This window comes from Lampetra planeri, chromosome 58 (genome assembly GCF_965212315.1).
Source record: "Lampetra planeri chromosome 58, kcLamPlan1.2.h2, whole genome shotgun sequence".
Taxonomy (NCBI): Eukaryota; Metazoa; Chordata; class Hyperoartia; order Petromyzontiformes; family Petromyzontidae; genus Lampetra; species Lampetra planeri.
In genome coordinates this window covers 2,817,163-2,889,251 of record NC_136164.1, presented here as the reverse complement: position 1 = coordinate 2,889,251, position 72,089 = coordinate 2,817,163, and the positions used below count along the sequence as shown (strand labels likewise).

General features: G+C 45.7%; 1 long non-coding RNA gene across 2 annotated transcripts; it reads left to right on the top strand.

Annotated features, from left to right (window-relative positions):
• The first annotated feature begins 30,608 nt into the window (after positions 1-30,608).
• On the top strand, positions 30,609-70,399 carry LOC144735995 (uncharacterized). Of its 2 annotated transcripts, XR_013588708.1 has the most exons (3): positions 30,609-30,810; positions 34,014-34,203; positions 66,250-70,399. It is a non-coding gene; the product is annotated as an uncharacterized LOC144735995 (long non-coding RNA). The 2 variants fall into 2 exon arrangements; XR_013588709.1 differs by lacking the exon at positions 66,250-70,399 and having other exon boundaries at positions 34,014-39,497.
• Positions 70,400-72,089: the final 1,690 nt, after the last annotated feature.

The window sequence follows — 72,089 nt, the reverse complement described above, 5'->3', positions numbered from 1 at the left end:
GTGTGGACGATGGGATGTGTAAAAATACTTCGAGAGTATTTTTTTCACGAGGCGGAACAAATGTGTGGAAGGAGGTGCATTGTCGATGTGTTTTGTCTCTCATATTGGCCACAATCACGCCAATGATTATCTTCCTTCCCTTGTGGGTTTATTTGTCTCTGAGGACGCCAGTGGGTTTATTTGTCTCTGAGGATGCCGTCGACGTGAAGCTCTACAACAACCCCTGGGATTGTGACTGTGGCCTCCACACATCCCCAGCGGTGGTGTCTGGACGCGTGCGCAGCTCGTACGAGTGCACACAGCCCCCCCCCCCCACGTGGTCAGTGCCCCACCCCCCACAAAGCCGCCCCGTGTGTCTCTTTCCGTGTGTCGATCTCTGGGTTGATCTCTGTTTTGTTGTCTCCCTCCGTGTATCTGTGTGTCTATACAGCGAAACACACTCACATAGCCTTTAAATGCCATGCATAACAGACAGCATAAAGATACGTATATTTAACAATAAAGTTAGTTTTTGGGTTGCATATATTTTTTTATAAACGAAATGATTGGATGTGCAATATACATGGCTGGGCCTGCATTACAATAAACTGCAGAGTGTCCCTGACGGGACGTTTGACTGTCTCTTCAGTCTGCGGGTGATTTGGCTTTACGACAATCCCTGGAGATGCGAGTCCCTGCGCAATGAACTCACCCCGCGGCGCACGCGGCTGAGAAGTCGGAGTCGAGTTGATGTCGACCATTGACGGCGCTGAGGATATCGGCTTCTGTCCATTCGTGTTGCAGGTGACAGGCTGGACGATGCTCGTGGTGAAGGCAAAGGCGATGATGTTGATGCTGATGAGGACAAAACAAACAGTGACTGCTTCCGTGAACTTACACAAGATGTACCTGCTTTGACAAATGTAAATCGAATTTGGTAATACTGCGTTGACATTTGCTCACACGCACAAATAACACGCACACCAGACTTGACACTTCTTTAATAACACTGGCCTGACCGGGACAGTTTAGAGGTGATAAAATAAAGAAAGCTACCCTACTATGGTCATGTCATGAGAAAACATTTTACTTGTTTGGAAAAGCAGATGATGCAAGGCAAATACCCGGTTCACGTGCGCGAGGAACAACCAAGGGTGACAATGGACAGATAACAGCAAAGCGTGGACGAGGTTCAAGCTGGAACAGACAGCGAGGATAGCAGAAGACAGAAGTCATGGCGAGTGATTGCGCATGGTGCGGCCAACACGCGGATCGAGGATGGCTGGAGACAAGACACAGAGCAGGGAAACGATGGGACAGGCGAGGTTGTTGGTGACTCGCACTGCCCGCATTCTTGCGCGAGATATAACGGAAGCAAAGTTCCCCTCTCACTCGGAGTGCGTCTGCAACATCATTAAACACGGAAATGTGAACGCCGGCCCATATTTCCCAACAGAGGTGTTTGCCGACCCATGGATCGTATGAGCTACGACACCCTTAACTTGACTTTTAATTAAAATAGTTGCGTGTTATGAGGACGCATGTATTTCTATACATGTCGCGTATTGTTCATTATTATAATCACCCTCGCTGAGTCTGCAGATCAATCAGCTACAGAGCGTTCCTGACGGGGCCTTTGACAGCCTCGTCAATCTTGATACGTTAAATCTCGAACTCAACCCCTGGGATTGTGGCTGCAACTATTGAGAAGTGGAATGTGTTTACATGCTGTGGATTCACTGATTCCTCCCATAGACATGTGGAGTTTCCATCACTCAAAGCTCATGCACCGTCAAGGCGCTATCACCACCCCGCCAATGTAATGAGAGCCCCTTGCAATGTCTTTGGTACACACGTCGTGAGCATCACTGGATGAGTTCATTGCGAATGGGCTCACAATTCCAGGGATTGTTGTACAACCAAATTCTAGTCAGACTGGTGAGACGGTCAAAGGCTCCATCAGGGACACTCTGCAGTTGATTGTTAGACAGGGACAGCCAATCATATTTATTCGGGGCCAGTTTATTGTTAGACATTTCTAGACGCACCGTATAGTGTGACCACATCATCATTATCGATCATTCAATGTATTTGACACGGTCTATATACAGTATTCATTATATTCGTGGCGTGATAGGGTTCGCGACAAAACTTGTGAGGACGCTCTTATGCAAATATTATAATTTGGTTCTGTTTTTTGTGTAGGTTTAAAGATTGTAAATGGACAAAAGCATGGGTGCATTAGGGGGCTACACCCAGAGACGAGAAGAAGAACGCACGGATCAAGGGAATAACCACGAATCACGGACACCGCTTTGAGTGCCAAGAGAAGCCAGCGGGGCTGGGCAGGACGCGTCCCTCGGAGAGATGATGGGGCCAGTGGACGGGGCCCGTGGCGGAGCGCCAGCTAAGCGAGAAGATGCGCCTCGGAGTTACAGCGCCACAGAGATGGAGGGACGAGATCAATCCACGTGCTTCACTGAGATGGACTGTGGCATCGAATGACCATGACGGATGACGGCGGGGTGGATAAACCTTCACCCAGGAAATGAGATGAATGTCCCCAGCCATAGTTCTGACTTTACAAGAAGCCGTGAGTTGTGTTGATTGTCACAATGCTTCAACCCGGCAGGCCAAGCCTGGCTCGCGGTCTGGGTATGGATGGTGTTCCCTTTCCGGCTCATCGGTCAAAACCCTTCCTTACGGGAACCAGGTGAACATTTGTTTTTAATTTTAGGGATTCCGTGCTCTTTTATATATATATACGGATGAACAAATATGGAACGATGATTTAGTCATGTATATTCATGAATTATTATATTCAGCCTATAATACATGGATTTCTTTGTCTCTGATGACAGCTGCGTGTTGTTATCTAAGGGTGTCAGTGGGAGCGTTCCTGACGGCGCATTTGATAGCCTCGCCCAACTCAGCGACTTGCAGCTCTACAACAACCCCTGGGATTGTGACTGTGGCCTCCACACATCCCGAGCGGGGCTGTCTAGACGCGTGCGCAGCTCGTTCGAGTGCACACAGCCCCCCCCCCCACGTGGTAAGTGCCCCCCCACCCTCCACAAAGCCGCCCCGTGTGTCTCTCTCGGTGTGTCTCTCTCGGTGTGTCGATCTCTGGGTTGATCTCTGTTTGGTTGTCTCCCTCCGTGTGTCTATTAAGCGAAACACAATCACATAGGATTTAAAGGACATCCATAACAGACATCATATGGATGCGTATATTTAAAAATAAAGTTCACTTTTGAGTTGCGTATATTTTTTATGAACAAAATGAATGATGATATCGTTGAATGCAATATACATGGCTGGGCCTGCGTTACAATAAACTGCAGAGTGTCCCTGACGGGACGTTTGACTGTCTCTTCAGTCTGCAATATATTTTACTTTACGACAATCCCTGGAAATGCGAGTCCCTGCGCAATGAACTCACCCCGCGGCGCACGCGGCTGAGAAGTCGGAGACGAGTTGAATGTCGACCATTGACGGCGCTGAGGATATCGGCTTCTGTCCATTCGTGTTGGAGGCGACAGGCTGGACGATGCACGTGGTGAAGGCAAAGGCGATGATGTTGATGCTGATGAGGACAAAACAAACAGTGACTGCTTCCGTGAACTTACACAAGATGTACCTGCTTTGAAAAATGTAAATCGGATTTGGTAACACTGCGTTGACATTTGCTCACACGCACAAATAACACGCACACCAGACTTGACACTTCTTTAATAACACTGGCCTGACCGGGACAGTTGAGAGGTGATAAAATAAAGAAAGCTACCCTACTATGGTCATGTCATGATAAAAAATGTAACTTGTTTGGAAAAGCAGACGATGCAAGGCACAATACCCGGTTCACGTGCGCGAAGAACACCCAAGGATTACAATGGACAGATAACAGCAAAGCGTGGACGAGGCTCACGCTGGAACAGACAGTGAGGATAGCAGAAGACAGAAGTCATGGCGAGTGATTGCGCATGGTGCGGCCAACACGCGGATCGAGGATGGCTGGAGACAAGACACAGAGCAGGGAAACGATGGGACAGGCGAGGTTGTTGGTGACTCGCACTGCCCGCATTTTTGCGCGGGATATAACGGCAGCAAAGTTCCCCTATCACTCGGAAAGCGTCTGCAACATCATTAAATATGGAAATGTGAACGCCGGTCCATATTTCCCAACAGAGGTGTATGCCGACCCGTGGCTTATTTGAGCTACGACAACCCTTAACTTGACTTTGAATTAAAATAGTTGCGTGTTATGAGGATGCATGTATTTCTATACATGTCGCGTATTGTTAATTATTATAATCACCCTCGCTGAGTCTGCAGATCAATCAGCTACAGAGCGTTCCTGACGGGGCCTTTGACCGCCTCGTCAACCTTGAGACGTTAGATCTCGACCCCAACCCCTGGGATTGTGGCTGCAACGAATGAGAAGTGTTAATGTGTTTACATGCTGTGGATTCACTGATTCCTGCCATAGACATGTGGAGTTTCCATCACTCAAAGCTCATGCACCGTCAAGGCGCTACCACCCCCGCCAATGTAATGAGAGCCCCTTGCAATGTCTTTGGTACACGCGTGGTGAGCATCGCTGGATGGGTTCATTGCGAATGGGCTCACAATTCCAGGGATTGCTGGATAACCAAATGTGAGTCAGACTGGTAAGACGGTCAAAGGTTCCATCAGGGACACTCTGCAGCTGATTATTAGACAGGGACAGCCAATCATATTTAGTTCGATGATGCCAGTTTATAGTTAGACAGTTCTAGACGGACTCGTACATTGTGACCACATCATCATTATCAATCGTTCAATGTATTTAACACGGTCTAAATATTCATTATATTCGTGGCGTTATAGGATATGCGACAAAATTGCTGAGGACGCTCTTGTGCAAATATTATAATTTAGTTCCGGTTTTTTCGTGTAGATTTTCAGATGGTAAATGTAAAAAAGCATGGGTGCATTAGGGGACTACACCCAGAGACGGGAAGAGGAACGCACGGATCAAGGGAATAACCACGAATCACGGACACCGCTTTGATTGCCAAGAGAAGCCAGCGGGACTGGGCAGGACGCGTCCCTCTGAGAGATGATGGGGCCAGTGGACGGGGCCCGTGCGGAGCGCCAGCCAAGCGAGAAGATGCGCCTCGGAGTTCCAGCGCCACAGAGATGGAGGGACGAGATCAATCCACGTGCTTCACTGAGATGGACTGTGGCATCGAATGGCCGTCACGGATGACGGCGGGGTGGATACACCTTCACCCAGGCAATGAGATGAATGCCCCCAGCCATAGTTCTGACTTTACAAGAAGCCGTGAGTTGTGTTGATTGTCACAATGCTTCAACCCGGCAGGCCAAGCCTGGCTCGCGGTCTGGGTATGGATGGGGTTCCCTTTCCGGCTCATCGGTCAAAACCCTTCCCTACGGGAACCAGGTGAACATTTGTTTATAATTTTCGGGATTCTATGCTCTGTTATTTTATATACGGATAAACAAATACGAGAACGATGTGTAATATCTGTCTGCAAATTTAGTCATTGATATTCATGAATAATGATGTTCAGATAATAAAACATGAGTTTATTTGTCTCTGATGACACCTGTGGGTGTCAGTGGGAGCGTTCCTGACGGAGCTTTTGATAGCCTCGCCCAACTCACCGACTTACGGCTCGACACCAACCCCTGGGATTGTGACTGTGGCCTCCACACATTCCGAGCAGAACGCGACTCTGAACGAACCCGGTGCACACTCATGTGAAGTCGTGTGCACGGATATCAGCCCACGTGCTTTCGTCTTGAAGATGGGTGCTTTGATGATGTACGTGGAGGCAAAGGTCATGATGATAATGTTGGTTTTAATAGAAAACCCAATACTTCTTCTAGGAACTTACACGATATGTAACTGTTTTAAAATAAGTCTTGAGTTTTACTGTGAATGATGTAAAATAAGATGGTACTTCTATAGCAGAGTCTCTCACAGTGGATCACTGCTGTTGACAACCCACAAAGTGGTACTTATTTGACAATAAATTTATCCCAATGGGATGATTAGCTGAGTCAATCTCAGACTGCGATTTAAACTCGCGACCTTTCCTATTGTGAGTCTGGTATTGTCTCCACATCGACACCCAATGTGATAGTAATAATAACAACAACTCGTGTTATTGTCCGTCTCATAATAGTAATAATAACAACAACTCGTGTTATTGTCTATCTTTAACAATAATAAGCACGTGTATTTGTCCAGGCAGAGGCCTGTGGCGATGTTTGAGTGTCGAGGCACCGAAGCATATATTTCTATTTATTAATGTTGTTATTGACACAACCGATAATTTTCTACCAAAGGAATGGCAAACTACATTCATAAAATCATATTTCCGGGGGGAAAAAAATATCGCATGTTTTTGTTATTATATAAACGGAAATTTTAAGCTCAGCGAATGCTGCGACTTAACCCTGTCATCATAAGCAATGGTCTATCCACTGCTGGATGACGGCCTCCTCACGCTCTCGCCAGTTCTCGCGCTCTGCGCAGCCGCAACCAAAATCTCGCTCCTCCGCGCCGCAATCCTCCCGGGTGCAGAGGCAGAATCCTTGACCAGCTGACTGACAATGGAATGATGAACAATGGGATGTCGAACAATGGAATGTCGAACAATGGCTCAGGTTGACAAACGGAGATGACCGCTGACCCTTGGCTTGTTTAAGCTGAGACACCTTGACTTAACTTTAAATAATAAAACTAATAATACTCATCACAATAGTTGTGTACCAATGCGTTGTTCCTATTATTTTCACGTGTCACGAATTATTGCTCACAGTATGATTAGAGACACCGCCACCTTCATTGAGTCTGAGTATCAATCAGCTACAGAGTGTTCCTGACGGGGCCTTTGACAGCCTCGTCAACCTTGAGATGGAAGGGTGACTCACTGGTAACACTAGCGACTCACAGCAACAAACCATGGGATAGATTCCCGAGTCGAGTGACTTTCTGTGCGGAGTTTGTATGTTCTCCCCCTCTCCTGCATGGAGCTCCTCCGGGTTCTCCCCTTTCCTCCCATAACTAAAATACGCACACAATGCCATGCTGGAAAAGTATCCGCATATTACTCAAATCGTGATAACACACAGCATCATCACAACCTATTACGGACACTAAGAGTCTTGAGACTCAGTCAAACTCTCCTGGGAAAACAAAGCTTAACAACACTCATTAATTAGAACAATGCTGTAGATACACTGATCCCCGTCATATGAATATGGACTTTCCACCACTTGATCATTACAGCCTTCGGTGACGGGCGATGACTCAACGCTCACGCACCGTCAAGGCGCTATCATCCCCACCAATGCAACGAGAATCCATTGCAATGTCTTTGGTACACACGTGGTGAGCATCACTGGATGGGTTCGTTGTGAATGGGCTCACAATTCCAGGGATTGTTTTTCAACCAAATCCACTGCAGACTGGTGAGACGGTCAAAGGCCCCATCAGGGACACTCTGCAGTTGATTGTTATTCAGGACCAGCCAAATATATTGATATATGTCAACCATCATCACCTGAACCCATCGTTCACTGTAATTGCCACAGTCTATACTTTGATTATGTCCACGTTAGGATACGTTTTCCGATAGAGGACCTGGTTATAGAATATATTTTGTTTAGAAGATTGAGCTGTAGTTATAATTGTTTAACTTTCTTTTGGAGTTTTGCAGATTAGTGATCTAAAGAAGCGTGGACGGTCGCTTGTTCGGACTGACACCAAGGGACAGAGAGCAAACAGACCGTGGCATCTTCGCTCCATCTCTCCTCTCGGGAATAGAAGCAGAGAAGATAACATTTGACGCAGAGCTGGATAATTCATCTAACACGACATTTGAAGATGTGCAACAGTGGTATCAAGCCGGGTGTCCATGTAGGCAGAAGCCCTCGGTTGATAATCTGATGGTCAGGAGTTAAAATTTCAGTCATAGACTGACTCAGCCAATCATCCCTAAATTATTCGTAAACAGAGTACCACTTAGAAGGGCCTCTTACTTCCTCTAAACAATCTCGAGGGTTGTTTGTGGACAAAACGCATTATTGGTGGTGGCTGCTCACTCGCTTTGGAGCCGCGGTCGTGGCGTTCGATTTGGGAGCTCAATCTCTGCCGACCGCGATAACTCTCTGTGCACTCCTGAAAGTCAACTTCGTTCACAGTCGTGGCTGGAGTAAAATAATTGGCAGAGACGCGTGGACCCGAGTTTGTGTGGATCGTACTCAGGGTTACTGGTTGAGTTTTCACTTTTTCTCGTAAAACAATATAGTCAATTTTTTTGGTATGTTTTCTACACGTTCCCTATTCTTGCATTATTCATAATGAAGGTTTTTGGGTTAGATCGCGTTAAGTATAAATGTGTCGTAACCCTCCACCACCCGACACAGCCAGTAAAGTTTGTCATGTAAACTAAAGACGCCAGTTAGTTACTACTTCAGCCCACCAGTGTTTTGTCGAGTAATCCACAACATTTACAATTTGAGTGCCACGTTTCGCTACTAATTACATCCAGCATTATCAGGCGATTTGCTAGAATAGTTGTTCGATTTGCCAGAATAGTAATTCTGCCAAATCGCCTGATGATTCTGGATGTGAAACGTCGTACTCAAATTTTAAACGTTGTGGAATTACACTCCAACACACCAGTGGGCTGAAGTAGTAAACTAATTGGCGCGTTGTTGACGTTATAAACCTTACTGACTGTGTCGGGTGGTGGAGGGTTACTACACATTTATACTCCACGCGATCTAACCCAAAAAAAACTATCATGAAAAATCTAAACTCTAAATCTGTACCATCCGGTTCTTCCTCCAAAGGACATCCTAGGTGCACACACTTAGTATATTATGTTGTGTGTATTGTGTATATTGATGTTGAACTTCTTCGCCCCATGCATATCCAACCGTGATAAACACTAAACACAAAAAGCAGTTGTGTCCTTCCGACAGAACTGTGAAATAGTGTCGCTAACTTGTGGCGCGTCATGTCCCGTGGCTGTAGTCGTGAGCTGGTATAGCCCTGCAGAGTCCATAGTCGAGCAGTCCATGGCCAGGCAGCCCATTGTCGCTGGGGTAGAGGATGTGGCAACTGCTGCAGTCCCAGTTGTTCGTGTCGAGAGTGATCGTCTCCAGCTTGCCAAGGGAGTCAAAGGCCCCGTGAGGAACACTCGGAAGGAGAAAAATTATTATTGTTACAAATTTAAAGTGAGCTCCAGTATCCTTGCACAATTACAGGTAAGATTATTCATGAATACTACTGCGTAGCACGTGGTAATAACGTCTGTGCAAGGTATTTCTGTGTTGTGCTCAAGCGCGCATGCGGTGTTCATGGCGTGCTCACGCCATAGCCCTCAGACACGAGCCAACCAGCCTCTAGCCACAAGACATTGGCTTGTTGCTAGCAACAAGAAGGAGAACATGCAGTTGATATAACATATATTCATATATACGACATTGAGTACGCGGTGATAATACAAGCACAGCCCAAAAGTTAATGGACCACATTGCTCATGAGCACTGTCATAAAGAACCTCATTGGATAATGGTTCATTCTGAAGGAGGCCATTGCCCAAAATGATATAATATTATATAGAGTTACTTTGTTGGCTTTAATCATCATGAGCCATGCTCAATCCACTGCTGCATGAAGGCCTCTCCAAGCCGTCGCATTCACTTAGGGTTCTTCGATGAAACTCCCCACCAAGCTCCTGCACACGGGCAGTCTTATGGCGACGAAGTGGTCCTCCCTTGTCTGGCCCTCTCCCTCACAAAACAACCAATAGATTCTTGCCCCTAACCCAAACAAACTATCGCCATCTAGCCCATAGGGCTGAGCCCAACGCCTTGGGCTCGACTCTCTAAACGTGGCCCCACCTCTGCAGCTTTGCCCGCCCGCGACGTCTTCACTCTTGGTTTGGCCGCCATTGCTGGTGACTGTAACGCTTTGGTGACGTCACAACACCTCAGTGGATGACGCTCGCAGATCCCATTTGTGTTGAAAATTACATTTGCATAAACGATATGGGCAAGTCTTTCGTATTGATTTGTAATTAACAAAATTATGATAGCGCTTCACCAATCCACTGCTGGACTGAGGCCTCTCTACGCCGTGTAGGTCAGGGGATGTTGCTTGATCATAGTTTTACCATTCGTAATGATCTGCAATTCAAAGACAATCAAGGTCACGAGGTCATCACGGCAAGCGCTGCTGAAGTCACAAACACCACGCCATCGCCTCCTTCCTGCTGCCAGCGTCCCGCAGCTGCTGCGAAGTCAGCCGAGAGTGTGTCCTGTGAGAAGGCGCGGAGGGAACCGAGTGTGGGGTGGTCCAGGACTGGGCTGAGCTCGCTGAGGCACAGAATGTAGCAGCTGCTGCAGTCCCAGGTGTTGACGTTCAGAGTGATCGTCTCCAGCTTCGTCAGGGCGTTAAAGGCCCCGTTAGGGACGCTCTGCAGGACCTGGCGGCCAATCAGAGACATCGCCTTGTTGCCTAGCGACAAGAACGAGGGCATACATTTGATAAAATATATTTATATCTAAGACATTGAGTACGTTGTGATAGAACAAGCAAAGTAGAACAGTGAATCACCAGGTTCTTCATTAGCACTGCCATACAAGTATACAGTGAGAAGAGAATCCTTCACTTTGAAGGAGGCCCTTGCCCAATATGTTAGACTATTATTGACATAAACTTTTTGTCTTGAATCGTCATCGTCATTAGCCATGATCAATCCACTGCTGGATGAAGGCCTCTGCAAGCCGTCGCCATCTGCCACGCTCCTGCGATGTGACTCCCCAACTCGCTCCTCGCTCTGTCCCCGTGGTGACGACGCGTCCTCAGCCTTGGCGGACTCTCCGTTGGGCCGTGGTGGATATCCACGTGACCTCTAACCCAGCACTGTGGAGGCAGCAGCGCGGGTTGGTGGGTCACACACAGATGGTGTGAAACTCCCTTCCCGTGGGCGTCGAGGAGGCGCCATACCCTGGCTCGCCAGCACAGGGCAGTACAGCAAGTGGACTAATCGTCATCTGTACGGGGATCGAGTGTTGCACCCTCACACGCGCGTTCTGAGGCAGTGTTACCAAATATACGGATCGGAACCTTCAGACACTGAAACACCCAGAAACCCACCTGCAATACTTGAGGCCGTAATTTACCACGTGACTCCTCTAATCCACAAACATATCGCGAATACAGTACGTGGTATCCGCTTCGCTATGCATTGTGGATCAAATTGTGGACAATAGCAAGAAATAGGACCGCGGATTATTGGAGTTTTGCTGAACCTACAGCCAGCGCAAAAAAATAGCAGTCGCGGGTAATAGGACCGCGGGTGAACCAGTAGTACCCACATTGTTGTTGTATTTTACAAACCGGTATGCACATCAGCCCCTACCGCCACGCTTTGAACACAGCCTGTTCATAAAACCCTCAACATGCAGCGATTTCGGGCAGTCCCAGGCAGTCACAGTGGCCGGAGTGGAGCTGCATCGTCTGCAGGTTGGTGAGGCGGTCAAAGGCTCCGTGGGGAACACTCTGCAGCTGATTGTTATCCAGAGCCAGATGGGCACACACAGGTGTGCATAGTTTAATACAATATTTATTGTAAGCTATTTCAGACGTTCTTATTTATTATTTTAAACGATTAAAGAATTATTCGTGTGATTTATAAAAAAACATTGCAATTACAGCAGAATTTGCCGTCGTGATGACAAATTTAGCATTTTTTGGAAGAACGTAATCAACCAGGTAGGGTGTTGACTGTTATGTTAGCCGACTCTCTGTGTTGTATTGCATTATATTTCTAAGTTTACTAGGTTTTTTCATTCATTCGTACCTGATGATGATTGCTTGTGTTGCAATCGAAACGTCGTATTCAATTATTTTATTTATTTTATTTCTACGTTACTTTACTGAAAGAACCAAAAAGTAATTCCTGCAGTCACGAAAGCTCCAAATCAAATATATGTTGCTTGTCCGCCCCTTTATTTCAATTCGCTTCTGAGGTGGCGTTAAATCATCTGAACTCCCTCTGCCGTTCGGCGCTTCACTTTGCACTGGATGCTCCCTATAGAACCCACAAAATGTGAACTGCTCAGCTTCTGATATTTGTCCAGATGGAGAGCATTAGTAGTTTATTTGCAAAAATAAAGAACGTTCATTGGTAACCTATAGGAGGCAATACATTGGGGGTTTCTCTTGTTTATGTGAAATATATATGCAATGTAACCCATATATACATTAGATATATACACAATATGTACATTGTATTATAGAAGTATGTATCTAATATATAATGCATATGCTGGGCATGTAGTTACGTATATTGCCTATGAAATCCAGTTATCAGAATGACTAAACTCACATATCTGAGCCTGTGGGACAATCAACTGCAGAGTGCTTCCTGAATGCTCATTGAGCAGTAGGCCGCGCACGTTTTGCACAATAAATGTGCACTGACGCAAACCTGAGATGGACTTTTTATAATCATGTTTAATGGCAATGTACTTGATCTGTTGGTCGGTTTTTATTTATTTACTTCAGATTATTAAAAAAGAAGTTTCTGACAAAATACCCACGTGTTAACGGGTTTACGTTTAGCCATAAAGTGTGAAGTTAATGTAAGTGTATACTGCATATCAATATCAACCCATGCTATTCATTTTCCAATCATAGTTACTCAAGCAGGAGATGCAATTCATACTTCTGGAAGTCTTCTGTTACTGCATCACACCAATCTTGTATATCACGGCATGTCCATAATGGTTTAACAATACCAGTCATGGACGTGTCCACAAGTGGATGTGGACACAGGGCTATGAAGTCGGCACGAACATTTCGCATTTGTCTTTTCTTTCTGGGTTGTACATCACCTGCCAGACACGGCCGGCCTCATCCTGATACGTCAATAAATAGGCGGCTGGTTAGGTGGAATACATGCGCGTCGGGTGTTATATTGGGTAAAGTATTCTTTAAAAAACCTGCAATTAATTTATTAGAATCCTAATAAAAACATTAATTAATATGTATAATTCACTGTAATCGTACCAAACTCATGAGGCCAGACTACAGCTCTGAAGCCACGATGCTGACATTGAGTGGGAGAGACTCCTCTCGGTGACCCATCTGCCTGCCGCCGAGCTTAGTTTGGCATGAAAACGCCATCGTTGGTAATTCTCAGTGAGCCCCGTGTGTGCCTGGGAGAGATTTCAGCCGGTTCCCCTGCAGGTATAGCTGTTTCAGCTCCACCAGTTGGTCGAACAGCCCAGCGGGCAGGGACGCGATCTGGTTGTAGTCTAGCTCTAGTCTCATTCACTTCGTTAACTTCAAAGAGACATCATTAGACCTCCTTTGCCAGTACCAAAATATAATAATAGAGGTTTTCCCCTTTTTTCTGGCAACAAAACTGAAACCTTTTTCCAAGGAACCATGTGTGCATTAACCAATTGTGGTTAATGCACACGTGGTTCCTTGTAAAAAAAGGTTTCAGTTTCAAAGAGACATTTGAAGGAACGCGTTTCAACTCGTTGTACCACACATTCCTACTTTAAGTAGAAGTGTCCTCGTCAAAGGTGTATAATTCGATAAAAGTTATTACGTGAGACAACAATAACTGCAAGTGGTATCGATGACCAAATCACGTGGAATGCGCGAGATTTCAGATTTCACAAGCTAAGCCGGTGTGATCCTGGATAGCCCCTGGATATTTGAACACTATGTATGTTGCACTTCTTTCACACCATACGTAACCAACCGTGCTATTCGGAGGCGCGGGGCCTTGTGGTGATCAGCAGGGGGTACTGCAACAAAATCCATTGTTGTACTGTACTGCTATGATATTGCTGCTCTGCTACCCATCTTCACCAACTCGCGCTGTCTTGCTTGTTGACATTTGGTGAAACAACTACCACGACCCACACGGCACGGGAAGGCGCTCATCCAGCGGTGGAGTAGCGAGGACTTTGAAACCTACATGGTGACATTTGAAATAAAGAGGGAAGTTTTACGTGTAATCGAATCGGACCAATGAGCCTGCACATGAATAATCAACCGGCAGACCAGAGTTCGATTCCCGCTCACGACCAACACCAGTTAGTCTAATCTGAACTGGCCCTGGGCATCTCATAGATCGACTCAGCCTCAAATGACTACCTGGTGTGATGTGTAAACATCATCACTCGGGAGACAAAGGCGACCGGGCGTGGTACTGGCCACCCAACCCCTCGTGTGCTATTCATGCCTTCATAGGTGCTGCTCGCTAACAACACTTGGCTCAAAAGTCTGTGAAAGCGATACGGGGGATCTTTGTCTCTGATATGTATGCTTGGGAGCCTCTGTGTGATTGAATCGGCAGCAATTTTATGCGTGAAACTGTACACAGATGGATGAGAATTGTCTGCGGGCCCTGCTGCCCGCGGGTGTGTTCGATCAGCTGGTGAACCTGAAAGAGTTATACCTGCTCAGGAACGAGCTCACGTCTCTCCCACGCAATCTGTCGCGGGAGGGCGACGCTCTCATTGTAAACCTACGCCAGGGTCAACATCAAGTGCTGAAGACATCCCTGCCGCCACACAGCTGAGATGAGCTACAGGTGTGGTCCGAATGGACGGCACTGACCGGTGCACTGACCGGTGTCATGGTCAGTGTGGCTTGGTGAAGCTGGGGAGCATGGGACTTACAAAAGTGAATTGACATTGTAAACAAAGTATAGAACACATTCTTTATTTTAACATAATTGAATATATGCTCCTTAGATTGATCCGAAGTCTGAGGACGCCTGGACGGAAACAAGTTGAAGTCTCTCCCACCGCGAGTGTTTGACAGTCTGACGAATCTCACGCGGCTGGACCTGCAGGGCAATCAGCTGGAGAGTATTCCTCGTGCCGACTGCGACCCTTCTGCAGCCTTCGCTCTGATGGGATAGGTGCTCGCTAACAGCACTTTCCTCACCAGTCTGTTGAAGGCTATACCGGGGGTCTTTGTCTGCTTTTGTCCGTGTGTTTGAGGTGATATTAAATCGATTCTTATTGTCTGCAATGCGATTACTCGCGACATGGGTGTTTACACGTCCTGCCTCACTAGGAGTTAGGCTGTATTATACCATCAGCGGCTTCAGCAATGATCAATCCACTGCTCGATGAAGGCCTCTCCAAAGCCGCCAACATCTCTCACGACCCTGTGAAGTAACAATCCTCCTATCGGCACGCAAACTCATTTTATCGCTCCATGGTTTCCCAATATTTGTTTTACAGAGTTCTATGCATTGCATATGTTGTTGGTAATCTGGGGCTCTCTATATTTCTCCTCCTCTTCTTCGACGGATTTGCTGTGGTCACAATCAACGTGTTCTGTTTTTATTCATATATTACTACTTTTGTAACGCGCACACTTTTTCCCTGAAACCTGCTTTTTGTTTTCTTGAGAACTGCTTGTTGTTGTTGTTGTCCTTACTTTGTTGTCCTTCCCCGCACCTGCGATTAGCACGACTGGCTGCGTAAGGTGCGACAGAAGGTCACCGTTCATACACGCTTACAATTTGAACGTACAAAGGAAACCCAGACGCGCGGGAGAACGCATGAGAGACAGAGAAGTCTCCAGACGCGGGCAGAAGTAGACGCCACTGATGCCGATGTGCGGCAGCGAGAGACGGGAGCTGTGACAGCAGCCAAGCGACGGTCGACATCGTCTGGCTCGAGACGAGGGCTTGACGAGGAGGGTGAGGCCGCTGGAGGTCGAGGCGAGGTTGTTAGATGAAACGGACGATGAGACGCCGAGTAATGGCGGCTGATCCGCCGAGTAATGGCGGCTGATCCGCCATTACTCGGCGTCTCATTACAGCATGCATTGTCGAAGTGGTTTAGAAGCTCTGAGGAATGCCGAGCACTGCATGGCTGATGCAGCTTTGAATGCGCTGGAGAAGCCTCACTGCAGTCGTCGAGTCTAGATGCGACGATAGAGCAGGCAATGCGAGGTGTTTGACAACTCAGTATTGGGGACAATGGATGAAATGTGAACGTGGAAACTCGGGTTCTGATCGAATAGGACACCAAATAACTTGACATTGGTGGTCGGAGTGATGTAGCATCCGGCTATGTGTGGCGACTGCCTGTGATCATGGCCTCAGACTTTTATGGATTAAACAAGAGTCCGTGTTCCCAGAACCAGCATTGGCTAGAGAGAGAGAGACCAATCACTAAGAACCGGAATAACAGATGGTGAGCTTGAGGGGTAGGTAGTATTGCGTTAAGTCCTTCCCCACAGCTTCAACGCGCTATCTATTACCATTCGAGCTCGTGCATTACTTAAAATGGTGACGTCGATTTATTCAATGTGAGCTTGTTAATATATACACCATGTTAATGTTCGCTGCAACTAGCTTTGTCCTCTCTTTGGCTGTCGAAGTAGTATGATCTGTATCACACCAGTCTTCTGTGATTGCTTTGTGCTGGATGTGTTGAGAAGAGCGATGTCTCTGACAAACTGGGCATTGTCCTCCGGAATAAACTCAATATAATTCCCGAGTTCATCATTTGGGCTTCTCCAAGTCCATGTGTCAGATTGTTTCTTTAAGAACAGGAGATGTTCATTTCCCTGCTGGCTGGAAACTCTCTCAAACACGTTCACCTCTCTTATTCCTTATTCTTTATATTTAATGTTGCCAGAGTCAACAATTGTGGTTTAGCACTGTATTTTACCTTCATTTCGCAGTTGGGGAATGACTAGACACGTCTTCACCATCGTATTTCGGTGTTGGAGTACAAACTAGAATACTCCGTAACTGGTCGTGTTTTGAGAACCTTCGTGTAGGCTGTGCAACTCGATATGATGACCTCTTAGACCCAAATCCTCTACGTCTGATTTTTGCAGAAGGTAAGAATTCCACTTCTCCATTATTACTATCGACTATCCAACTGTAGTAGAAATGGTTGCCGCTTTTCAGAAGTATTGAATTCTCCCCATTACATCTCGTGATCCTCACTGATGCAAAGCTATTCCTCAGTATCTTCACTTCATATATGTCTCTAGGTAGAAAAAGTATGAGCATGCTCAATTCATATGATAGGGTTGGGTATAGCAATGGTCAATCAGGAAGGCATTCTGTCTCATCCAGACATTCCTGACAATTATTTCTCCTACCTTGATACCTTGTTACCATCGTAAGTGATGAAATCAGAGATTGCAGGCGAATGAGAAACCTGCGTTTCAGGTGCACTCCAATGGGAGATATATATAAAACCATACTTCACCACGCAGGTCCGTGCGGGTTTGTAACGAGAGCCACTTCAGGCATATAACTGATTTTAATCGTGACCTGATTGTGCCACTTGTGGTCAGAGACAGCCTGATAAAAAGCCGCATTGCGCCCTCGAGCAATCACAACGGCCATTGTGGTCTTGTGGTCGATAACGACTCATGGCATTACACGAGTAAATAAATAAATGAAACTATACAGAAAGAGTCGTCTCAACTCTTATAAGTACACATTACATGACTTAGTTTCACCAGCCACTGCACATTTTGGTGCAATGTTGTCAAGTAGCCGCCAACTCTATATCGGTCTCAACTGGGATCAATCATATACTTTCATCTTCATTTGTTTAATTGGTTTATCCATAGTACAGGCATACCCGGTTTAAGCCCAGGATGCGTTCCTGAAAGCCAGAACGTAAATCGAAAGTACTTGAATGTAAGCCAAGCGATGAGATGGAAGATCGTTACGTGATACAGAACCTACCACGAGTAGTAGCAGGTCATATTACTAGTAGTAGGTACTACTACTAGAGATGGGATGGGGGATCTAATGTGGTACAGAGCTTAAACGGAGGGTGTTCAGTAACCCATTGCACATCTATACTGTACAACGATCGGTTTGAAAAGTGTGTCTATTATTTATATATTAAGATGTATTACATTTGGACAACGATTTTGACCAGATTGGACAATTTTATCCAATCAGGCGACTTCCGAATGGCAACGCAACTTTTATGAAAGGCTAAGGGAACGACATCTCGCGACGGGCTCAATCCCAGGGGTTGGCGTGGAGGTTGAGCGTCTGCAGACTGGCGAGGGAATCAAACGTCCCGTCAGGAACAAACTCTACAAATATAAACTCGTCACCTAACGCTGTCAAAGTACCGTAAAGCTGACCTCAACACCACCTGCCACAGAAAACATTTTCATTTGCACGGCAACTTTACGAGATGGGGTCACAATCGGAAAAAAAAAAACTCCAAATGTGAAAATGGTATTTTAAAAGATGCAATTGCGTTGTTATACTTGTTACTGGCATAAATATGCCAACGCGTTTGTGATGCAATGTTGTTCTTGCGACATAATACGCATTTGCTCAACCTGGAGTACAACCAGTTGCAGACTCTCCCCTCGGGAGTGTTCGATCAACTCACAGAGCTAGGAACCTTGTCCCTGTTAAGTAACCAGCTAAAGTCTTTAGCGTGGCCCGGTCTGGCGTGTGCTTTGTATGGTATCCGGCTCCAAGTATCTCGCTGGAACCTACATATATATACACATATTCATATATATGCATATATACTGTTGCCGTGGTGTAATGGGCAGCACCGTAGTGGCTTAATGTTAACTACCTCGCCTGGGATACAGGAGGTCGTGGGTGCGATCTCGACCCTGGAGTTTGCATGTCTTTCTCACCGTGGTCGTGTGGATCTTTCTCCGAGCCCTCTGGTTTTCCCCTCCACATTTAGAATCAACATGCGTTTGGAGTATTTGGCTGCTATACATTTTCACGTGATAAGCCACTTTATTGGCTATCATTTATGGCCAGATAGCTTCTTAAAAATAGCTATATAGCTCAATGGCCTTACCTGATGAAATAAAAAATAGTTTTTAACATCTGCTTGATCTTATGGTAACCAAAATACAGCACGACAGTGAATAATGAGCTGTTATGACTGTATACATTAGCATACACTCTACTCAAAACCTGAATATACGGCGCGATACGCTTAACCACATTCCGTCACAAGCTGAGCAGTAACCAGATCGAGTCGCTGCCCGCTGGGCTGTTCGACCAACTGGCGGAGCTGAAGCAGCTCTTCCTGCAGAGTAACCAACTCAAATCTCTCCCAAGCCACACACGGAGGGCTCAATGACGATTACCAAGGACGCTGCGAGTGACCGGCTAACGTTGCAACCGAGGTAACCACACAGGCTGGCATATTCATGACAATGCGATTTGAATGTGTGTACAGCGTCTAAATCAGATTGTGTGTGAAAACTCTGAACATAAAGAGTTGAAATATTGATTTTATTTGAAAAAGTATTTGTTGGTGCCTATTTGAGTCTACGGATGTCCCGAGGTAAGTGTCTCTGTTTGAGTCACTGGGTCTCGCGTGAGCCAATACAAAGTTTGATTCATACCCCATCTAAATTGGACCACATCTTCAACACGCTGTACAGACACAGTGGTTAAAGATTTTTATAGGCAGGCAGAGGAATCGGGAACAATCTTGAATCTGAACTTGAACATGAACAGAAAGTCAGCAGCATGGATGGCTCTACTAATGATTCATAACATCGTCGAGTTTGCCGCTAGGAGCTGTGGATGAGTCTATTGAAGCATTGTTCGCAGCCTCTACCACCTGGTTGTGCATTGCAGTTACATATCCCAGCACTGTTTAGGCCCAACCGTGCCTGACTTCCGAGACCTGACGAGACACGGCACATTCTGTGTCACCGCGTGGTTGGGTCTCTATGTGGCCGGGCAGCATTGATCGGTGCATCGGATCCTATTGTCGACCTCTACATTCACGAACCTGCACCGACCAGCATGGGGAAGTATGGTCAAATAACTCTCACAACTCCTACTTTTTTTTGTTCGCACCGCACGTAGCCAACCTTGCTAATAGGTGTGGGGGAAGGACAACAAACTAAACACAAAAAGCAGTTCGAAAGAGATTCGTTTTTACTATAATATAGTGGTGGTGTGTAGTGTGGTGTATACTAATGTATTGTAATCTATAGTATAGTGGTATAGCGTATAGTGTAGTGTATATTGTAGTGTAGTTCTAAAGAAGTTTGTTTTCAATTGACAATGGCGTATGGGGACACGAGTTCAGCAGTGCGTTGACAAAAGAGCTGAAAATGTGCATCAGGGTACAACCCAGGATGAATTTTGGTTAAATGCAAGTTTACACCTTCCTCTGGAGGTGTTAAATTTGGTGTACAAGTCATCTGTTGTCGCTTGCGGGGTTGCTCAGGAACCCCTCGTCCTCTTCTCTATGCCACGACAATGACTCTAGGCATTGACCGTGACGCATGCTGACCTCTGTTGAGCACACTCAGTGAGTGTCTTTAAACTCACAGCGGCTTCGGTTTGACAGTAAAAATACAATTAGGAGGCGTGAAATAGAGTGACGCTCTCAGGAACAGCGATACGACTTCAACGTGAGAAACAGGTTCCCTGCCACTTGAGTGATATCACTAAAATGACTATGGATCACAAAAAATACTTAAAGTTTTCTATTAATATTCATATCAACTGAAAAGATGTTTAATTTTGACTTCAAGCTTTCGTGACTGCAGGAATTCATATTCTTGGGTAAAGTCACGTTGATAGGTTAAATTGATTAACCTTTTATTTGCATTTTTTGCGAACCTATCCATGTGACTTTACCGTGAGACCCAAGAGTACAAGTTTTATTGATTGGCAGTTTGGTTTGTAGTGAGAAGGAAAGACAATCGCCGTTGTGCGTCCTCCCTCAACAACAACCAGCTGCAGACTCTCCCCGTGGGAGTGTTCGACCAACTCACGGAGCTCGGGACTCTGGTTCTGCAGAGCAACCAGCTGAAGTCTGCTCCATGAAGAGCCCCACACTCACACGCAGCCCGCCCGAGCACCATGCATCGCACTGCGATGGATACATTAAATTTAACACGTGACAGTGTTCCCGACCAACATTACAATTTATCAAGATGCGTTTTTTAATAATCAACATGGCATTTAAATTGGAAAGTTTGGCCGGTGCACTTATAAAATGTGCGTTGTAAGTAATCTTACTAATCGGTATATTGTGTAGTGTATGTGTAGTGTATAGTGTAGTGTATGTGTAGTGTATGTGTAGTGTTGTGTATAGTGTAGTGTATGTGTAGTGTATGTGTAGTGTATAGTGTAGTGTATGTGTAGTGTAGTGTATGTGTAGTGTGTAGTTTATAGTGTAGTGTTTGTGTAGTGTAGTGTGTAGTTTATAGTGTAGTGTATGTGTAGTGTAGTGTATGTGTAGTGTTGTGTATAGTGTAGTGTATGTGTAGTGTATGTGTAGTGTATAGTGTAGTGTATGTGTAATGTAGTGTATGTGTAGTGTATAGTGTAGTGTATGTGTAGTGTATAGTGTAGTGTATGTGTAGTGTATAGTGTAGTGTATGTGTAGTGTAGTGTATGTGTAGTGTATAGTGTATGTGTAGTGTATGTGTAGTGTAGTGTATGTGTAGTGTAGTGTATGTGTAGTGTATGTATAGTGTAGTGTATGTGTAGTGTATGTGTAGTGTAGTGTATGTGTAGTGTATAGTGTAGTGTATGTGTAGTGTAGTGTATGTGTAGTGTATAGTGTAGTGTATGTGTAGTGTATGTGTAGTGTAATGTATGTGTAGTGTATAGTGTAGTGTTGTGTATAGTGTAGTGTATGTGTAGTGTATGTGTAGTGTATGTGTAGTGTAGTGTATGTGTAGTGTATAGTGTAGTGTATGTGTAGTGTATGTGTAGTGTAGTGTATGTGTAGTGTATAGTGTAGTGTATGTGTAGTGTATAGTGTAGTGTATAGTGTAGTGTATGTGTAGTGTATGTGTAGTGTATGTGTAGTGTAGTGTATAGTGTAGTGTATGTGTAGTGTATAGTGTATAGTGTAGTGTATGTGTAGTGTATAGTGTAATGTAGTGTATGTGTAGTGTATGTGTAGTGTATGTGTAGTGTATAGTGTATAGTGTAGTGTATGTGTAGTGTAGTGTATGTGTAGTGTATAGTGTAGTGTATGAAACATTTTTTGGTACAGTTTATAGCCAACCGTGCTAATCGGATGTGCGGGGAAAGGACAACAAACTAACCACAACAAGTACCGTAGTTCTGAAGAAATTAGTTTTCAATTTAGATTGAAAAGTGCATAGCTCCAGTGGCTTCCTAATTACATACAATATAAACATTGTAGATACATTTCAGCTTCGTGTGCCTTCACAAAAACTGCCATTAGTGGGTCCCCGAGGCAAAAACAAAACCACGTTTGAGACATTTCATTAAGTTGTGGGTCTAATACAGGTGCACGTTTTGATTCGTCCTCTGCTGTTGTTATTCGTATCAACATCGCTGCCTCTCAGCCCAAAGGGCCACAGGGCTGTTGACGCCACTCAAATGCTCCTTTAGGAACACTCTGCAGCTGATTCTGTTCCAGACCCAGCGTTTGGATTGGACTTGCAAATGTAACATCATATCAATTATGCACAAATACAATGACATTGTATAACATATAAAATATATATAAATATACGTAATAATATAGTATGCATTTAAACCTGTATGTGATCATGTTTGTAATACTATTTTAAAATAATGTGTAATATATATTAAAACAACTTTTGGAAAAAGTAAATTGTGTTACCTGGGAAAAGTTACAACCCTAAATGACGAACTGTATTTATTTATACATATATTAGTAATAGTCAATACATAGGATCGTGGGCCAATAACTTTACACACTCAAGGTTTAAAACGAATTGTGATATATGCCCAAGGCAACACCAAGCTCACGGTGTTAGATAACGTTTATATTTTGTCTTTCATATTCATATCTGTTAGTGAGTAATGTATGATTAATAGTCGATTCTCTTTTGGGGGTCAGATCATATGAGTTCAATCCCCATGTGTGTCGTACTCCCTCCTCCACCCAACACAGCCGAATAGAGTTGTCACCTGAAGAGACGCGCTATTGTTGTTATTGCTTCAGCACGCCGGTGTCTTGAAGAGTCCACACACATCTAACATTGACATTATTGTTTATTATCAATGTTAACTATATATAATTGTTACTCTTATCTTCAGCAAACCGGTGTGCTGAAGCAAAGTGTATGAATAGTAGTTGACGGCTGCCAGATTATTATGAATTACGCGTAACTTGTAATCTAGTGGTAGTGCCTTACACCTATGACCCCTACTCAAAGGCGGCCTCGCAGTGTTCCGAAAAAATATCGAGTGAGAGATGCAGTGATGATCACAGCGGGAAAAGCACGAATTGATAATCGAATGCATAATGATTGTGAATCTTAACAATGCAAAGGACCGGAGAAAAGTATTACAATGTTACGTGTTTGACAGTGGTGTAACAATTGATCGATCCATTGATTTTGGCTCAGGATAATGCATCTAATCACGTGTATAATAGTTTTTTCTTGAAAATTAACATATATCATAAAGATAGGTTATTGTAAGCGTTCCAACCACTAGAGGCCACGTAATTAACCACATTGTTTAAGATATTGATTCGTGCGTCAATTAAAGAGCCAGACTCATGAAAATTGCGATTGTGCGAAGGGCGATGCTCAGGTTAACACATTCTATAGATAATCATATTACGAATCTTTATTCATACTCGATGAATCTAAGGAGCTAGGAAGCTCTTTTTCACATGTCTTTCCCCCCCAATTGTATACCGATTTTTCATATTGGCATCATGGCACATGGGCGAAGAATTGAACTCTTGAAGAGCAGTGCAAACTGTTACCTTAGAGAATGGCCCGCGGAAGTGGATACCACAGAGCTACATCTGAGGTCCCTTTAAGTGATCCACACAGCAGGGGACTGCTCTGTCACTCGCCCCGCCGGTGACTGTAACAGTAATTGCTTGACAGTTGCACAGATATTTAGATCACATTCCAGAGCTGCGATTTAACCAAATAAAATTTCGATACATTTTAATTTGGCGATTTTTCGCGTGTGTGTGTGCATTTATTAATGACCGGGCTGAGACCAATCACTCACGACACTTGAGAAGCCAGTTTGATAACAGGCAGCAGCACCCTGAGCCAGACGACGACCTCCACCTTCAGGCTGGACTCGACACAATAGCGCCGCGTGATCGCGAGATACCGCCACGCGATCACACACGGAGAGAGCCCGCAGTCGAAAACAACATTTGCCACACGCAAGATATTGGATCGAGGGCTGGACGTTGCGCGCCATCGATAAGCCGCAGTAAACCACGGGGCTGATATACCAGGGCTATCATTGTTCACAGGCTGCCCTCAACAGGGACGTAAACAGGTCGCTAATCTGGGACATCAGTTGTGGGATGCGGTAGCGCCCAAACGCTCCAGACATTTAAATGGAACTTTATTGCGGTGCAGCAAAACCAATTGTTGTACTGCACTTGTGGACACCCGCGTTTATGCTCGAACGCCGTCACCAAACCCGCACTGACCAGGCTGGTGAAGTATGGTCATATAAACGTCGTGACCCCCAATGCATGTACATGGCCGCAGTGTTGTGATAACTCGGAATTGCACGTGGACTGGGCCACTTGTAGGTTGACTCGGATATAAAGTGAGTCCTTGATGCGGCATCAACATTAACACGAGGGAACTAAAGACGGAGGGACATGAGTTGTAATGGCCACTTCGCTGTCCTGTTTAACAGGCGCTTGCTAGCAGCAGCAATATCTGAATGATTTAACCATAATGGAATGTGCAATGTTTGTTCTTTGTTTATCACGCAGGCTTTCGCGACCAATATCATCCATAGTAGAGTTTTTTTGTGTTGGATCGCGTAAATATAGAAAACCTTCTTCTTTGTATTGCGCTATCCTATCATCGTTTGTTTCATTACGAGGGTTTGAATCATCTCCTAGGTTGAAAGAAACTATCTAAACGTTGACATTGTCATCATCATCATCATCGTGACTACTGCTACCGCGTGAGAGAGATGAGCACCACGCGGCAAGCCTGCACACCCCGTGCACGTTCAGCCCTCGACACTTCTCGCGAGACGCCTCCTGCATCGGGGTGGCTGGGAGGGCGATGTCCGCTCCGCGTGAGAGTGCTGACGCCCAGCGGACAGCTTCGCGAATTCACGGATGCGTCGTGGAGTTCGTTGTCGATAACGGAGGGCGGCCGTGCAGGGATCGATGGCGCGTGATGAGGGAGCCGCCACCGCCGCCGCCGCTGCTATCGGGAGGGCATCGCGAGTGGTGCGCGCCGATTACCGCAGGGCAGGGACGTGGTGGCTGGGTCACGATCGGCCACCACATCTCGGTTGAAACCAATCTCGGCGATCGCACGGCTCCGCTGGGACAAACACACACGGGGATAAACAGGATAACGATAAACACTACAACGCGAGTGTTTAAAAAGTCGGCTGGTTGCGAGTGGGCTGGGCTTCATTTCTCGCTCGATGTTTTCCGGAACGCTGCCAACTCGGTCCGTGTGCAGGAGGAGGAGGAATTCGTCTGCGTGAGACACTCCCACGGCGAGCCAGGTACTCCAATCCGCCATCATCGTTTTGTTCTACTCTACAATCTAATATTCCTATGTTGCTAAGCAGACAATGCCACCTTCACATACACATGTCTCTCCACGTAAACATTAAACACAAAAATACAAGTTTCTGGAACGCAACCCCCGACGGCCCCATGGCCTTCTGGAATTGCGCCATTTCAGCTGCATTGATTCAAACACAAGCAACCTGTGGCTCGGTTTAAACATTCAGTGTCTCATCAGCAAATCACTTTTGCTTGCATCAGTTATGGGCCCTAGTTATATGCAAAATTATTTAAAAATAATCACGAAATAAGCATTGAGCGTCGATGTGGAAAATATAAATAACAAAAATAAATAGGCAGACAGACAATGCATGTCTCCTTCACAGATCCGTCTCTTTGTGTCAGTTTGTTTTGCACAACCCACAAGCCCCACGACCACCCAGAAGTTCATCTTGTTCAGAACATAAACCAAAGCAGAAGCCAAACACGTTTCTTCAAGGCCCAACAGAAGGCCAAAAACATCGGCCCGGCACCTCAAGCGAACGTCTGGAGACGTCCCCACGCCGGCGGCACAACGCCGAGGATCTGCGCCACGCGCAGGGTGCCACGCGTCACAAGCATCACGTGGCACCCTTTGTGACTCAGGCAATCTCAGCTCACGCCAACCGAGCAGATAGCTATTACCTAATAATTAATACATAATGGAATATAGTGAAAACATGTTGGTGATTATTTTAAATAAACTATATTAAATATACTTAATTCAATCCTTGACTCGGTAAACCAATTCAGTCAACATTTATGATTAAATACTGTTGTAATAACCCCCGTAGTGCTAATTTAACGCTTAACTAAATTCATACTGACTAATGAACTCTTTCAATGATACTTCATCTATTGATTATGTATTGATTATGTATTTATCTAAGAACCCTCTGCAAATGGGCAAGTTATACCTGAGCAGGAACCAGCTAAAGTCTCTCCCGCCGCGCGTGTTTGACAGTCTGACTCAACTCACGCTTCTGACTCTGGAGGGTAATCAGCTGCAGAGGCCTGGCTCGAGATCGGTTCCAAGTTGTGCAGCAGGAAGAACAATCCAAGAACAATCAGAGTCCGTAATGACCAGAGAAGCCATCACAACAGAAACACGCGTGGTAGTTAACAAACCGTGGTAGTTAAATGTATTTAGTTTCCAGCCTGCAAGAATGTTTCTGCTGTAACGGGATTCCTCGTCACGACAGATTGAATGAGTCTTGCCTTCAGGTGAATGCAAATCAGTCAGCATAGAGAGAGTCAAGGGAAGCCCTCTTTGTGTTGTATGAAGCTCCCAGAAGCAGATGTCAGCAGTGAACATTGATGACTCGACTACACTTGTGAGTCCTGGGCAGGGTCAAAGCGGCCGACAGTTGGATCTGTTTCACTGCTGCCTGTCGGGATGTATGAGGTTCAGCGATTTTCTGAAAAGTGCACATCTCTGTGTGTTGTTAAATATAACAAGGCGCATTTTTATTATTAATCGAGCACTCCCCATACCTATATAATATAACTGGACAATCGTTTGCCTGCTTAACCAAATAATGTTGGAAAACGTTGGTCCATCATGTCGATATGGATAAAACTATATTCTATTTTAATTTTACCAGCAGCCCGCACGCCAAAACGGACGTGACCGTGCGTCCGCCTCTCTCTCCAGCCAGACAGCCAGACAGCCAGCCAGACAGCCAGACAGCCAGACAGCCAAACTAAAAAAAACAAATAGTGTGATGCTCCTTGCCCTAACCCACACTTGGCCAGCGTGGTGACGTGTGGCCAAACAATCCCAACGTCTTGGGGGAATTCCTCGTGGATCGAAATAAGAGTTGTGCGTGTACCACCATAAGCATTGAATACATTCAAGTTCAAGTTCATTTATTAGGTATAGCCCTGTGAGCCATTCGGCTCTTGAATCGGGTGCAACCGCAACAAACAAAAACATGAACAAGAAAAACATCTTAAAATGACTATAATCTGTGATACATGCAGGGTGTGTTGTGGGGGCCCTGGTCCCCGTGTTACCCCACGCTCTTGCTTGCGGCAAGACAGAGCCCCGGCTACTGATTGGTTGCTCAGGTCTAGGACAGCGAGTTTTGTCAGTCAGTCAAACACGCCGGGCGGAAACAACTTTAGATGTGTTTTTAAACAAGTTTAGCTTTTCCAGGTGACTCACGTGCCTGTATAAAACACAGATCTATGGACGTGGATGCTATGCATATTACAGTTGCAAGTGCTGTTTAACGCAATGCAGGGATTGCCGTTCATTATCCATCAACTGTTGGATGAAATTCTAGATTTGAAGCTTTCGTGACTGCAAGGATTCATATTCTTAGGTTTTTTCGGTAAAGTCACGTAGGTAAAAAATTAAAATTAAAATTAATAAAAGTAAAATAAAATAAAAATAAAATAAAAATCACGACGTTTCGGAGGCAACACAAGCTTCCGTCTTCAGGTGGAACCGTCACAGCCCTACAGCTGTATCAAGTAAATGAGAGATTACAAGAGATACCACTCCGTATATATAATGGTTGAGGGGGGGAGGAAGGGCCAGGAACGGCACACTTTTTATTATTATGGTGACCGAATACAATCATGTTATCGCTGTATTCACATTTACAGAGACGCGCTTATAAAGAACGATTCCACTCTTGTGGAACCGTACCCTTACATCCTGGTGGAGTCATAAGCACTGTTAGTGAGCACTTTTGACGGCGGAACGCAGCACACACGAGGGGTGCTCTGGCTGGAGGGTGGATCCCCGCTATGCGGCAACCTCTCGACAATGTCCCCCCACACTGGGTTTGTGAGAACCGCTTTGCCACCGCTCCCCACCACACACAGGCGACGTTCCGGGCTACGACCCTTCTTCAGGGACACCACGGTGGCGACGTGTTAACTACCTCGCCTGGTAGTCGTGGGTTCGATCCCGACCCTGACGCCTGTTTATTTGGAGTCTGCGCGTCTCTCCCTCCCCTTGGTCGCGTAAATTTTTCTCCAAATCCTTCCGGTTTCCCCTCCACATTTAGAATCAACATCATGCGTTTCGAGTATTTGGCTGCTATACATTTCCACGCGATGGTAAGTCCACTTCGTTGAGCTATCATTTGTGGCCAGGTCGCTTCTGAATAAGCTGATTCGGCCTTACCTGGTAAAATAAAATTAAATTTTTAAGAATAATTGCTGACCTCAGTGCCGCACGCTGAAGCTGACACGGAGACCAGAACTCTGCAAAGTGGTGCTAAAGATAATGACGAGGAGCACAACAAAAAGAATAAGTAGTAGAGCCACACACAGCGACTTCGCCGAACGAGAGTGGAGAATGGCTGGCGGGACGCGACTGGGGAGGTGTTTTATGCAAACAGCTGACGAGTTCTCTTAAAAACATAGTACGCATCCAAAAGCTATTTCACGTCTCTAATTTGATTGCAGTACACACTTTATGATATTAACAAAAGAGCGTACATTCATGCTAGCATGTATGTGTATGGGATTGCTGTGTCCGAGAAAATTAAAATGTGAGATACACAAATAATGTATATGGGCCAGACCTCAGAGTATTCCTAAAGGAGTGTTTGACAAACTCACCAAATTGGGAACGCTAACCCTGGATAGGAATGAGCTGCAGAGTGTTCCTCACTTGGTCCTGTGAAGGCGAAGAGGTTCAGGAGCAGTTCGGGACAATTACAATGCCGCTCTAGAGCCACGGGGTGGTGCACTGATAACTAAGATTGATGCTTTGTGTGTCTGAGGCCATGACGCCGATAGAACAATTGTCATCTTTGCTCTTCGTGAAAATGTGGATTTTATAATTATTTGGTTTGATATGTGTGTATGTTGAGGAAGGACAATAAACTAAACGCAAAAATCAGTTCTACAGAAATTAGTTTTCATCCGAGATTTACAGCTCCAATGGCTTCCTAATATCGGAAGGGACGGCCCCAGAAGCGCATCTGAAAGTGCGTGATGCGGTGACCACCGTCTTCGTCCGATGGCCACTCAAAAGCCGGTGGGTTATGCTCCTTGACGAGATCACCACATGACGTCGCACTCTCTCCATCACGTAGCGAGACGTCTCGCAGCGCAGAGCCCCCCGCATTGGCAGCTGTCCCTGTGCGGCACCAGGGCGACCCAACGCCCTCGATGGGCGATGGGCATCCGCCTCCCAGCAGGGGATGACGACCGCTGTGCAAGTCACTTGTGGGAGTTTTGTTTGTAGTTGCAGGTTTTCACTGCTGACGATGTGCGTTTTATTTTAGTTATGCGGTGAAATCGGGATAACACGGATAAAATCCATGCAGAACAGGGGGAGAACAGGGGGAGAACACACAAACGCCACTCACCGTCACTCAACTCACACACTCTGTAGGACAGGGGGAGAACACACAAACTCCACTCACCGTCACTCAACTCACACACTCTGTAGGACAGGGGGAGAACACACAAACTCCACTCACCGTCACTCAACTCCCACATTCTACAGAACAGGGTGAGAACATACACATTCCTCAAAGACAGGCGCCCGAGTCGGAAATCGAACCCAGGGCTTCTTGCTGAGGAGCAAGTGTCGCCACTGTGCCTCCCCGCCGTGAAATGAGAATTGGGATGAGGTGAGACGCAGAGGTCATCCCGGATCAAAGCTCCGAACCGCAGCACTTGGAGCTCTCTCACTGAGGGCGGTCGCCTTCAGGGGCTCCACGCGGCTGCCTTCAGGAACGCTCTGCAGTTGATTGGTATGCAGCCTCAGATCTTGAAGGTTGGTGAGCCGATCGAAGACTCCTTTAGGAATACTCTGCAGCTGATTAAGAGTTTAACTTACATAAGGTAATGCCAAATGTGCGTCCACAGCTACACATAGGCGTGCGATGATTCACCCCCTTCGACGATTGTCACGACTAAAGATCACGATCTCAAACACGAATCGATGTTCCCACGAGTAAAAAGCTTCAATCGCGAACGTTGCGACCCATTCACCGCAGCGACGCGCTGCGTGAACGTCCGCCAGGTACGCCGGCGTGACGTCACCGGAGTGCACTCTAAAGTCAATTCGAGCGGCAAGCGGCACGCGGCAAGCACCCGGCGCTTCCTGGTCACGGCTAACGTCAGTGGCGGCGAGTCGGGGTCCTGAAGTCTGCCCACAACAGCGGCGACATGGAGCGGGCGCCCTCGCGTCCCCTGGGAGGCCGCGGGGGGCCGTCTCGAGACGCCGCCAGGGACACTCCGCAGGGCGTTCCTGTCCAGCCGCAGCCTTCCCAGGTGAGTCAGCTTGTCAAACGCCCCTTTGGGGATGCTCTGCTTGCTGCAGTCTAGTTGATGTTTCTTTGCTCCCACAATGTCCGTTTTCTGTCACGTGTTGAAATGTTGACCCCCGTTTTCGTTTGATGTATCGAGGGTTGTAAATGTGACGTCCCGGCTAGGTGGGTCATTGTCGGGCGACAGACGACAATCTCTGTACGAGGCCGACGTCATCTCTGTGGGGTCGATTAAATAAGTTCCCTTTACATTCAATGATCAGCGGGTTCTTGACAGTCGGGTCCCTGGCTTTAGAATGTGGAATTTAGAATAGACCTGATAGATCACAGATCGATCCCAGGTTCGTGATGAAGCCGGTTTATCAGCTGTAGTGAACTGATGTCTCAGCTCGGTCACTAAACACCAGAGGTGGGACAAAGTCATTGTTATGCAAGTCCAAGTCGAGTCGCAAGTCATCAAATTCATGACTCGAGTCTGACTCGAGTCCAAGTCACATGACTCGAGTCCACATCTCATAGGTGGGACAAAGTCATTGTTATGCAAGTCCAAGTCGAGTCGCAAGTCATCAAATTCATGACTCGAGTCTGACTCGAGTCCAAGTCACATGACTCGAGTCCACACCTCTGCTAAACACTCACATTGCGGGAGAGAAGTGTGCAGCAACATTCATTGTTGTACTGTGCTTCGATGCTCCCATGTCTATGCTCCCTGCCTTTCCCAACCCGCATGGTCCAGAGTGGTGAAGTATGCTCAAATATCCCCCACAACCCACGAGGCGTGATTAGTTTTTCATCTAGCAGTGGAATGACAATAAGGTTTGTACGTGGGTACCGTGTTGTTGTTGTTGACCATTATTTCGTGGTTAGAAAAAGTTAAACATCGAAACAAATGTCACCCACGTGTGCAGTAGGACACTTGACTCAAAACGGCACTACAGAGTGTGTAAAGTCAAGTAGCTATAGAACATAACATTTTATATCGTGTGACAATAGTGACATGAATATGTGTGAGAATATATGAGCTTATAATCATAATGGTGGGTGGAGACAACACGAAGCCTGAAGAACAACGCATTCAAGCGTGTTGAATAGAGCCCCCAACCTGGACAAGCTGTACCTGAACGACAATCGACTGCAGAGTGTTCCTCACTGAGGCAGCCCGGCCCGGCACAGTCCAATCTGACCTGGAGCCGTGAGATGCGAGGGGGGGGGGTCACGCCTGGGCAGCGGAGGGCGTTGACGCCGTCTGCCGGTCCGAGCAGACCTTGAAACGAGCTGCTGATCTCAGTGGGGAACGCCAACCTGGGATTCTGAGCTTCCGCGAGTCGCGGTGTTGACGCTCTCCGTCTGTCCATGCGCCTCATCTCGTGCGATCTCGGAAGCTAAGCTGAGTTTAGCCTGGCTAGCGCTTGGATGGGCGACCACCGTGCACGTCGACAAAGAACTCAGACTCGACAACGCTGGTTTTAGATATATAATTTAAACACAGATGTGGAATTGGTAACGTTTCGCATCCCAGCGGTCTTCATAGCAGAGGGTCATTGCCCGAAACGTCGCCGATTGTATATTTATATCACGGTGTAAAGTGCAGTCTCCAAGTCGTATCCACTTGCCTCTCTATTTGTCATATGAAGAAGGGTTACTGCTCAAAACATCGAGAATTATACATCGAACCCTTTAAGGTCACTGTGACGAATATGTCGAGTGCCATTGCTGTGTTTGATTTTGCACCACTGCCAACGCAGCAGCAGCTGATAATTCGCTTAACAATGCTCGTCAGTCTGAAGTCTGCAGTTGAGCTCCGTGGCTAGGCAGCAGAAAACCCCCATTGTTGCTCTGTGCATTGTATGTTTCCACGTGTATGCCCTCATCTTCACCAACCCGCACTGACCCACGTGGTTAAGAATGGTTAAATAACCCTCGCGATCGGCGTTGCTTGGGACGGGCACTCATCCAGCAGTGGTTTGACAACAAAAGGGATGCTCGGATTCCCTCGGCCAGGTCACCATTTGTTCGTCAGCCAGACAGACGGCGGTGATGGTGAGACTCTGAGAGCTGCTGCTCTTGAAGATCGTTTCGACCGCGTGGCAAAGCGGAGGACCTCAATCCGAGGGGTCGGGGTGGCCCTGTAAGAGGGGACTTTGTGGATTATGGAGGTGTCATCTCAGCGATACAACAACAGGAAGGAAGCGATGACGTGGATCAAATAACCGAGTTCCAGCGGTTCGAGTTCATTGACTGAGAGCGGAGGTCACCTTCAGGGGCTCCACGCGGCTGCGTTCAGGAACGCTCTGCAGTTGATTGTTATACAGCCTCAGCTCTTGAAGGTTGGTGAGCCGATCGAAGACCCCTTTAGGAATACTCTGCAGCTGATTAAGGGGTTAACTTGCCGAATATAATACCACATGCGTATGTGTGTGTGTCCGATGTTTCATCCCCTTCAGCGATTAGATTAAGCATCATGACTTAACATCGCCATTCGGCTCTTCTAGTCCTCTAAATGGCTTTCATCGCGGACGTTTTGTTGCATTCGCTGCAGTGACGTACTGTGCGAGAGTGCCGTCAAGTGTGACGTCACGGGAGTGCGCTTGAAAGTCAATTTCAGTGGCACGCGGTTTAAAACACTGCTCATGGAAACCCGAGTTCGATTCCCAGTCGCGGCTAACATCAGTGCCGAGTGATACTAATTTAATTATTAGTAACATTAATTTATAGAGTGCCTTTTATACCACAGAGTTCAAGGCCACTTCACGCAGGTTAAAATAAAATAGAATATGTACGAAGACAAATGTAAAGATGCTTAAAAAATAACAACACAAATAAACAAATGCTTTGTTTTTTTCGGTAAAGTCACGTACCGAAAAAAACAAAGAGTATGAATCATTGTAGTCATGAAAACTTCTAATCTAGAACAAAGAAACAAGTGAATACAATATTAAAACAATCATACGATTCCAGAGTAAAATCAGAAGGCTAAATTATATATATCTATATAACAGGTCTTAAGCCTGGATTTAAAGATAGCCACTGCGATATCTAAACGGGTCCTGGAAACCACTTTTGATTGCCAAGCCCGCCCTGGAAAACCTCGACCGGGCAGTAGATTGACGACGATAAGAGGAGCGCGATTTTCATCAGCAGGGGGCGAGGGTCCATTCGCTGCGCACTGGGGGCAGGGTGACGCCTGTCCCTGCTGTGCCTGCTTAGGATGGGTCCGTGCCGGCCCAACGCACTCAACATCGCAGGGGACGCAACTCTCTACCGACGAGTCTCAAGAGCGCCCAAGTGGTGCAGTGGCCGCCCGACTGTCGCCTCGCTCACGGACAGGGAACACGAGCTGAGCGACGCGTGCGAACGCCCGGAGACGACCCTTGTCAGCTGGTGGTCGTTTCATGAGGTACCGTTAACAAGGAGAGCCGCCGCTTTGTGCATGCACGCGTCTCCTGCACATGCAATTTAATGTATATATAAACAAAACATTTCACGTTGCAAAATATCACATTACTAATCCATCACGAAACTCCTTCGACATGTGGGCCACGTGACAAAATATGTAAAGGATGTATCGATATAAAATGTCTTTGTTCATGATGCAACAATCATCGAATGTATGCTGACCTTCTTTCGCATCGTACGTAGCCGACTGTGCTAATCGGAGGCCACGGTAGGTTTAAGAACGTAGTAGTATTGTTGTTGTTATTGTTTACAACTTGCTGTGTGCGGATTATGTGGAAGTGCTACATTGACGCTCAAGGCCCGAACGAGACAGAACACTCACCCGGGTTCACCTGGGTTCACCTGAGTTCACCTAGGTTCACCCGGGTTCACCTGGGTTCACCTGGGTCCAGCCACTAAGTTTGGTTCTGACAAGGAGAGAGTTTGGCGATCTTAACCCGGTCACCAAAAAGTGCATAAAACTTGCCGCTCGCACTTTTAATTTTGTTTGGCCAAGCTGGAGATGCATTCATGGCACAGGTGAATACGCCACCATGCTTAATCGACACACCGCGGTGAAGTATGGGCAAACCAACCTCGTTATCGGCGTGCTCCTCCTCCTGCTTGTGCCCAATCCCGTGTTCCATCTTTCTCCCTCCTTGCATCACTCCATTGAATAATGTCCCCCTCTACATTGAGCAGCACTGCCCATAGACTCAGCACTGCCCATCAACTCAACGCTTGCCCCTGTACATTAAGCAGTCTCCCTCCTTAACCTCCGTTCGTTCCTCTCTTCAATCCTCCCCTCTTCCCCTTTGGCCATTCCCTTGCTCTTCCTCCCCCTCGCCCCTCCACCACGTCCCGTCCCTCCCCTGGTAGCCTTCCGTGACCCGCACGTGTCCCCTGTCACGGTCACTCATTTCTCGACCCGTGTCCACCCTTTATAAGTCACTCGATCTGTTACCGACTTTAAACTATGCAAAGCGCCTTGCGCTAAGGGACTCTATAAATATAAAATAATATAAGATACATATTAATATCCGTGTACCTTCAAGCGAGAGACTTGGACCAGGATACAACGCAAAGTACCCGTCAGGCCGTGCCGCAGCAATGACTTCAGCTGCTCCCTAACGGGGACCAGGTTCCCAGCTCCTGAGTTGACTGAACACTCCCACGGGAAGAGTCTGCAGCTGGTTGGAGTCCAGGTTGAGCAAATGTTCCTCATTACACGAGAATAACATTGCTTCATAAATGCGCTCACATTCACATAATGGATTTGTACAAAAATATAAATTCGAGTAAAATAATAATAATGATAATGCATTTATGCATTGCACCATAAACATTTAATCAAGAGGTCGAAGCGAGGATCTATGAAGTTTCAAGTTGAGCGTCATTGTCCATCACCCCACGGCAGCGTCCCTTCTTGCATAGAGCCTCGGTAGAATCTGCGTCACACGTGAAGGAATCACTGGGTTCCCATTAAGTCATCATCATCATCAGCCACGATTTATCCACTGCTGGACGAAGGCCTCCCCACGCCACGCGGCTCGTGGGGGGTGATTCACTAAACAAACATTGTGATGACGAGCCTATAGCCCGTCCGAGGACGGGTGCATTGCAGTAAATCTGAAACATTCAAGCGATAAGACGGACCGCGACGTGATATTCATTGCATCCTTTTGTGTGCAATTTGTAAGGCCGCGGTGACACGGACTTATTTCATTTAAAGGTTATAATCCCTTGCTTATCATGACGTCATTTTTACTTCGATGTGTCAACAGCGTGACGGAGATCGCGTGACGTGAGGGTTCTGCCTTTGTGGTGAGGGTTGTCAGTTGACGCCGAGGACGGGGGGAGGAGGCGACTCGCCCCCGCATGTGGAGTGACGTCATCCGCTAATTATTATTAATGGCGGAAGGGTGTCCACTTGGAGTACGTCACCTGTTCATGATTATTAATGAGGGGAGCTGTTCGATGTGGAGTGACGTCACCTGTTCATGATTATTGAGGGGGGTTCTCCATGCGGAGTGACATCACCCACTCATGATTATTAATGAGGGGGGCTGTTCGACGTGGAGTGACGTCACGCGCGTTACACACTGACATTCTTGGGTAAATAGTCGTGTTCCAGTAGTGTTCTATCTTTCTCATCTTTCTCCCTCTTGCATCACTCAACTGAATCATTTCCCCCTCTACATTGAGCAGCACTGCCCATAGACTCAGCACTGCCCATAGACTCAGGACTGCCCAAAGACTCAGCACTGCCCATCAACTCAGCACTACCCATAGACTCAGCACTGCCCATCAACTCAGCACTGCCCATCAACTCAGCACTGTCCATAGACTCAGCACTGCCCATCAACTCAGCACTGCCCATAGACTCAGCACTGTCCATAGACTCAGCACTGCCCATCAACTCAACTGCCCATCAACTCAGCACTGCCCATAGACTCAGCACTGCCCATCAACTCAACTGCCCATCAACTCAACTGCCCATCAACTCAACACTGCCCATAGACTCAGCACTGCCCATCAACTCAGCACTGTCCATAGACTCTAAGCAGTCCCCCTCCTTAACCTCCGTTCGTTCCTCTCTTCAACCTTCGCCTCTTCCCCGTTGCCCATTCCCTTGCTCTTCCTCCCCCTCGCCCCTCCAGCACGTCCCGTCCCTCCCCTGGTAGCCTTCCGTGACCCCCACGTGTCCCCTTCCACGGTCACTCATTTTTCGACCCGTGACCACCCTTTTTAAGTCACTCGATCTGTTACCGACTTTAAACTATGCAAAGCGCCTTGCGCTAAGGGACTCTATAAATATAAAATAATATAAGATACATATTCATATCCGTGTACCTTCAAGCTAGAGACTTGGACCAGGATACAACGCAAAGTACCCGTCAGGCCGTGCCGCATCAATGACTTCAGCTGCTCCCTAACGGGGACCAGGTTCCCAGCTCCCTGAGTTGACTGAACACTCCCACGGGAAGAGTCTGCAGCTGGTTGTAGTCCAGGTTGAGCAAATGTTCCTCATTACACGAGAATAACATTGCTTCATAAATGCGCTTACATTCATATAATGGATTCGTACAAAAATATAAATGTGAATAATAAAAAAATAACAATCATTCATTTATGCATTGCACCATAAACATTTCATCTAGAGATCGAAGCGAGGATCTATGAGGCTCCAAGTTGAGCGTCATTGTCCATCACCCCACGGCAGCGTCTCTTCTTGCACAGAGCCTCGGGGAATCTGCGTCACGCGTGAAGGAATCACTGGGTTCCCATTAAGTCGTCATCATCATCAGCCACGATCTATCCACTGCTGGACGAAGGCCTCCCCACGTCACGCGGGTCGTGGGGGGTGATTCACTTAACAAACATTGTGATGATAATGAGGTTGTCGCAGTGACGTGTATTGTTTGCGCATTAATGTTTATACAGTGACTAGAGTGGATCAATCCACTCCTGGATAATCGAGAGTTGACTATCATTTTCATCTTAGGCCATCGTCAATGCACTGCTGGATAAGTCGCTCTATAAATATAAGATGTCACCGCTCTCTACTGCCCACTACGCAGCCCAGCAGAAGCCGACAAACGACTGTTGTGCATGATGGTCGTCTGGTGTAAGCACTATCCAGGCTCAACTCTGCTTAGTTATTGAGTTGTCAGGTACATTCCTGGTGAAATTGTCGAAGGCAAATAGTGTGAACATAGAGTGATGCAAGAGCAAAATCATCTGATGGTCATGTAACCTCCTGGAATAAAAGCGAATGAATGCGTACAATAACACCCGTGATCATGAGTTATGATAACGATCTATGTAGACGACGGGCAATGACTTATGATGAATAATGAAGAGCTCTACTAACCTGCAGACGATCCTTCTCTACGCAAACCAGTGGGACTGCAGCAGTTGTGAATTCCCGTTCCGTGCAGGGCCCCGGGCGTTGCTACTCGCCGCGGGATTTTCATTGCGCACGGCAGTTTCACGCTACGGGCCGCACGTGTCCTCTCCACGCGGCAGACTGAGCGCATTACCCACATCGCCTTCGAGATGTGCACCACCAATGGTGATGAAGACATCCGCCACATGTTCGAGAGGGGAACGAAGCAGCGAGAAGTGCGTGTTTGACTGAGCGGCAGGAAGAGGAACACATGGGATGAAGAACATTCGCAGGTGAAATACTTAATCCTCATGATCGACGCTTGATACAAGTGAATGGGCTTGGGCGGGGCAGCTGGACGCTATGGGGAGCGCTGTCCCCGTAGTCCACACTGAGGGGATGCGCCCGAGAAGACGGCGGTCAAGGAGACGGAGCGATGGATTCAGATCGTGTGCAGGGCCCAGCTCGGCCACTGTGGGACTGATAAAGACGGCGACATCTTGGAGACGCCGTTATCCAGCAGTGGATATACCATGGCTGATGATGCTGGTGATCTTATTCTTCAGATGCAGAGGAACAACTTACAGTTTCACACTACATTCAACAATGTCACGTTCAGGTGATCAAGCCCGGACAACCGCGTGGCTTATGCTGTTCCTTTGGAGACGGGGGTATCGATGATTTCTCACTTAATAGAGTGGGCCGCGTGAAGGCTGCCATCTTCCACTGATGATGATGATGATAGTGGTGATGATACAAAATAGAACATTGTCCAACAAATCGCATGTGCCGGCTGCCCATGCAATATTGCCGACCTCGTCCAAAGCAGTGTTCACAACTGAAGCCCTCAGCCCTCGTGCACGAGTGAGACCAGCGATCAAACAACTCCACGTGGTAGAGCCCCGATTTGGTTGTTCTGCAACCCAAGTGTTTTGAGCTCAGTGAGAGGATCGAATACTCCAGCAAGGATAGTTTCAATCCGGTTGCCTTCCAGGATTCGCTGATTAGCTGATATCCTGCTCCTTAGTTAATGGAACGTGTTGTACAGGAACCTGTTTGTCGTTGATGAGTACATTGATTAATTATGCATTTACATATGTTCAGTATGGCCTATTCTGTCACAGTGTATTTATTGTACCCATATCATTCTCATAATCATCATCATCTTCAGCCATAGCTGCTCCACTGCTGGATGAAGACCTCCCCAAGCAGCGACCATCTCTCACCATTATTCGATTCGATAATTGCTTCTCGATTTCCAAATACATTTTATTAGCAGCGAGCGTGATGTCTTTAATGTGGCTATGTTCTCTAAATCACGTGCTCCTCTCATTGTCTCTCATTAAAATTCTAAGCACGCGCCCTTAGATGCTTTGTTTATGCATCGATCAGCTTTTGTTCCAGCATTTCTCAATGTCCACGTTTCCTGATCCAAATGTAACAGGACAGATAATAATCACTCATGAAGTAGTTTGCTATCTTTGCACTATTGTGGCGCTCTGTTGACCGCCTGTGGAACATATTCTTGCCCAAGTCAATGATCTCCCCATTTGTTAACCATCACAGCGCTCCCCAAAGCGTCATTGTGCTCAGCCGTCAGACCGCTCCGGTTGGTAGAACCCATAGCTGGTTTTTCTCCAGCCCAAGTGTTTTGAGCTCTGCTAGAGAGTTGAACACTCCAGCGGGGAGAGTTTGAAGCTGGTTGCCTTCCAGGATTTGCTCTTTAAATAAAATCCCATACTTCTTAGTTAACGAGTTACAATCCACCCTTTTTGACGTTGCTATTTACATGTAAATGTGGGTTTTAATTTGTTGCACGAAAACCTCGTTTTCTGTTACAATTACAATCACTCTCTCAAACTCGTTTCGAGTTGCGCAACATTGGGTAATGTATTTGCAATATCTACAAATACGCAGTCTTAAAAGCTTCGCTCAGTACCACGACGCACAAACATTGTAGAGTGCACAGCATGCGGGGGGCGTTCTCGAGCGTCCTCCACAACTGAACAAAATTGTCTGAACTCTCAATAGGCTGGAATCAGCTGGGATCAGCTGGCAGATATGTTTCAGAGGTTACATGCAGAACTCCGGGTAGCAGCAGATTCCCATCGCCCTTTACGATTTCCCTGACCATCTGTCCGCGAGCTGTCATAGAGGATGGCCGCCTTATCCAGATCCACTACACTGTGTGTTTTACCCATGTCTGCCTCACTAGAGAGAAGACAAAAATAGAAAGATAAGAAAAGTCATCAACAATGAACGAGCAGCAATTTGGAACAGGAAACAATAAATTAATTCGCGTAACTCGAGTGACAGAGGCGACAGAATCATCACCATGATCATCAGCTATGGTGATTCCACTGCTGGATGAAAGTCTCCGAGCCGTTGCCACCTCCACACGGACTGGCTCGCGATGCTACCTCGTGTGAGAGTTGTGCGATATTATTGAAGGACCCTCTCTCCTCCGTCTCTGCAATGCCGACGTTGTTGTCGTCGTCGTCGTTGTTGTTGGTGCTGCTGCTGCTGCTGTGCTGACGCGGCGGCACTGCGGATCTCCCGTGCTGGCTAAACGAGATCGTCGTCCGTGGGGCAAATCAAAATGAACGTAAACTCAATTACTGACCATCAGTCATCATCTCTGTTCGCGACGTGTCCTGTCCAAGCCCGCTTAATGCACTGAACTGTAAATACGATGACTTTCCCTTGCATTTGTTATTTAATCCACGTGCTCATCTTTCTGTCTCTCAGTTTCATTCCAAGCAGGGACCTACTCTCTTTGCTTCTGTGCATCACGTTGGCGAACGCGGGACGTTGCGTTTCACTACCAAGATGCTTTTCCCAATCGCACTCCAATCTGCTCAACATCATCGCATAAACACTCATTATAAATGAGCTGAGCACATCTTAACATAAAAACAAAATGCTGGATCACCCTGAAAATCATCCAACGATTGAGTTTAGCTCTCATGGATAAATAAGTTAATCATAATTAGAACAGGTTTTTGGTAAAACGTCGTTTTAGCCACTGGGAGCTTTCTCTGCAGCTGATTTTCACGCAGGTCGAGCCAGGTGAGTTGAGTCAGACTGTCAAACACCGCTGGCGGGAGAGACTTTAGCTGGTTCTGGTACAGGTATAGCTGTACGGCGCAAGAGACAGCAACGTGTTTTACTATCTAATGCGATTAACACGATGCACTGTGCGATTACGTTAATGACGATTCAGCATGAATCCTTGCTGCTGCTGCTGTATCAGAGTCGGTGTCGTTGAGTTCCGAATGTTGCTCTGCTGCGACGAGTATGGACCCCACAATCCAGATCTGGTCTCCTTGCTTCTAACCCAAACGTAGTGACAATCAACGGTACGGACTAAATTGGCCTTGGTTTTGTCTAATTTTGAAGTAAAATTTGGTCAAAATACGGCATGGTCATTTATTAGTGGTTTGTTCACCTTCAAATATTTCGCACTCCTATCGTCTTTTTGGATCATTTGTTGTTGTAACTTTTTTTACCCCATGCCCCTACTAGACATCTGCGAAAAAGAGCCTCATAGCTTATCTGATTCCTCTAGTATAAATGGAGATTCTTATGATGATTCTGTAGCTTCCATCAGCAAGATAAACTATGGTTTTCACTTAACTTTTTTTTCAAGCTCGTGTTAGTTGATCTGACTTGTCATGTTACTGTGGGCAGCAGCCGTGCCTCGTGACGAGCCGTGCTCGTATGGCCAACTCGAGACAGCTGCAGTGTAGAACAGCTGCCATCATCCAGGCACTGCCGATGCAAGCGCTAAAATCACACATCGGTTATTTTTATGGCTATATATAGGGGTTTCTTTTGATACGTAATACATTAATGGTATTTTTACTGGGCTTTGTCAATTGACTGCGGAATTAATAAGGCCACCACAAACCATGTTGGCAGGGCTTGTTTGGCCATACTTCACCACCCTGGTCAATGCGGTTTGGTGAAGGGAGATTGTTAGCTCGAGCCGGAAGTTATATTCTGGTTTCCTGGTCCACCGTGCATCGTGCCACCTCACCCACCAACACGGTCTTCAACAACATCAAAACACATGCATAGCATGTTAGGTAGGTTAACCATTTCGAGTCATGGTCCATTTTTAGAGGTGCCTGCAACACGAGCCTTTCCCTTATAAAGCCTTGGCTACGTACGGTGGGAAAGAAGTCCAACATACATAGATACTTTGAGTTTTTCTCAGCTCATGATGCAGGGAGAAAAACTGACGGGCCTCTGTGATCCCCTCGAGTCCTGGCAGCAGCGTTCTCTGCAGCTGATTCTGCTGCAGGTCCAGCAGTGTGAGTTTAGTGAGCCTGTCAAACACACGCTCCGGGAGAGACTTTAGTTGATTCTGGCCCAGGTATAACTTGTCCAGGTGCGGCATGCAAATGCTGCGCATCTCTTGTGATCTTCCTACTCGTTATGGGGATAACAAATGAGCACAAAACGAATTTGAACTTCATTGTTTTGAATGAGAGCCTAACTAATAACGCTTGTTTTTGATTTTCCAAGAGTGATGATCGAAATAAAATATAAAAGTTTTGATTCCTAACATCTGTGTGTACTCCCCACGCCGTGTTGGTTGTGAGGGTGGGTTGACCGGACTGCACCCCGATGTCTCACGAGAGTGAGGCTCCCCGCCACCGTCCCGTGTCCACTCACGATGCATATTGTGAATGATGAAAAATGATTCGGCTTTACCCTTTCTGGCAATAACAGAGGAGGTGTTAATATGTTCAGACACCAAATAGACAAGAGCCATTGCAAGTCATCAAGTGTGCATTAACCACACGTACTTCTGGTAAAACATGAAAGCAAATATGTTTAGATAATAATGGAAGCGTTATCCTTGAAGCTGATTGTCCTATACCAGAGGCACTGCTAACCACATTCCAAGAAGTCGATAGGACTGCAGTACAATAATGATAATTATATATTCTGTACATTGTGCGGCTCATTACGCAGGCTGTATTCGTGATTTGAGCACAAGCCGGTGTCTGTAATGGAAATGTAAAATGTAAGACCCAATATGAACACGATAGGGCCTATCGACAAACATGACGTAAGTTGGTGTATAAATACTAGGGATGTGTTCAGCACATTCATCTTAATCAGTAGGCTGCGTCGATAAGCAAAATACTAATCATTATAACACTTGTGTATGCGTTGATCCGGAGTAGTCCAGGACTTTAAGTAATACGAAAATAAATAAGTAAACATCCGTTCTGTATCTCGAAATCAGTATATATTGTGGATATTTAGAAGGGGGGTCTATCCGTGCGTTAGCTTAATTTGAGAATCACTAATTAGCCAACTGAGCCTCTACGCCAACCAATTACAGAGTCTCCCGAATGATGTATTTTATCTCCTTACCGAGCTTACAACACTGGCATTGGACAATAACCAGGTGGAGGGCCCTGCCGCTGGAGTGCGTTTGATGAGAGGTGGCCCCAATATCGGTGAACCCACCACGTGGCTATGCGGTCTTCACAAATCTGTTGACGAGAAAGCCCCATCCATCATAACATCGTGCAGGCCGGAAAAATTCTCTCAAACAAAGTCACGGTTCTCCGAGTCTAGTTTGTTGAAGAAACGTCCTCATTGTTTAAACTGAAGTGACAAGTCCAGTGGACTAACCATCACAACATCCCGACAGCAATCCTAACGCAGGACACAGCCGACAAACAGTCGTGAAACGCAGTATCGGGCTTTCCTGGATCACGAGATATAAAAACTTGCTGTTATTTCAAACCTGAATCAATCACTGAAGGATGGAACATTGAGGTACAATCCGCCGCTGCTGCAGCCACAAACCACTGAGCAACGCAGCAGCGGCCACTAGACATTGGGAGGCCGATCGCAGTGCTCGTGGCGCGCTGCGGAGTAACGCGCAGCTGATTGCCGTTCATTTCCAGGCGGGTGAGTTTAGTCAGACGGTCGAACACGCCAGATGGGAGAGACTTGAGCTGGTTATACTGCAGATATAGCTCGTTCAGGTTTGTCATCTCTACTCTACAGGCTTACATGAAGTTTGGTCTTGTAAAAAAATGTGTTGGAATAAAGCAACGTCTTCAAACAATATATATATATAATGTATCTCTAGTTCATCCCGAATGTGTCATCAGTCGTGCCGTGAGATGAAGGATCCGTTCAGATATCTTCGTCTTTAGAATATGACCCACGGATGCAGATATCACAGACCTACCTCCGCTCGTTGAATTATGGCTAAACCTATCTATATACACACACACACAATGTACGTGCACTTTCAGTGGTGGCGTTATGTAGAATTCAATCTAGAATCAAACTTAATGTGATGGCAGTCTTGAGCAGTTCTAGCAAGTGACCGGGCTGAGACCATCAACACACGCAACAAATAAAGTATTGTTTGCTGTGTGTTTAGTATTAGTTGTGTGTGTTGTATTGTTTGTGTCTTTAGTATTTGTTGTGTGTGTTGTAATGTTTGTTGCATTTTTAGTATTAGTTGTGTTTGTTGTATTGTTCGCTATTGTAAATTACTGACCTGCCCCAACCGGACATCTATGAAAAGGAGCTTCATATCTCATAGCATTCCTCCTGCAGTCTAAATAAAGACGCTCATTCTGAAGTGCGCCCGATTTACCACTCATGCAGGACGGGCGAGGTCAGTCAGGTGGCGGAGCACGTGACGCTGGACACCACTCGAGCTGTTATACTGCAGGCGGAACTCATTCACGAGTTTATGGCATGAATTGAATGTTCGTGTTATATGTTCGGCATATCGTCAATGTAATACACCAGTAATAAACCCCATTTTTAAGACATTTTACAACTTATGTATGTTAAACTAATTTTCGCAGCTGTCATTTGCTAAAAATAAATACATAATCGCATCTCCTGTGCATGTAGTCATTGGCAACGGGTTTAGTTCCGTCAGGCAGTCGAACACGCGAGGAGGGAGAGATTTGAGCTGGTTAATCTGCAGGCGTAACTCAATCAAGATTGCCATTTATAGTACAGTTTATTGGCTTAATATGAAAAGCATTCTTATCGGAAGGACGTATTGTAACTATGATAAACCAGTCGTAAAACAATGCCAAAGAGAATATAAAGTTAATTAAGAAATATACCATTATGAAAATACAGCTCTAATCATGTAGCTGTACATCTAGGCTGTGTGTTCACTGCTGTTGACACGCGTTCGAAGCTTTGTCCAATAATTAACACTTCAAAGACGCGTTCAGGAACGCCATGCATGAGATACCCTTCTCGTGACTATCCTACAACAGTCGTCTTTACATCGCGTGAGACATCGTTGTTGCTCAAATCTAACCGGGCAAGCGAGATGCAAATGCACCAAATATGCGGAGTTACGACATGGCGAGATCCTGGGTGCATCCCAACCTCCTTACGAACGTGGACGGGCATGTCACAGGTTGCTGTAGATTACGTAATCAGTGCCACGACCACGCCAACCAATCAGTGGCAACGGGTATTTTGGCGCCAAATTCCAAGGATGCTCCATCTGCCGCAACAGCGCCTCTCTATCGAGAAGGGCGAACGTCGCATCTGATGAGGTGGACACCTTCGTTCGTTATATCGGTCTCCACCTCCGTCAACTTAACTCGGCATTTAGCAGCAGCACGCAAGACAGGAGTGCACGTTGCAGAGGTAAGCACAACATAATGTTGTTGACGTTATAATAGTTTATGGTATAGGCGTAGATAACGTTAACCATGTTAGAAAGGTTATAAAACGTTGATAATATATGGGAATGTAAAGTTGTTAATGTTACAATAGTTTATTATATCTTTAGGAATAACTACAATATTAACGACAACCGCTCATCCACAACACTAAATCATAACAAACGCAAAAAAAATCATTCAAAGAACCACTATCATACATGTATGTTGAACGTCTTTCGCAGCGTACGTAGCCAACCGGAGGTGCAAGGCAAGGACAACAAACTAAACATAAAAAGCAATAGAGCACAAAGTACGCCAACACAGATGCACACGGAAAGTACAAACGCTCATAAACAACTACAAAAACCCAACCACAAAGAAGACACAAACACACAACTGCTCAAACACAACGACAAACAGGGCCTATCCTCCTTACACGCAGTCGTATCAAAGAGTAATGGCGGAAAATTCCCTTGAGTAAATCCCCTAGGGAATTGGAAATGGGAGAAATTCTAGATTTGAAGCTTTCGTGACTGCAAGGAATCATCTTCTTAGGTTTTTTTTTCGGTAAAGTCACGTAGGTAAAACATCAAAATGAATGTAAATAAAATAAAATAAAATCAAAAATCACGACGTTTCGGAGGCAACACAAGTCTCCGTCATCAGGTGGGAGAAACGCTGGCCTACGTGATTTATAAAATTGTGTAATGCGTTCAGCTGGAACTTTTTGGACCCGTATGTAGGATGCACAAGAACAGGAACACAAATAAATTGTTGTTCGGAAAAATGTGAGGAAGCGGAAAGAGTGGAAGACCTAACAGAGAATGTCTTGACGACGACATAAGAGATTGGTGCCATAAAGATGTGGCACTACTTGAACATATTGGCACACGAGAGAGGAAAGTGGGAAAAAAATGAATACATGTGCAGCGGACACCGACTGCGGGCTATCTGCCCACGGGTTGTGATGGTGATGAATCCGTTCAGCACTCGTGCCCCAGGCCCCATTCTTGCTTCCGAGAGGAACGCTCTGCAACTCATTGTTTCGCAGGTCCAGCGTTTGCAGGTTGGTGAGCTTATCAAACGCTCCTTTTGGAATACTCTGCAGCTGATTGACATTACAATCCTACACAATAATCAACAACGTTTAGCACAATATTAATTGCATGCTGAATATGTTTTATATTGTTAGATTGAATACTTAAATGGTACCAACGTTAGTTACAATTAATCAGGGTCTCAACACGTATACACATCCCGTATACATGTCATTATGAGTAATGTCCAATGAAATCATCAATTAATATTGATTACTAAGGATTGTGGTACATGCATTTAATCGCGTGTGTGAGATTGTGTTTTTAGATTTAGGCAAATGATATGCAAATATTGCTCTTGTGTTAAATGTCGGTTAACGAATCGAACACATCCATGCAAATGAAATAAACAAAAAATAACAAATAAAACGAGCAAGTACACACGAGGTAATTGAAGAATGGACAATTCATCGAACCACCATCGAAATTTGACGGAGGAGTGATGGTGTCATTCGCAGCACAAGTCCAGAGTACACGCAACCAGATCAATCACCGGCCCCGTCTGGGTATTAGGAAGTTGACGCGGACCATGTCGCGGGGCACGTTCAGCAGCACAGTCACAATGCCAGGGGTTGTTCTGGAGATCTAGGAGCTCCAACTTACCTAGGCTGTCAAAAGCCCCGTCAGGAACACCCTGTAACCTCTCGTGTTTAATTTGTTTGTTTTATTTTTACCCAATTGTCATGTCATGAGATGAAGAATATATTCAGAACTCTTTAATAACCCCTTTTCCTGAAGACGACCGCTTGTGTTGCGGAACGTCGATATTTTTGTTATTTTTTCTGTCTACATGGCTTTACCGAAAGACCCAAAGAATATGAACTCTTTAATAGTCTAATGTAGCACTCAGAGACGCTGTCTTGCTTAAGTTATATATATATGTTTTATACATTACAGGCCACCCGACTCGATGACATGTCATCAGGTGGACGCAGGTTGATGATATACAACTGGGTGACTCTATGGAGCTGCCACACGACGTTCACTATATAGCTGACTGACTATATAGGAGCCGTCGATGTAGTGGCCACGGCGAAGATATATAACTTCCTTCCCAGCCTTCCAAGACGATGAGGGCGATCCACCATGATGACAGCGACGACGGTCCGGACCCCGAATCCCCACAGCAGCCCTGAGCCTCTCTCCGCGCTGCCTTTTATCTCCCCTCTACTCCGCCACGCCCCTTGTCCCGAACGCTCTCCTGTCGGAGATTTCCTTAGCTTCACTAACACCTCGTGGGTTCCATCTCTACCCCCGCCATGACTCCTCACCCAGTTACCTCACTTGACCCTGCCTGTCCTCATCGCAGCAATCTTTATTTGTGGCCACTAGGCCCCTTACTGTCCTTACAATAGTATAGCGCATCATAGAGTCTTAGAAAACGGCCCACGGACTCCACCTCTGTGTGCTGAGGGAGGGCCGGGTCTCAACATGAAGGGGCGGGTTATTAAACAGGAAAGTCGGGAGCCGAAAGGGGCAGAGACAGAGGAACGAGCAAGAGGGTTGGTCATTATAAGGAAAGACCGGAAAGACCGGGGCCTAAAGAGGAAGGGGCTGGGCCTAAAGAGGAAGGTGCGGGGCCTACAGCGGTTGACCTTCCCTCTTGAGTTAAGATAGTAAAAGCATATAATGAAATGCGTGCAGCAGGCAGCATAGCTTTAGTGTTGTATATGTGGCCACGGGCCAACGAGTCAAATTTAATGTGGTGATTTTTTGTGTGTTCAGGTGGTCACACAAGCGAGGTGGGAGAAACTTAAGCTGCAGAGTTAACTCAATCAGGTCTGTCACATATAGTATAGTTTCATTAAATTAAGTAACTGCATTAATTACATTTCTGCAAGAAAGACTTAATTTTTGTGGATGCGATAAGCCAGTAATAAAGCCATGACAAAGCTGATGATACAAAGACAGCTCTTATCTTGTAGATGGAGATCTAGGCTGTGTCCCCTGCTGCCCGACACGAGTTCGAAGCTTTGTTACATAATGAACACTTTAAAAGACACGTTCAGGCTCGCCATTACAGCACTATTGTAATGTCACGACTACAGGAGTCTCCACGTCGTGTGGCTCACGCGGGTTGGTTGACCAGAGGCCTCGTTCGTGCGTCCGCCTGCCCGTCAGGAACGCTCTGTAGCTTATTGTTTAGCAGCTGCAGCGTTTCCAGCTTGGTGAGCTTATCAAACGCTCCTTTGGGAATACTCTGCAGCTGACTGATATTACACCACTACACGATGACAACGTTTAAAACAATATCAATGCGCGCTGAAGATGTAAATTGCATTTTATATTATAATATTGAATGCTCAATGGTACTAAAGTGAGCAATGAAATCTTCGTTAAATTGATCAGAGTTTAAAAATATCGGTGTCTCTTACTCCCCAGCATGTTCCCAATGTGATATCAGCGTCATGTCACGAGACAGTGACGTGATCCAGAAGCAGAGATGTCAGCGCAAGCAGTGCCGAGTTAGCGGTGACCCAGGGTCAGTGCAGATGCCCCATTTCAGTGGTGTGGGGAGCAGCCAGGAAATTAACTCGGAGGGTTGGGTGCGGGACGCAGTGTAGCACTAAAAGGCAAGACAAAGATGTCCCATATAGCTTTCTCAGACTGTTGGGGCAAGTGCTGCTAGAGAGCACCTGTGAAGGCCGGCACTGGACACAAGGGGGTGGGCGGCCAGCACCACGCCTGGCCGCCTTTATCTCCCTAGTGGCGATGATTTTACACCACACAAGGTACTCATTTGAGGCTGAGTCGACCTAGGGGAGGCCGAGGACCGGTTCAAATAATTGCCACTGGTGTTGGTCATGAGCAGGAATCGAACTCGGGTCTACAGGTTTGTAGCAGAGTGCGCTAACCACCGCTCCTCACCACTAAAGCACACACACACACACGGACAAGGACACTACATGTGCATTCGAATGTACACACGTACATGTGCGCCGGCCTACACATACACATTCTGTATACATGTCATTATGAGTAATATACAGACATTTCTCCAAATTAATAATTGTTATGAAGTCTTCAATCGCATTTGTGAGAACTTATGTTTTAGATGCAGGCACATAGGACACGACGGGTAACGAATCAAACACATCCATCAAAATTATATTAAAAAAACGAAAATGAACAAAAATACGTAGGTAACACGAGGTAATAAAATAATCGACAATTCATCGCATCATGGTGGGAAGACGAGAGTGGAGTGACGGCGACATTCACAGCGCACGCAGCGAGCCCCGCCTGGAGATGGGGAAGTTGGCACGCACCGTGCCCAGGGCGCGTCCAGCAGCACAGTCACAATACCCAGGGGTTGTCGTTGATGGACAGAACCTCCAACTTGCCCAGGCTGTCAAAGGCCCCGTCAGGAACACTCTGTAACTGCTCGTTTGTTTTATTCGCTTTATTGTTTTAAACCCGATTGTGTTATTGAAGTCACGAGATGAAGCATTCATTCGGAACTCGTGAATAGTAAATCGCATCACAGCGTCTTGGCAAATTACTCATGGGCAGAAAATAGCACAGAACTACCTCTGACATTATTTGTATTCTAAAGAAGTAGACTTTATAAAAAATGAATGCATAATCACATTTAACGTGGCTGTGTATTTCTCCCGTGTGAGTAGGAGTAGTCATTGGTAACCGGTTTAGTTGCGTGAGGCAGTCGAACATGCGAGGTGGGAGAGACTTGAGCTGGTTAGTCTGCAGGTGTAACTCCATCAGGTTTGTTATGTATAGTATAGTACAGTTTATAATTCTAATGAAATGGCATCCTTATAAGAACGACGTATTGTAACTATGATAAACCAGAAATAAAACAATATCAAAGCTAATATAAAGTTAACTAAGAAATATACTAGCCTAAAGAGATATCTCTTATCTTGTAGATGTACATCTAGGCTGTGTGTCCCTCGCTGCCCGACACGAGTTCGAAGCTTTGTTACATTATGAACAAATCAGACACTTCAGGTGCGCCATGACAGCACTGTTGTGACGTCACGACTTAAGGCATCTCCACACCGCGTGGCTCACGCGGGTTGGTTGACTGGAGGCCTCGTTCGTGCGTTCGCCTGCCCGTCAGGAACGCTCTGTAGCTTATTGTTATGCAGCTGCAGCCTTTCCAGCTTGGTGAGCTTATCAAACGCTCCTTTGGGAATACTCTGCAGCTGATTGATATTACACCACTGCACGATGACAACGTTGCAAACAATATCAATGCACGCTGAAGCTGTAAATGGCATTTTATATTATAATATTGAATGCTCAATGGTACTAAAGTGAGCAATGACAATCTTCGTTTAGATTGATCAATGATTAAAAATATCGGTGTCTCTTACTCCCCAGCATGTTCCCAATGCGATATCAGCGTCATGTCACGAGACAGAGTGACGTGATCCAGAAGCAGAGATGTCAGCGCAAGCAGTGCCGAGTTAGCGGTGACGCAGGGTCAGTGCAGATGCCCCATTTCAGTGGTGTGGGGAGCAGCCAGGAAATTAACTCGGAGGGTTGGGTTCGAGACGCAGTGTAGCACTAAAAGACAAGACAAAGATCCCCCATATAGCTTTATCAGACTTTGGGGCAAGTGCTGTTTGCGAGCACCTATGAAGGCCGGCACTGGACACGAGGGGTGGGCACCACATAAGATACTCATATGAGGCTGAATCGACGAAGGGGAGGCCGAGGACCGGTTCAAATAATTGTCACTGATATCGGTCATGAGTGGGAATCGAACTCGGGTATACAGGTTTGTAACGCAGTGTGCTAACCACTGCGCCACCACTCCTCACCACTAATGCACACACACACACGGACAAGAACACATAATTTGCCCTCGCATGTACTCACGTACATTTGCGCCGGCCTACACATTCACATTCTGTATACATGTCATTATGAGTAATAAACAGACAGTTTTCCAATTAATCATTGTTATTGAGTCTCCAATCGCGTTTGTGAGAATGTCTTTTGAGATTCAGGCACATTGGACAAGTCGGGTAACGAATCAAACACATCCATCAAAATTATATTAATTAACAAAAACAAGTAGGTAACACGAGACAATAAAATAATCGACAATTCATCGCATCATGGTGGGAAGACGAGAGTGGAGTGACGGCGACATTCACAGCGCACGCAGCGAGCCCCGCCTGGAGATGGGGAAGTTGGCACGCACCGTGCCCAGGGCGCGTCCAGCAGCACAGTCACAATACCCAGGGGTTGTTGTTGATATTCAGAACCTCCAACTTGCCCAGGCTGTCAAAGGCCCCGTCAGGAACACTCTGTAATTGCTCGTTAATTTTATTTGCTTTGTTTTAAACCCGATTGTGTTATTAAAGTCACGAGATCAAGAATTAATTTGGAACTCGTGAATAATAAAGCACATCGCAGCGTCTTGGCCAATGATGCATGGACGCAGATAGCACAGAACATGCTCTGACATTATTCTCAAGAAGTGGACTTTATTAAAATGAATACATAATTACATTATTCGTGGCTGTGTTTTTCTCCCGCGTGAGTAGTCATTGGTAACCAGTTTAGTTCCGTCAGGCAGTCGAACACGCAAGGAGGTGGGAGAGACTTTAGCTGGTTAAACTGCAGGTGTAACTCCATCAGATCTGTTATGCATAGTACAATACAGTTTTAGCGGTCTAATTAAATGGAATTCTTATAAGAACAACGTATTGTACCCAGAAATAAAACAATTTCAAAGGTAATATGAAGTTAACTAAGAAATATACTATTATAAAAATGATATATCTTATCTTGTAGATGTACATCTAGGCTGTGTCCCCTGCTGCCCGATACTAGTTCGACGCTTTGTTACATAATGAATAATTCAAAGACACGTTCATGATATCACTATTGTGACGTCACGACTAAAGGCGTCTCCACATTGCCAGAGGCCTCGTTCGTGCGTCCGCTTCCCCGTCAGGAACGCTCTGCAGCTCATTGGTTTGCAGGTGCAGCGTTTCCAGTTTGGTGAGCTTATCAAACGCTCCTTTGGGAATACTCTGCAGCTGATTGATATTACAACCCGAAAAACGTGACGATTCCACTAAAATGTCTGCTCGCTGAAGGTGTGAAGTGCACGTATATATTCTTATCTTTGGAAACGGAATGGTATCAAAGTAAGAAAATTACAATCTGAATTCAAATTAATCAGGTTTGCTTAATGTGTGAACGAATAATGTCCGTTGTGGACATGTTAGACACGAGTGTTATATTCAGCCGAATTGTGACACATCCAGTGTAACATTATCGTTCATCTACGCCGTCATTGGTGGTTATCATATCGAGTAAGATTTCGTAACAGGCGGATGAAACAGTTTGGTGTCAAGAAAACTGCAACTCAACGACATACAGCTGCTATTCTGTCTATATGTGTTTAGGCTGTGTGTCCCATACTGTCCAGTACTGTACTAAGTTTGGGTAATCAATCAAGGCGTAATCGAGGGGTTACAATCATCATCAGGTACAAATGAAAGAGAAAACAAACCTAGTAAATTTAGAAATATAATGCAATAAAACACAGAGAGTCGGCTAACATAACAGTCAACACCCTTACCTGGTTGATTACGTTATTCCAAAGATTGCTAAATTTGAGAGAGAGATAACACAGAGACACACAGAGAGAGACACACACATAGGCACACAGAGAGAGACACACACATAGGCACACAGAGAAACAACGCCTCTGTGTCGAGGCCTTAAATAGAGAGAGAGGGGGCAGAGAGAGAGGGGGGGGGCAGAGAGAGAGAGGGGGCAGAGAAATTAACATGTCAATGAGAGATTTTGAGCTTTTGTGACTGCAGGAAATACTATAGCGACAACACGAGGACACAGAGAGAGAGAGAAAACACACTTAATCAAACAAACTTAGTACAATTTGGAAATGTAATGCAAAGCATTGTGTTTGCATGTTTTACTACAAGCATGCGTGCTTAATGCAGACTTGGCGCCTGGCAATAGGTGTCTATTTGGTGTTTGAACCTATCATTTTTTAAATCAGTAATGATAATCATTCTTGAAATATGTTTCAGAGGCCTCGAAACGCAACAGAATCTGGAATAACGAGACCTGTGCCCGACGTGCATTCAGCTTTTGGCTGCTTTAGCCGCACAGCAGGAGCAGCAATTGCGCAGCCTTCATCAGGGCACGGATTCGTGGTTGTTATTCCTCCTCCCTACCCGGGCACTTTCTATGAAGGCAACGGAGGCCAATGCCACTCATCAGAATGCCCGAGATACCTCACTGAGGCTCAAGTCTCGTTCTCAGGAGGGTCGTGCCAACTTAATGTGTGTATTCCATGAGTAATTTTCGGTATTTTTTTAATTAGCAAATTTGGACCATGACGACGCAGCCCTACAGCAGTCTACTTTTGCGAATGACGTCGCAGGATCTTTAAATCTAAGTCAATCTCAGCATCATGTCTTGGCCAATCATTAACGTAGCCTATTACGTGCCTACCACAATGGGAATTCACGTTGGCTGAGCGCTGTAAGTCGCAATGCAATGGGTGTGAAGCCAGAGTGTAAGTCGCCAGTGCCATTCATTTGCCCATCTGAACGTCAGCATCACTCTGCAACTCATTGGTACGCAGGTCCAGCGTTTGCAGGTGGATGAGCTTATCAAACGCTCCTTTAGGAATACTCTGCAGCTGATTGGCATTCCACTACAAGCAATTAACATATTTTAAAACAATATCCATGTACGTTAAATAGGTAAGTTAATCTATAAATTAAGCACTCAATACTATGCCAAAGTGAGCAATTATTACTTAAACACTACTTAATATGAAAAAGGGTTAAAAATGTACCTAAAAATGTCGCCTCTTTCTCCAAATTATATGACAACCGTGTCAACATCGTCATGTCATGCGGTGAACAAACAAAAAAGACATGATCCAGAATGTTTGCAGCCAGCAGTGCACCACCTTGTGTCAGAGAGCGGCCACAGAACTACGACTTTAGTAATTGCAGAACAGCTAGGATCAAATAACCAGGAACCAGCACCACCAACAACAAAGAGCATTCCATACGCCATAAAAATAGTGTTTTACATTTTTAGGGATGTAAATGGCGGCCCTGGGGCGTGACTGTTGTCAGTAGACGCGCTCCCTTACCTGCACTTACCTGCCGATGGGGACTCGAGGGGCCTGTCACAGCTGGCTCGGGTGCCATCGGGAGAGTCAGGGGAATTGACGTGGCAAGAGGCGAGGTGGGGCCACGCTCGGGGAAGGGAAGAGGCGGGGCCTTCGGACAGTGTCGGACAGTCAGTGTGGTGTTAGGGCTCCGGGTATGAAGAATCCTCCCTCCCTCTCGTTGGGGTCTAGAGTAGCCTTGTTGTAGCCGTTACTGTTAAGGTGAATAAAGTGTGGTGCCTCCTATCCCAGTGTGCGCCTCGTCAGACACGCATTACACATTCATAAAGCCTACGTGTTAAACTGAGTGTTTTACATATCAGAGCTGGAAAAAGCCGAATTGGATGACATGCAATCGTATATGAATCTGGGTAACTCTCTTAATAATGTTGACTTTCCACCAAAATGTGGCCTTAAAATGAAAATGTATTTCAGCACTATACACTAAGTTCATTTTTCAAATGCAGACATTTTCACTTCAATCGCATACATGTTTCGATTATCCGTTATGAATGACATCGCTATCGACACTTCGCTGGGCAGCTGAGTCTCTCGCAGAAACGACCTGCAGTTGATTCGTAACCAGTTCCAGCCTGTTGAGGTTTGTGAGCTTATCAAAGACTCCTGCTGGAATACTCTGCAGCTGATTGGTACCTAAATTGGGGAAGATAGCAGGATAACACGAATGTATGTTCTTTGCCACAGTTAATCTACACATTCATCATGTATATTTAAAGTAGTGTGTCGTTTGCAAGTGTTAAACAAGCTCATAGTTGCAGAAAAAATGTAAATCGCCAGCCTCTGACTCGCATTGTCTCAGCCCGGCACGCTCCATCTGTGCGGGAATTCCCCCTCTCTCTATGTATTTATGTTACGTATATTAACATCTCACATATAATATATTTTTGGGGATAAATAAGATATTTGTACACATGTATTTTATAATACATATCATAGTGATGTTCAATAGAATTATGTTCTATGGACGATTCCTTAAATATGTTTAGTATCGGACGATATTACATTTACACTCGACACTGGCTTTTACTTAACCACTGCATAATACGGCCTGTGTAACGAGTCGCAACATTTCCTTAAGATGTCGCATCACTATCACCACGAGCCGACAGCGATATTGATGTTATAGCGTGGGAGTCCACGTTAACTGAGCGTTGCAAGTCGCCATGCAACGAGTGTGGAGCCAGAGTCACATTCACGTGTTCCTTGTGCCCGTCAAGGAACGCTCTGCAGTTTATTGTCACGCAGGTACAGCGTTTGCAGGCTGGTGAGCTTATCAAACGCTCCTTCAGGAATACTCTGCAGCTGATTGTCATTATAATTTGACACACGCCGAAGAGTGTTGACACAATATAAATGCTGCACGCTAAATGTGGCAAGTGAAAGTTTATATACTCAAGACTCGGCGGTATAAAATATGATCCTCGCCTCTCACAGCGAGCAGCGTTCTCGTGTCAGAGAAGAACCTCAGAAGATCGCGCTACGTGATTATATGTGTGCAGTGATGCCAAATGTTTCTCACGTCGCACGAGGAACATGGCAATCTAAACACATTTTTTAAATCTCAGAGCTGGAATAAGCCGAATTAATTTTTGTGTTAGATCGCATCCATAGAAATGTGTAATTTTAATTAGATCTCGCAAGTATCAATGTGTCGCTATATTTACGCGATCTAGCTCAAAATAATTTTATTATAGACAACATTGGTCGCGAAAGCCGACGTATGATACATATTGTATCTTGCTGCTATGTATTGTTCATACACCGTCTTAATAATGTGGAGTTTTTAAATACCAGAATGTAGCCTGAAACTGCCAATGTAATTCAGCATTACGCTCAGCTAAAGTTCACACGCAGTCATTGTCACTTTGATAGCATAAACACGTGTACTATGAGTTGTAAATGACATCGCTGTACACGCTCGCCTGCCGCCTGGGTCTCTCACAGAAGCGATCTGCAGTTGATTCGCAAACAGGTCCAGCCTGTCGAGGTTGGTGAGCTTATCAAAGACTCCTGCTGGAATACTTGGCAGCTGATTGTTATTCAGGTACAGTACTTATTTAGAAGCTAAGCTAATAATGGAATTACGTCTAAAGGTTACAATTAACCTACATGAGTACACAAAACACGTTTTGTAGATATGCACTTTAAACGGAGTGCACATTGTTCAAGTTTAGATCGATATTCTTGGTTCTTTCGGTAAAGTCACGTAGAAAAAAAAAATATATTATTTATAAATGTAACATTTTTTATTTATATTATTTTATTATTTCCCTTATACGTGACTTTACCGAAAGAACCAAGAATATCAATCCCTGTAATCACGAAAGCTTTAAATCAAAATTTAAGTTTAGATTGATAGTAAGCGCTCGAGAAGCGGGAGTTTGGTTGTCTCAGCCCAACGAGATTCAGCTGTGGATGTTCCACACACAGCAGCAGCGCAGCCTTCGTCAGGGCACGAGTCGTGGGTTCGTGCACTGCCGATGGAGGAGTCAGTATAGCCGATCACATTGACCTTAATAATTATTAGTTTCAATACAGCAGCGTAATGGATGCAAATGCATCACGCAGCGCTGCACAATCCACAGACATAGGGACGCACATTTGAAGATGTTTTCATTCAAATAATGAGCGTTCATGCATGTGGGAAGAAACCGGAGTACCCAGAAAAAACCCACTTGGGCGAGGGGGAAACACTCTATCCCATTCAGAAGGGACAGATCGAGAGATGAATCTGACTCCTGACGAACCTAGTGATGGCACCTCAACACCCACGGGGAGAAAGTTTCCACAGCATTTGTGCGATCCACCCAACCCTTGTCGCCACAGTGCTGGCAGCGTGCAGTCACCAATGCCCGGCCTTGTCTAATCGTCTCTAGCCTGGGATCAGTGTGGCACACAAAGGAGCGATGCTCATGTTGCAATGCGCTCGCCAAGTAAACGTCTACTTTATACGTATTCGTCAATACAACATTGTTTTGATGAGTCAAACTTGTATATTTCAAGAGCATACTGTGGTGGTGTCATGGCAATTAAATGTAACCGTTCATTTGGATTTTTGTGGATAAAACTATGTAGACAACAGCGTTTGTATAGATTTGACTGTAGGAAGAGTGCGTGTATACCATCATATACGGCGGTAGCGAACGTTTGTCACCTGGAAGAGCTCTACCTGCTCAATAACCAGCTAAAGTCTCTCCCGCCTGGGGTGTTTGACAGACTGACTAAACTCACTCTGCTGGACCTGAGCACCAATACGTTGCAGGGGCTCTGTCTAGACGGGGTTTCGCCGCAAGCAAGAGCGTGGGTTAACACGGGCACCATTGCACCACAGCCTGCGTGTATAACAGATGGTTGTATGTACTGGATGCTTTATATGGTGGTACACGTACAACTCTTTTTGTGGGTCCATTTCTACAGCAGGGATTCCCCGAGCAGGGCGGGTCCTGGGAGCTGGTCTGATCACACTTTACCATAATACAGGTTGTGGGGTTAGACCGCGTGAGTGTAAATGTGTCGTAACCCTCCACCACCCGACACGGCCAGTGAGGTTTGTCACATAAACAACGCACCAATTAGTTTACTACTTCAGCCCACCGGTGTGTTGGAGAGTAAATTTACAACATTGGCAATTTGAGTGCCGTGACGTTTCTCTGCTAATTTCATCATCCAGCACCATCGGGCGATTTGCCAGTACAGTGAAACAATCCACCTGCTTCCGGTCTTAAATAGAGCAAGATGACGTCATCACTGAACCCATCAGGCGCTGAGATCAGAGGCGGAGGAGGGGGGGGGGTATTGTAATTATTATGAATAATATTGGTCGCCAAAGCCTACATGTTAAACATACTTCACCATGTTGGTGAGTGTGAGTTGGTGCAGTGAAACGTAAACGTGGGCGCATAGAAGTCCAGTACAACAATGGATTATACTGCACTTCCCTCTGATGCCCACAACGATAGCCCCACAGCAGCCTATAACAGCTGTCATATATAGCGATCACGCATCAAACCACTTGCCAGGCTATGACCAGCTTAGCTCCTGAGATCTGGCGAGACGGGACGCAGTTCGGGTGATTTGGCCACACTGCAACATTGCACGCATTCATTTTAAGTTTGTGAAAGAGTAGTAGCAGCTGTTTGATTAGAATAGGGGTGTCGATTTCAGCACACCTGGGATTCCTCCGGACACCACGTCTCTGGATTTCAGGTTCAACTCGTTCACACAACTCCCCTCCAACCATGTTTCAGAGGCAACGTGCATTGCATCTCCTGCGACACCGTGAACATGCAATGGCCTGTGTGAGCGGCCCCCTTGCAGAAAGAGATTCATGCCTGGAGACACAATCGTTAAATGATACGGATAGTTCAGGGCGGCAGTTGATAGGCTTGGGCAGGATAATTCAGTGCTTGCAGAGACTATAGCAAAATAATGATAGTGATAGGGGTAGTGATAGGGGTAGTGATAGGGGTAGCGATAGGGGTAGCGATAGGTGTAGTGATAGGGGTAGTGATAGGGGTAGTGAAATGGGTGGTGATAGGGGTGGTGATAAAACACGGAAACGGAAACAACATAGGCAGACACACATGCAGAGACACATCGAGCGAAACACACATGTTGTTTCCGTGTCTGTGTTTTATCATTCCTTCTTACCTGATGATGGCTGCTAGTGTTGCAACAGAAATGTCGTATTCTATTATTATTATATTCTATTTTCTACGTTACTTTACCGAAAGAACCAAAGAGGAATTACGATTACTGTATATAGCATTTAGTAATTTTTCACACTGATAATGGTCATTTTGGTGATGATAATATGTATATGTTGTGTATAAAGCACTACGTTCATAAAACGTGTTGCCCTTCACAGTATATATGCAGGCCAGCATTGCAGCGTTCAGTATATACAAACCCATATTCTTTTACAGCAACGAAATGACAATTAGTCAAATAGTTACGTGAAATCACGTGCGCCTGTGATACATGGTGTCGCTATGACGATGAGAAGAGCGAGACTTGACGTCACAGTAGCCCCTGGAGCTGTCTACCAATCAACTGCAGAGCGTTCCTCACGGCGCATTTGACAACCTCACCAAGCTGGAGACGACGACGCTCAGCAACAACCCCTGGGGTGTGCCTGCTGCTTGCCATACACGTGCACGTACGGGTGCAGAGATAAACTGATTTTTCTACGTATGCGATATCACGATTCATAATTATAGTTTATTTTGGGTTAGAATCGCGAGGGAGCTGAGATTTGTTGTTAACGCCGGATGATTATGGGTGTAATCTCCAGTGATACGTCGGATAAAAAATGTCAATGTTGCTTGTCTTAAAAAAAAACATTCTTCAGTTTGCTGAAAAACAAATTAATGAGCATATTTGTCCACGTGACAACTTAATATGATAGCCTGTGTCGAGTGCTGGAGGGCTACCGTTAAGACGTAACATTATACAAAGACGATAAAATAAACTCATTATGAATAAAATATCAACCGTACAGCTTTGTTATTGCGAGCACCTCCAATTAGCACGATTGGCTACTTACGGTGCGAAAGAAGATCAACACACATTAAGGCCGCTACGGTGCGTGATGGAGCGGTGTGACCAGCACGACGTCCGGCCGGCCGCCTTTGTGTCTCCGGCGCTGATGTTTACACATCGCACCAAGTACTCATTTAAGGCTGAGTTAATCTAGTGGAGGTCCAGGACTGGTTCTGATGTCACTCACAATGGATGTTAGCCATCAGGAACTATACTCATGATATAAGGCGTAATACTTAAGTTGCACTTTCATAATTGTGTTTGTTATTGTATTGCACTTTTACTTTGTTAAAAAATTATAGTTAATAGGAGCAACGATAATCACGATATATCGGTATTTGACTAAACGGACGATACAATTATTGCAGATCTCACATTGTACGATATATCTTAGTATAGTCATAGCATGGCAACTCTAATGCAAATGTACACATTGTTATAGTTGGCCAATGTTGCACGTGTACACAAGAGGGAAACATTCATTAACTCGGGCGATGCGAGTGGAGTGGAAGCTGATAGTCTAATCCGGGTCACCAATGTCCACACACACAAAGAAATATCTCGTTAAATTTAGTTCTCCACTTAATTTGGTTAACATTCCAGCTCCGATGATTAAACAGATCGGTTTGATAGTGAACATTACTTTGAGTGACAGTGCGCGTGGAAAGAAATTTCCTTCATTGTGTGTGGTAGATCAAAGCTCACTTAAAATGGATCTCAGAGGTAGCGCTTTGATATCCTCTTCCGTGGGCCATTTTCTAGCACGGTGTGATGCGCTGCGCTTTCACAGTTCAGAATGGACATGACTGCGATCGCACAGAAGCCCCATCAGCATTCCCGATGGGGCTTTTGACAGCCTGGGAAAATTAGACTACATGACCCTCAACAACAACCCCTGGGTATTGTGACTGTGCTGCTGAACGCGCCTCGTAGCGCGCCCTGAGCGCGGTCCGTGCCAACTTCCCCAACCCCAGGCGGGGCTCGCTGCGTGCAGTGAATAATAATGTGTTCGATTCTCTACCCGATCAAAGTTACAAATCACATTGGCAAATGTGACTTAATCCAGCACGAATCTTCTGCTTCAGGATATCTTTTGAACGAAGATGTATAATGTTAAGGGAGGAAACAAGGTTCTTCTAAAACGTTGGTGCTGCAACGGCAAAGGCTTTGTCACCTTTTCCGATTCTTGTTCTAGGGATATTTAAAAGGCAATTCTATGGGCGCCTTAGGTTTCTTGAATTTCATAATGGGGTTAACGAGTTAGCTAAGTATAGCACAGATTTGCCAAGAAGGATGTTATGGATGAACAGGGCCCAATGTCGATTTCCTCTTGCATCAAGTGAAGTGATATTGGAATTTAAGTAGATGTCACTATGGTGGGTCCTGTATGGTACATCCAGTCCAAATCGAAATTCGGAATCATAAAGTGGGTTTAGTCTGTTTAGTGATTAATCAATAGCTGATATGTAAGCAACGTTACAATAGACTAAAAAGTGGTAGAATGATTGCTTCAACAATTGAAACAAAAATATAATGGGAATACAATGTTTGTTTTTGTATAAAAACCCTATTTTCATTTGATATTCGTTGAGATGTGATCAAGGTGGGGTGGGGATTTAAGTTGTGAGGCCTGCGGTCCCGTGAACCTGTGGTTGCTGTACGCAGTCACAATCCCAGGGGTTGCTCTCGAGTGTGATTCTGTCCATGGCTTTGAGGCTATCGAAAACCCCGTCAGGAACGCTCTGTAGTTTATTGTCATTCAGCCTGAGCACTGGCATACGGCACAATAGATTACATGTGGATGTCAATAGCTAATGAATGTGCGAATAATTATATGCTTAAATTAATGCAAATTACACAGACATGAAATTTCACTAATTATACGAACAATGCATTGATAAATTATACAAAACGCGTATGCAAGCTATAAAATGTCATACCGTTTGATTGCGGTGTTTGCATTCCGCAGCAAGAGACGTTGCGCTTGATATGTTTAACTCCACAAATTTTACACGAAGAATTACAATGGAAGTGACTGAAACGACATCACTGCAGCGTCGAGGATTGTCAGTGCGAGTCGTGGCATCGCCGAGAGTGAAGATGAATCGGCGCGTTCGTCTCTCATCTGAACCTGTATAACAATCAGCTGCAGAGCGTTCCGCACGGAGCGTTTGACCGCCTCACCAACCTGCAGACGATTCGACTCAACAGCAACAACTGGAACTGCAGCAGCCACCGCTCCCTTCTGTACCCGCATCTCGTGCCTTCATTGCCCGTGACCAAGTCTTCCGGCATGCGCCAAATTATAAGGATGATAATGATTGTGTTGTGGTAGGTGTGAAGATTATTTGGTTTAAATATATAATAATGTATCATATTCTATGGTTCATTCGGTAAAGTCACGTAGATAGAAAAACATATAACAATTAAATAAAAAAGTGAATATATAACAATGTTTAACATCCACATTATAATGATGTATTATTATTCGTTTCACATATTAGTAACAGGCTCGACCTGGATAGGAATCAACTGCAGAGTGTTCCTGATGGGGCGTTTGACAGCCTCGCCAACCTGGAGACCATGAATCTGTTTGACAACCCCTGGGATTGTACACTGAGACGGCTGTAGGCTTGAAGCAAGGCTGAAAATATTTCTTACTGAGGCGTGAATCCAACTTCCTAAACCCTTTAGCGGCCCACATGTAAACAACAAGCCCTTAGCACTATCCAATAACAATGAGAAAGGTAGAGAAAGCTGGTTTCTCACAGTAAGTCGATACACCTCCGATCAGCACGGTTGGCTATGTACGGTGCGAAAGAAATTCAACATAATGTACATATATACACACACGTGTGTATAGAATGCTAGAGCGTGATTGGACTTTATTCACGAATACGCAACATGATCAAACGAACGCGTAGCTAGGCACTTGGTAGGTATGTGTGGTGAGGGTGAGAGGTGTGTTGTACGGTGTGTAGCCCAGAGGTAGGTATGTGTAGTGTGGGTGAGAGGTGTGTTGTACGGTACGTGTGTAGCTCAGTGGTAGGTGTGTGTGGTGTGGGTGAGAGGTGTGTTGTACGGTATGGTGTGTAGCCCAGAGGTAGGTATGTGTAGTGTGGGTGAGAGGTGTGTTGTACGGTACGTGTGTAGCCCAGAGGTAGGTATGTGTAGTGTGGGTGAGAGGTGTGTTGTACGGTATGGTGTGTAGCTCAGTGGTAGGTGTGTGTGGTGTGGGTGAGAGGTGTGTTGTACGGTATGGTGTGTAGCTCAGTGGTAGGTATGTGTAGTGTGGGTGAGAGGTGTGTTGTACGGTATGGTGTGTAGCTCAGTGGTAGGTGTGTGTGGTGTGGGTGAGAGGTGTGTTGTACGGTGTGTAGCCCAGAGGTAGGTGTGTGTGGTGTGTGATGGTTGGTGGCATACAGGGTGGCTCAAAAGTCAGGACACGGAGGATGATTTAATTTATTTTAACGCTGTCATTAACATATTTTAAATGTGTATTTAAGTTAATATTTAATATGTTATCATTGTAAATTCATATTTTTCTTCTTATTTTGAGATTTTATTTACAAATTGAAAGAATATGTACTCAAGACAAACGAGTTCAATTAGTTTTCACGTATTATAAAGAAGGCACCTCTAATCTCAAAATTAATCTTAAATAATTCATATTTGTATTCGTGTGAATGTTAGTTAGCTTGAACATTTGTTAAAATAAATGAAATAACCCAACGTAATTTGTTAAAGTACGTAATTCGAATGATCCTATGTGATTTGTTAAAGTACGTAATTCTAATGATCCTATGTGATTTGTCAAAGTAAATATGAAACCCTGTGCCCCGACTTGTGGGCCACTCTGTCTGTAGCGATGAGACGCGACTGGGTGATTTGTCAGCGGGCTCCAGTGTCCAAGTGGAGTGCCCAAGTGGAAGTCTCCACTCAGAGTTGTTAGGCAACTGTCCAACGAACGTGGAATCTGCTGTGATACACGCGGCAATCTCGGAGCGAAACGACTCGCAACGGAATTGAAACGGTCACAGGCGGCTGCAGAGATGGACACGCGGCGTGTGGGTTGAGTCTTAATTATTGGGGATGCTGCGTTGCCTCTCGCCGCCTCCTCTGCCGAGACTACAGCTGCTGCTGCTGCTGCAGGCTCCATCTCCGCTGTGGACGTGCTATCGGCGTGTTGTCCGCGTGGAATCGTCGCCCATGACGCATGCTCGCCTATACTTTGAAGGCAGTCGTATTGCCAATATGTGTTGAGTTTGCGTTACATCGTCTGGAGCAGTGAGCTTGCCGTCTGTAGACTTCACTGTTGGACCGTGAGCTCCGATCCACTCGCTCAGGTAGAGGATGCCGCAGCTGCTGCAGTTCCACGCATTGGACGTCAGAGTTATCGTCTCCAGCTGAGGCTTGCGATGACCACTCATTCGATTAATCAGCGATGAATAATAAATAGAATCCCGTGCTCGCGACACGTATATTCAATCGTAAATCGTGTGTGCGGGGGAATCAATGAGCTGATTTAAGTCGAATGATAGTGGATCAGAGATTACGGTCCAACAGTGAAGTCTGCAGATGGCAAGCACTCCGCTCCAGACGATGTAACATGCAACACAACAAACACATCCGGCAATAACACTGCCTGAAATTGCAACGAATGTATAATATTCGACGCTTCGGGCAATGGTCCTTCTCTGCAGCGCATGAGACAGGAATTAGACCGATTAAATGTGCATTATAAGGATGATAATTAATGTGTTTAGGAAGACATGAAGATGATTTGATTTAAATATCCATTATAATAAGCAGTTTTAAATATACATGAGAATTGTATTTTATCACTATGAGTTTCACATATGCTACAATGGATTGCATAAACACGATGTGGCACAGGAACAGGCTCGACCTGGACACGAATCAACTGCAGAGTGTTCCTAATGGGGCGTTTGACAGCCTCACCAACCTGGAGACCATGAATCTGCTTGACAACCCCTGGGATTGTACACTGAGATGGCTGTAGACTTCAAGCAACGCTGAGAACAAATCTACTTACTAGGGTGTGAATCCAGCTTCAGTAAACATTTAGCGGCCCACACGTCAACACAGCCCTTAGCCCTGTCCAATAACAATGCGAAAGGTACAGCAATCTGGTTTCTCACAGTCCGTCTGTACCACGAATACGCAACGTGGCTAAAACAATGTGTAGATTGGTGTAGTGTAGGTGAGAGGTATGTTGGTTGGCATGTGTAGCTAAGAGGGGTGTATATGGTTGTGTATGATGTTAGGTATATGCAGATTAGACGTAGGTTATATTGGTTGAAAGTGACTAATTCGGAGACCAGCCATAACGTTGGTATCGTTTGCTGAAATTAAAAACTTTTAGATGTGACCTGTTGCATCAAATTCGATTTGATTGGAGATATGGAATTAAATATAAAATGTCCTATATGTCTTATATATCAACCTAACTAACCCCATAGTATAAGCTGTAGTGGTTCTAGCCTATTGGGAACAGGGTTACCGATTGTATAAGTTTCTCAACCCAGTTTAATGCACGTCTGGGTGCTTCATTCTGATTGTGATCACATTTTGTCGCAATCTCAGACTGGTTTACTGATGAATGTATTTTCAGAATGAAGCAATGAGGTCGATTCCTGGCCACGACAAACATCGATGGCGAGTGGCAGCTGGACTGGTCCCGAGGCTGAGCCTCAGCAGCCCGCCCTGACCTCCGTGGTGAAGTATGGCCAAGGTTACCCCATGAAGGGATCATGAGAAATATAGACACCAACGATGTTCTGTGTATCTTGGTGCGTATTTAGCAATGCGATTTGGGAAACCACGTAGAGTTGAGATCATTCTCAATTTATCTCTTCTGATGTGGAACTAACGAGGGGTAGTAGGTGTGTCGTCTACACGACACGAGGCGTTCAAGTTAAGCGACGAACCCCAGTCCCAGGGGTTGTTGTCAATAATCATGGTCTGCAGATTGGTGAGGCTGTCGAAAACCCCGTAAGGAACACTCTGCAGCTTATTCTCACTCAGGTACAGCAGGCTCGTGAACGCGACGCATGAAGAACATTCACGTTACATTGGCGATGCATTTGACGAATGATACAACGCATTTGACTACTTACACTTACGATGAATTTAACGACTTACACTAGCAATGCTTGTGACTAATTGCACTGCCATTGCGTTCGATTCATTACCCTAGCATTGAATGGGGCGAATTGCACGAACTATGCATTTGACTAATTACACTAGAGATTAATTGTACTACTTAAACGAGCATTGGATATGCCCAATTGCACGTGACCAATTAAAGCACCGCGTATAGAAGCAGTGAAATGTCAGGTCGTGAGATTGCGACGCTCCACACCCACGGCGACAGCGGGGACGTTCAGCATAATTATACCGCGTATGTTTAACTTACATGACAATGGTAAGAACTAATACGACGATATCCCTGCGTTACTGATGATTGTCAGCGTTGGTCGCGGTGTCACCGAGAGCGAAGCGATGCGTTTCTCTGTAGCCTGAACCTGAATAGCAATCAGCTGCAGAGCGTTCCGCACGGAGCGTTTGACCGCCTCGCCAACCTGCAGACGATTCGACTGGACAGCAACAACTGGAAATGCAGCCGCCACCGCTCCCTTGTGTACCCGCATCTCGTGCCTCCATTGCCCGTGACCAAGTCTTCCGGCTTATGCCAAGTTTAGACAGATCTCGAAAGTGAAGCAGCGTTGAGACTGGATAGTGCTGGGATGGGTGGCCACGATGGACAGACCGGTTTGTCGTCGGGTTTGCAAGGCCACGCAGTGTGCAACAGAGGACAGAGCAGTGCATTACCGCACTGTGTGTTCCTTGCCTTCACCTACCCGTACTGACCAGTGTGGTGAAGTATGGTCACGTATTTCTCATGACGCAAATGGTATGATAGCCTTCGTGAGCCATCTTCTACCTCCATCTCGTGAAGTTACACGAGGCGTCTTGTGTGTTATCGTGATAGAAAAAACCAAAGAATAATAAAAGAATACATTAATAAACAAAAATCTGTTAATGAACACAAAGCGAAACATCACATAGAGATATATATTACGTAGACTACTGATTTAAACCAGAGTTAACAGCCATTGCATGGGGAGCAGTAGCGCAGTGGTGTGCGCGCTGCGCTTTGCACCTGACGTGAGTTCGATTCTCGGCCAAGTCTAACATCAGAGTTTACATGAAAAGATATTGCTTGTCATACTTTATGGTCATGGAGGTTCAGCTATAGCTATTGCTTATTTAGGGCACGCTCATGTTTAAGGCATTGTTTTCGATTGTACACAACGTGTAAAGAGGTATGGCTGTAAATAATGTGCACACTCGTGCATGGGACTTCAATTTCTACAAGACATGAAGATTGGTTTAGACTGCTTTCAATAACAAAATTGTCAGTCGACTGTTGGATGGAGCCCGCCCCACGCCGTGCGGGTTGCAAAACTTACTTGACCATATTTCACTAAGCCCATGAGTGCCGGTGCGTGGGAGCATACGAGTACAGTACGACGATGGGTCTAGCTGCACTGCCGTCTGCTATATGGTAGCCACGCTGCCACGCAGCCAAGCGCTAGCCAGGCTCCAGACTGCTGAGCTTGTGAGATCTGCCGAGACCGGGCGCTTACATTGCCAAGTGGAAGTTTCCACTCAGAATATTTTATGCAACTGACCAACGCACCTGGAGTCTGCTTTGAATCACGCGGGAAACTGGGAGCGAAACAACTCTCAATGGAATGTAAATGATCACAGGCGGCCGGGGAGATGGACACGCGGTGTACGGTTGGAGTATGAATTACGCGAGATGCTGCCGTGCATGCCGGCACCTTCTCCTCCACCGCAGATCTTGCTGCTGCTGTTGCTGCCGATATTGATATTGATGATGACTGTGATGATTCGGATGATGCTATTATTGCTCCTCAAACAGCGATAGAATTGGTTACAGGGCGAGAACAATTAATATTTAATTATGAGCGATGTGTGGTTTCCAATAAAGCAATATTTAGTATATATATAGCGACCTCGTCGAGACCAATATCATTACAGATCATGGACACTATTATTGATCAATGTTGGCAATCACATTAGCATGATGATTGTTCTCCTGCAACTGAATATCAATAAGTTGCAGAGCGTTCTTGACGGTGCCTTTGACAGCATCGCACAGCTCACGAGTGTGGAGCTCCACAGCAAGCCCAAGGAGTGTCTCTGTCGAGACTGCCAACGCAGCGTTCATGTAGCACGTGGCCTTCCCCCGCACCTCGGATTGGCACAGTTGGCTCCGTAGGGTGCGAAATAAGTTCTCCACACACACATTACTCGCCTCTCGCGAGGAGGAGGTGGAAGTGTTCAAACCGTACGCATTGCAACACGAGTCCATGCGGAATGGCGACGGTGCATGGGGAGAGGCGAGGAGTGACATGTTCTGCAAAGATCCCACGTGACCAGTGTGGGGATTAGGAGCTCACGGGCCTTTTGTCAGTGAAGCTGCCAATCTTTGGAGCGCTTTGCCTTTGCTCATAAGACAATCATAGTCGCTCGAGATATTTAAGCCTGCCTGAAAACGCACCGCTTTAAACTCGCCATTGACCCGTGTTCTGGTCGTGTACCCTGCATGCTCTGGCTGTTTCCTGCTTTCCATACACGGTCGTGGCGCATTGGGATCTACGGATTAAATGCGCCACTTTACAAATGTAAATGATTATGATCATCACGTGTGAATGCATGCTGTTATCTGTGTATGTACATATATATGATTCATATATTTATAGATGCACCATCAGACTGTTGATCCAGACGGTGTAACGTGCACACGCGACTCGAGTGCTGTGAGAGAAATTATAAAAAGAGGGCGGATGGTCAGAGGCAGAATTCAGTGAGCAACCCGAGCTAAGCCAGCCGCTGAAATGAGCGGAAACTCCACACAACCACCACAACACCCACCAACACCACTATTAATCACTCCACATTTACCACCACCACCACCACCACCATCTATCATTACACCACATCTACCACCAGCACCACTATTAATCACTCCACATTTACCACCAAACACCACCATCTATCACTACACCACATCTACCACCAGCACCATTATTCACAATCACAACATCTGTCACAGGGGAGACCCGAGTCATAAAAAGGAGAGCAAAAAAACCAGAACAATGAGATACATCAACGCAATATGAATAAAATTATATGAATATGCTCACTGCAGTAGGCTGTGTAGGCTATATTCGTACGTAGAATATAAGGTTAATAATGTGCCTTTATAGAGCGCTTCAATGCTCAAGCGACACGGCGAGCCTGACATCACGCCCCATCTCGTCTCGTCCAATGTCCAATGCCCTGCTGCAGTGTGGCCAAAAGGACCCCAGGGCATTAGTCTTCCAGTAGAGGGCGATGTTACGATGTGGGTTTTTTTTGCCAAATTGGGTATTTTAATTTTCAACTTTGGTCCACGACTCCGGTACAAAGGACCTATTTTTTTCATGAATATATACATATATATATATAAGGTTGTGGGCTCTTTAACGTCCACTGCGAAGCCGACGGTACATCGTGTTTTATTGGTTTATGGATCCATCGTATTTACCAGGGCGGCCGTTGGGTTCGAACCACGAACAAATGCAACACGCGACACAATCGGCCGTGTCAGAAAGAATGCCTTCGACTGCTGACGAAAGTCACTTGACTCGGCTACTGAGCCTCTATATTCATCTTATTAAACGCTTTAAATATCATTATTATTGTTGCTGTTGTTCTTGATTGAATGGGCTCGTATCTGCTGTAGACAGCTCCGTCTATACTGATAATCAACGACCGCGAAGTCTCTCCCATCCGGGGTGTTTGACAGACTGACTAATCTCAAGGAGCTGTGGCTGCATACCAATCAGCTGCACTGGGTTCTCCATACGTGCCCCTCGTTCTGCCTGAGCATAGCAGTCAATGTTGTCCCATGCTGCGATAACGTTGACTAAACCATGCGTGTATAATGTACAGCCCCATCGTAAAAACATTGCTGGATGAACGCCTCTGCATGCCTCTGGATCAGACGTGTGGATTGTTTGACCACATTTAAAAAAAATAATTTGTCCATTCCAAATTTAGTGAAAGGAAATTTCATGGACATTCATTTATATTTTTCGCAGTATTTACAATTTCTCCTGTAACGCGGTTGTTTTTGCGCAGATTTTGTTATAAAATTAGAAGTATGCGTCACTCCCAACCTGCAGACGATAGTCCTCACCGCCAACTCGTGGAACTGCGGCAGCTGTGACATCCTGTACCTGAGCCAGTGGATCCGAGTCCATTCTCAAACGGTGAAGTCAGTGGATGGCAAGACGGTTGATCCTGACGATGTAACACGGTCGCAGCAAAAACGAGTGCCGTGGTCTCATGGACGACAGCGTCATTGGATGTGCTCGTGCCAAGAGACACGAGAATTCACGCACAGTCAAACGCGGCGCAGCACGATGAGCGATTGAGCCAAAACAGCGATGGCACGAGGCACAGACCGTACGCAGCCAATGACTCACTTCGCCGCCCACCAGAAACCGCTCTGCAACTTATTGTTTTCCAGATCCAGCCGTTCCAGGCTGCCGAGTTTGTCAAATACCCCATCGGGGACACTCTGCAGCTGATTGCGATCCAGGTCGTCTAACGACCGAGAGTAGCCGTTTGTTTCTGAGCAAAGTGTCCAATTACAAAAAATGAATTTAATTACAAGATTAGTAACAAAATTATTAATGTTAACACTGCATACCACAATTACCGTGCCACTTGATTATGGCAATGCGGAACAGGATCACGACAAGCCATGCAACAATGGAGATATGCTTAACAGTTGTGATGACGCTCAAGGTACTATACAGTCCTTGATCAATTCACTGTTGGATGGCTCCTGGGGGTTATTTTGTCATCCTTCACCACTTTGGACATTGTGAGTTGTTGAAGGTGAGGATCATAGGCAAGAAAATATCTAAGTGCAGAACAACAATGGTGTTTGCTGCACTGCTCTCTTCTGCCCACCACGTGGCCCCGCAGCCTATAACACCTGCTGTTTGTGCATGGTGGTCACCCACCCAAGCACTTTCAGCCGAAACGGTGATGAGTTCCTGAGATCTGACGAGATCGAATACGCCAAAAATGCAGTACTCATTGATAATAGGGCACAGCAATGGAAACTAGGCACGTGCCAACAGCATACTTGCTGTACTGCAGTACGACAGCCTGCAATGATTTTAGCATAGCAAAACAATCATCAGCATTATTCGTATTGTGTATCTGCTGTGCTTAAAGGTGAGGTTATGAGGTGAACACTCCTTTTAACAGTGATGCTTTTGTAGAAATGTTGTTGTCTGTGTTGATCAGCATACCGAGGCCTTCATCAGTGGGCAACCAAAGTCGCACGTGGGTCGTCTGCAA